A 72,089-nucleotide genomic window follows, 5' to 3' on the forward strand; every position below is an offset into this window, starting at 1 on the left:
TTAAAAGCGTGGCCATATCACTATCGCCACGCTTTAAAAGCGTGGTCATATCTCTCTATTGCCATGCTTTGAAAGCGTGGCCACATTGTAACACCCTAATTAGCCTAAGCTTTACGTCGCACCATAAAGCAAAAGGTTAATCAGAGATTACAATAGTTCTAAGCTCATACGTTATATTTATATAGAAAGAATAATATAATCTAGAAGCCCGATGAAGAATATAGCTTAAAAACAGGATTTAAAAAGCGCAAAACGTATCGTCGAAGATAATAACCTAAAGCAAAAGATCTAAATAAGATATAGCAAAAGATAGTAGTAGAATATCCTAAGAATCTAGCCACAGCTCGTGGAATTTAAGCCGGCTAGTCATATATACAAACAAACAGAAACCAGACAGTAAAATCAGCTTATACAAGTCTTGTTCTCTCAATATATGCCTCTAGAACAAAAACAAAATACAAAAGTGAGAGATGTATAACAAAAATAAATCAAAAGAGTGCAAGAGTAACAGGGTCCTCCACTTCTGTCACCATCCAAATAACTCACCGAGGTCGGTTGCGACCTGCATCTGAAAAATACAACAGAAATATAGTATGAGAATCGGAGGTTCTCAGTATGGTAACAGTGCCCAGTGATGTAGGATATAAGACCCCGGGATGCCAACTGCAATCCTAAGCTCCATATCCATCACAAGATTCAATCTTAAGGTATACTAAAACAATACGGCATAAAAAATATAAATCCTAACATAAATAAATCGAGTACTCTATCTTAAGAGATTTCTATTCTAACCAAACACCGCTATCCCACAGCCTTCACCAACCTATCCTCCATGCGATTCCATTGCCACCGCCCTCCGAACCTCCTCAATCCTAATAGAAAACACAGATAATATACAATGCAAGTAAAACACAAGTATTGGCATGTAAGGCAAATAATTCAAACAACAATTAGGCATGTTATACAATTAGGCAAGCCATTACACGTAGTCAAAGCATACAAACAGATAGAAAATGCATATGATGAATGCCTGCCCTACTGGCTGTGATATCACATTGTCGGTTCAACTTCCAACCCGACACATCTCCATGGAGATGTCGCCCTTCGGAATCATTATTGGGAACCCCTGAGATATAGTGCTCAGATCACTGTCCATGGTTTTGTGCCTACACACTCTGATGATCCGAAGGAATGTGAGCGGGATACTCTTGCCACAGACCTCACATCTCAACGCAAGCGGGACGAACCACCGCCCTTACGCCGCCGCCACATCCTCGACAGGCGGGATCCAACCTCGTCCCTACCAGGAACATTGTGATGAAAAGGATTGCTCGATGGTCCAGATTTTCTTCTTAGAGAAAGGAATTACTTCGTTGTAAGCATAGCTCCAAACCAACAAACAACTCTCGCATCAAATTAAGATATGATTTTGTCACAAGTACAAACCCCAATAAAAATTTACCGAAGTATTTAGACTCCAGATCGTCTCCCTAGGAATTACAATGAAGTGTATGCGTATTGGCTATGGAGGGGTAAAAGGGGGAGGGGGTTTGATTAATAAGAGGGCAAAAAATTAAATGACAAAATGCGTAAATCAAACAAGTAATTAAAATAAGCAAGATAAATGACTCTTGGCTAAGACTTAGATAATTGAGATCACTATCCTTGTCAACAATTCAAACAATGATAATTATGCAGAACCGAGCTCATTAGGTCTACTCATTAAAGCCTTAAGTACGTAATGTCTACTCCTAGGCTTGGAGTACGTCAAATGGCTTGATCAACATCAATCCATAAGTCCCAACCTAGCTACTAATTGACTTAGTAGTAGGCTAGAGTCAATGGTTATCAAATTGATCCCCAACGGTGCTGGGATTACCAATTCAATGAAGCCCAAGGACTCAAGATCACTCAATCCCCTTATCCTGGGCCAAGGGTCAAGAGAACTACTCAAAAACTATAGGAAGCATTATATCAAACACCTAATGTGCAATAAAAGTAAACATAAAAAAATGCTAAAATTAAGGAGACCCATAACTTTCATAGGTGAGAAATCAATAATAGTAAGCAAGATCAACATAAAAGAAACATGGAAACATGAAATTGCATTAAAAGAAAATTAGATCTAACAATGTTCATCAACATACAAGAGAGCAAAATGAGAAATTGACTTTGCAACTAAAGAAATCAAGATGTATAATTGAGAAATTGTAAAAGAAACAAGATGAAATCAAGTAATTAATTCAAGATCCAAGACATTTTAACCTAATCCTAACCTAATTCTAGAGAGAAGAGGGAGCTTCTCTCTCTAGAAAACTAACTAAAGGCTCATGTTGACTAACTAATTGCTCCTCCTTTGCTTGGACTTCAATTCTGCATGAAATACACTCAGAAACAAGTTGGATTTGGGCCTGGGCAGCTCAGAAATCACCCCCAGCATTTTGCCTTTAAGTGGGCCACGTGAGAGTATCGGCGCGTACGCGCCATGTGCGCGTGCGTGTCGATTGGCTGTTCCTTCATCCGCGCGTACGCGGCCTGTACGCGTGCGCGTCTCTATGTAAAACCACTTTTGTGCGCGCGCGCCTTGCACGCGTGCGTGCCCATCGATGCATTCCCAATTCTTGTTTCTTCATGCATTCTCCACTTTGTATGCTTTTCTCCTCATTTCTTCCATCCAATACTTGCCTTATGAACCTGAAATCACTCAACAAACACATCAAGGCATCGAATGGAATTAAAGTGAATCAAAATCACCAATTTAAGGGCCTAAAAAGCATGTTTTTATGCTTAAACACAATTCAAGGGAGAATTACAAAACCATGCTATTTCATTGAATAAATGTGAGAAAAGGTGATAAAATCCCCTAAAATAAGCACAAGATAAACCACGAAATCGGGGTTTATCACATAGCGTATCAACAAATCTCAGTACAAATCAGTACTTCAGTGGTTTTTTAGAAAACATTTTCAGTATACATGGATCCATCATCTCATTCAGAGTCCTTGACTTATCTCAACCACTGTACATTCACATCTTAGTTCCGAACTCAATAGTTCCTCAATTCTCGTCTCATACATTAACCATTCATCATATAACGTCAAACCATCCTCAGCAAGCCAGAAACCTAGGCCTCCATTTTCTAAGTTTTTCGATTAATATCATCTAAAACCCCTAAAATCTTTTCCAATATTTTAAATGTCTAAAACTAGGCCCAAGAGTCCTAATATGGTGTTAGAGAAGCTTACAACCTTATTGGAAAGATAGAATAGTTGAAAACAAAGAAGAATTTGAGAAATAGGGCGTGTGCGTACGCACAGGGGTGTGCGTACGCACAGGTACCAAAAATTATAGGGTCTGTTCACTCGCACAGGGTGTGCTAGCGTCCCCAACAGACGACCCTTCCCGACTTGTGCGTGCGCACAGGGTTGTGCGTATGCACAGGTCGCAATTCTTCGTTGATGTGTACGTGCACAAACTGTGCTAACGCTGCAAGCAGAACACATTTCCCTGCCTGTGCATCCACACAGAATAAGATTTTCGCAGGGTTGTACGTCCGCACAAGGCAGTGCGTGCGCACATATTAGAAATCCTGAAATTCTGCAACTTTGCAGAATTTTAGATTTTCAACACCATCTTTGAATGATCATAACTTTCTCTACAAAATTTCAAATTTCACAAACTTTATATTGATTAAAAGGATTTTCAAAGATCTTTAATTCTAGATAAGTTTCATCAGATTTTAAAAAGCGAGGCAAAAGTTATGATTAGACAAAGTTCACTAAAAATCCACTTTTACCAAACTTCATAATTTATCAAATTTCCCAATTTCACAACTTAAACCAACCAAAACCAACTAGCACCATTCCAAACCCTATTCCTCATCAAAATCCACCCTCTAAGACATATTGCACCATTTTTACTACTCTTTCCTTTACATTTCAACATTCTTAACCTTGAATATCAATATACAACATATCAAGCAATTTATCACAAACACATTCACAAATTCTCATTTCATCAATATCAATCATCCTCCCCAACTCATTCATACTCCATATTAATGACTAAAATACTCATTCATACAAGTTCATCATACATCACATTCCAACCCCATTATCTCAATCAACATTTACAACATCAACAACCCAAACAATCATCAACAACATATAAATTCCAAACCTATCCTATGAGTCACTAGCCTAAGTGTCCATGAATATTATATACTACATAGAGGAAACCGAAATCATACCTTAGCCGATTCCCTATATACCAAAACTCAAAATTGAGCACCAATTAAGCTTGAAACCACAATCCAACCACCAATATAACTCCAAAAAGCACCAACAAGCTCCAAACTCACAATAATCAAGCTATATACATATAATCACCACAAATCAACCTAAGGTTCCAATTAAACATATTGTCACAAGGGTTTGATGTCTCTTACCTTTTCCAATAGCTTTGGAAGCCAAAACCCAATGCAAAGCAAGGATTAGAGTGAACCTAAACATCCAAACTCACAAAAACTCACTTAATCCCAAGCCCTAGATTTTCGAAATTTTGAAGAGATAAACTGAGAGGGATTCGAGCTTTTCTTACCAGTTTCTTATATGGGTTTTATGGAGATCTTCACAAGGAACGCGTAGCCGCTGACGGTACACAAATCGGAGCACCGTAGCTCGAGATATTGCGAAAAGAAGAGGTGGGTGAATAGTGTTTTCTTCTTCCTCTCCTCCCCTTCCTCTTTTCTGCTGTGTGTGTTGTGTTTGTTTATGTGTTATGCTGAAATGGGTTCACTTATAAACCCTTTTATATGCTGGGCTTGGGCCCAACTTGGGCCTGGTCTAATCTGTTAGCGTTTTTAGCCCGTTTGGCCCAACTTTGGGCCAAACCTTTAAAATTAACGCCCGGTTTTTTACTTCTAATAATTTTCTTAAGGTTTTAGACTGTTTTAAATTTTTCTCACACGGTACTGGGAAGACTTGAACCGGTTTGACCGGTTCGACTGCCGGTGTGCAGTTTTCCTTGGTTTTCGCCGAAAACACATTTTCTGACTCACAAAAATCTACTGAGTCCAAAAACCATATTTAAATCCCCTAATCCTCACTCTAATTATTCAGAACCTAATTTGGGCAAATAAATTATCTAATTAGGCAGTTAATTAGTTGTGGTTCTTACATTCTTCCTACCAAATAAGAAATTTTGCCCTCAAAATTTGGATCACCCCATCATCATCCTTAACCGTTCCCTCAACTTAAACCTACCACTCACCGTTCACCTTTTCATTCCTCCATGTGAGCTCAATACTCTATTTACATTCTTTAGTCTTATTTATAATGTTATATCTTAACCGAATTCAAGCCTATGACGTACTCATCCTTCTCACTCTTAGATTTCCTTAATTCAACCTCAACACAATATTTGCATTTAGTTATCACCAAATTCTAATTTATTTTCCTACCCTCATCTTCATAGCTTATCCCAACTCATCCTAATCTTACTGCCACAATTAGACTTATTTTTTAGAAAACCTTTACTTACATTAACACACAAACTCTTCAAGTATTCAAGTCTAAGATATGCTTAGTCATCCTCCTACGACCTCTACTCATGACTATCATGTGCTATTGCATTCCACAAGCTTCCGCTGCACTACTCTGATTTTTTTTGTCACTAGCTAACAAACTAATCCAAATATCCAATCAAGTCATACATTCGTCATCGGATTACAAATTCTAGGCTTACTTCTGAACCCCCTCAACTTGACCCTAATAGTGTTCACACTTATCCTAAGACTAATTCATAACATAGTGCTTTATAAGGCCTCTATGCCTAATTCTAGTCTTAAATGATTTTCTACAGCTCCAATTACAACATCCATCAATTCCAACCATTCAACACTTCCAAAGCCTAGCAACAGTTCTTATACTAGCCATAATTCTAATACCACCCACTCAACCACGCTCAATCATTTCAACACCTAAAATATTCTATCCTCCATTTTCTTTATTTATTTGACAAAATCCCAAAGTCCTCAATATCACCACACCCTTTATTCCGCATCTAAATGTCCAATTCATCTACAATTGTACCAATGTATACAATTCAACCTTCCTTAGACATCCTAAACAACTAACAAACTTTTACTTATCATACTAAAGTCAAATATTAAACTCATCCAAAAATTTAAGCCTAAATTTATTCTTACAAATTTTCTTCTCTTCTAATTACGTCTGCATTCAATAATTTATCACGTGCCAAACGTCATATTACTATCTTATGATCTACACATGAGAACCAAAATCAAACGTGATTATCCCTAGGTAGTAGCTTAAATCCCAATTGTAGTCCTTGAGTAATTTCCTCCATCTTCATGGAGGTAGTTCCCCTTGCTCCACATCTTTATCACAAGTATAAACGGAACAGACTCCAGATCGTGAGTCAGAGTTTCCACCTCGTATGGCCTCAACCATTGTGACGCACCAACCATTAACTCCTAATGCTACGTGACTACGTCGATACGCACTCCAAGACTTTCAATAAGGTGTTATCGTAGATCCTAACTGGTCTCTGAGGTTTACATAACACAATTACCGGTGATGTAGCTAATCGTAGATCCTGAATTACAATTTGGCATTTGAGCCAATGGAGCATCCTTGTGTATCAATTTAGTCATAGATAACGCCATTCGTAAAAGTAAGGCTTCACAACTCCTCGTAAGATTGCACGCTCACCGGTTTCATCCTTCATGTTCAGAAGCTCCGTCCTAAGGAACTAACTTACCGATGGTTGCGTCTAAGGATGGCGTGTGGTGCCGAATTAAGCCCAAGTTATTTGAAGGGATACCTAGCTCAAGAGAAAGCAAATAATTTTGAATGGTACCCGTAAGAAATTGAGAAGGTACATTATGTTGTGTTCAAACAAGGTGGTAGAGAATAAGAAAATGCACTAGAAGAAAAATTAAAGTGCACCTCAAGAAAGGGATTCCAAATTAAGAATCTTTGAAGAAAACAATATGGCACGTTGAATCAAAATGTGTCCCTGCAGATTTTATCACTAGTCCATAAATAAAGATGGCTTTAGGCTCATGCCAAGGGGTACGAGTTTCAGGCGAAGATACATGCGAACAATGAATAGGATTTGGAAATGTTCAAACTACTTATCAACAAGGACTGCAGAATAAGGTACTTCAACTCGGGTTACAAAAGAAAGAAAGACAAATCGGTTCACGCATATTTATTGGTAATTTTTCTCTTATTAGGTCTCTCATTGCCATTTTCCTCCTCTGACAGCAGTATACTTGGTACTTTTTACAGAAAAATGATCAATCCTTAGCCTGATGTTTGATCTGATATCCCTAGTTCTAATTCCTTACCCCCATCATAAACTAGAAAAGGAGAGTCAAGTTACAACCTCCTAAACGTGAGTAAAACTTGGTTAGTAATTTTATTTTTACCTCAAATTGGAGATCCTCAATCCCGTCGCTGAGACCAGTTCACATCCTGGCCCTTCCTGTAAAGACAACGTATAGAGATATGCCTTGACAATCCACAGCGGTAACATCCACTGAACCCAGCCATGCATGACATTTCTGGGTGGTATCTTCCACATCTCTGGCACCTTAACTCTTCTTGTTGAGCCCACGCCTGCTTACCTGCTCCTCTCGCCCTGTGATACTTGTCATGGTTAGTCTTTTCGATATGCCCTTGACCTTGGAGTCGTTGAGGGGCACGTCTACCCATCTTGTAATTCCGGCCTCTTGATGGAACATACTTCCCACAAACTTTACCACTGGTACCGCCACGAACATCTCTCTCCAAATTCGCCTCCTTGGCATGATCTTCAACAATCATTGCCTTGTCCACCAGTTCAGAGAATCTCCTAATCTCCAATGGAGCCACAACACACATGTTATCTTCCCTCAGCCCTACTTCATATTTGACACATTTCCATCCCTCATAGGACTCAGGGGTACCCTGACTTATTCTCGAGGACCTACAGAGTTCCTCAAACTTGCTGGTATATTCAGCTATAGTCATGGACCCTTGCTTCAGCTGTAAGAGCTCCAACTCTTTGGCCTCCCTTAATGATTCATGCAAGTACTTTTTGTAGAAAGCTTCCTAGAATAACACCCATGTAATGTCCACCTTCTGTAGGTGTAGCAGTCGACGCTCTTCTTGCCACCATTGCTGAGCTTCTCCCATTAGTTGATAAGCCGCATATTCCATGAATTGATTACTCAGGACTTGTTGAGTTTGTAATGCACCCTCCACATCTTTGAACCAGTTGTCTGCTTCAGCAGGATTTATTGATCCATTAAAAATCGGCAGGTCAGCTTTCAGAAAAGCAGCTGGAGTTCTTGGAACACCAACTAAGTTGTCCTCAGCACCTTCTTCATTTTTGCTTCTTGCTTATTGCCTTGTTTGATGCAAAGCATGAGTAGCCATAGCAGTGCCTGCTAGAATCGTGTTAGTTAAGTTAGTCATCACCGCCATAAGTTCAGCGTGATTATCCGTCGACGGGTTACCCTTATAATCCCTCTGTATAGGTGACTGACCTTGTCCGCGAGTAGCCATTAGGGTTCCTGTCTACACCAAATAGTCGATATTAAGGTGATCAGTCTCAATATCAAAAGTCTAGTGCTTTAATTATCCCAAACAGGCACTCACAAATAAGCATGGTATGAAATATCAAGTAGATAACCTAATAGCATTAAAGAAAAAGACATAGAGAGTATGCAATAAAGCACAATCAGTCCATCCCTCAGGCTCACGAGGACGAACCGCTCTGATACCACTAAATGTAACACCCTAATTAGCCTAAGCTTTATCTTGCACCGTAAAGCAAAAGGATAATAAGAGATTACGACAGTTCTAAGCTCATACATTATATTTATATAGAAAGAATAATATAATCTAGAAGCCCGATGAAGAATATAGCTCGAAAATAGGTTTTGAAAAGCGCAAAACGTATCGTCGAAGCTACTAACCTAAAGCACAAGATATAGATAAGATATAGCAAAAGATAGTAGTAGAATATTGATGAATCCATTTCACACCCCCATTCAAAAAATTGGTGAATTAGTTCTTTTGGCAAGTGCACCAAAATTATCGTCAAGTAATAACCCACAGTGGAGTGGGATCGTATCCACAGAGATTGGCTAATTTGAGCAGCTTTAATCAATTGATGAATTAGTCAAGCGAAACAGATAGATTGTGATTTGCAGAATTATAAATGGCAGAAATGTAAATGACTAAAATGTAAAGGAAAGCAATAAAGTGCAGAAATAGAAATAACAGAATGTAAAGTGCAGAATCATAAATGACTTGAATGTAAATGGGAATGGGGAATTACAGAATGTAAAAATAAGCTATAAAGAAAGTGGTAGATAAGAATGGGGAAATTCATTGAGATTAGGAGATGTTGTCTCTTTGGATCAACTTCAGTTTATATCCTCTTCAATCATGCAACTCATTGACCTCTTGGCAATCATGATTGATTGAGCCCCAATCCCTTAGTGACTCAATCTCTCAGATCTTGATCAATAGCCAATTCCTCGGTCTAATTGTTCATAAAGAGAGATATGCTTGGTCCCTGATTATACCACACATTATCATAGGTCCAAGTAGAGGGAGGATTATATGTCACCATATCCAAATACCAAAACCCAGATCCTACTCAATTGTGAGAAGGGATTTCAAGCATGGTTTCATGTTTCCTTTCCCAAGGTTCCCATGAAACCCATTTTTCATTCAATCTCTTTCCTAAGATAATTGAACACTAAGCATGAAGAATGAAATTCCTTCTAGCAAATCAAAGAGAAGATGAAGAGAAGAAGAATTTCACTATCATCAATCCATCAAGTACAACAGAGCTCCCACTCTCAATGAGAGGGAATTTAGCTACTCATAGCTCAAAGAAAAGTACTCAAAGTAAAGAAGATGATGAAGTGTAAAAGTAAATCAAAAACTGCTATCTCTAACTGCTTAACCCCCTTCTCAGTACTCCTTGGGGGTATTTATACTACTCCTAGTAAAAATAAAAGAATTACAAAAGTGAAAAAAAAAAGAAAATTACATTTTGGAGGGAAAAGAAACTCAATAAGTGTGACTTCCCAGCTGGCGTGTGGTTGGCGCTCCAGTGGCGTATCACGTGCTCCCTCAATTCTGGCTTGGCGTGCCATGCCCAGTCCCTCAAGTGGCACGCTCATCTTCATAACAACCTTGGTGTGCCACGCCTTCGAGCTCAAGTGGCATGCCATAGCTTTTTTTTTTCTACTTCCCTTGCTTCTGGAAACTTGAACTAGCGTGGCACGACCAGGGTATGGCGTGCCACACCCGTGTTGCATGCTTGACCAAGCTTCTCTGGAAAGTTGAACTAGCGTGGCACACCCAGGGTCTGGCGTGCCACGCCCCTTTGTGAACAAGTGATTCCTCTGTTTGGCGTGGCACGCCACAAACTCAAGTGGCACGCCCTAATAGTTCTTTCCTCTCTGAATGACACTGGCGTGCCACGCCTGGGATTCAAGTGGCACGCCCAAGTGAAGAATAGTGGATGGCATGCCATGCCTTCGACACCAAGTGGCACGACCCATGTATTTGGCCTCCTTCACCCTCTCTAGAAACTTATACTAGCGTGCCACGCCTAGAGGCTGGCGTGCCACGCCGACGATTAGATTTCTGCTAGTAAAGAAATTCACAAATATAATCGCATTGTAAGTATAGTTTCTAAACTAACAAAAATCCTTTCGTACAAAAGTTTTGGTTGTCACTTAAGTAAACCCAATAAAATTGATAATCGAGTATTTAAACCTCGGGTCGTCTCCTCAAGGAATTGCAGGGAAGTATGACTTATTATTGGTTATGGAAAAAGGTATATTTTTGGGTTTTAATGTATAAGATAAAAAGCAAGAATAGCAATGGCAGAGGAAATAAAACAATAACAATAAAAAGCCTTGATTAGGAGAGATTAATCGGAAGTTCTATCCTTGTTGGATTTTTCTCAAGATCAATTGATAATTGAAGGTTACTTCTACTTAGTTATCCTTTACCAAGTAAAGTAAAAGAAAGCCAAGTAAGTTAGAAGTCCACTTCTATTCACAAGTTCTAATCCTCTCCATTCGGAAGGATTAGCGTTAGTGACTAGAGAGCCAGCTAACAATAAACCCAATTACAATTTAACTCTTGAGTAATTCAACTCAAGGGTCTCCAAATATCAATCAACTCCAAAATCAAGTTAGGATCTAACTTAGAACATCAATTAATAACAAAAAATAGAAGAAGTGATAAATCTGAAATACCTCAATTGCATTAATAAAAGGAAATCAATCTAAACATAAAGAGTTCATAAACTAAATTGATAAAATAAATAAAAAGAACATTAAACCTAGAAATTGAGAAGAAATAATCCTAAATCCTTTAAGAGGAATCCTAATCTTAAATCCTAAGAGAGAGGAGAGAGCCTCTCTCTCTAAAAACTACATCTAAAACCTAAAACTGTGTGTTGTGAGCTGATGTCTGATGAATGGATGCATTCTTCCACTTTATAGCCTCTAATCTGTGTTTTTCGGGCCAAAAACTAGGTCAAAAACAGCCCAGAAATTGCCCCCAGCGTATTCTGGTACATACATGTCACGGGAAAGTGACGCGGAAGCATTGTCCATGCATTTGCGTTGATTGCATTTCTGCCAGGTCACGCGTCTGCATGATCCACGCGTTCGCGTCACCTGGCTTCGGGACAGTGGTGCACGAATTGTAAATCACACTTTTGACAACTCGTACCACTAACCAGCAAGTGCACTGGGTCGTCCAAGTAATACCTTACGTGAGTAAGGGTCGAATCCCACGGAGATTGTTGGCTTGAAGCAATCTATGGTTATCTTGTAACTCTTAGTCAGGATATCAATTATAGTTATCAGTTTGAATTGCAAAGAATAAAAGAGCATGAAATAAATACTTGTTCTGCAGTAATGGAGAATATGTTGGAGTTTTGGAGATGCTTTGTCTTCTGAATCTCTGCTTTCTCCCTGTCTTCTTCTTCACACACGCAAGGTTCCTCCTATGGCAAGCTGTGTGTCGGTGGATCACCGTTGTCAATGGCTACCATCCGTCCTCTTAGTAAAAAAGGTCCAGGTGCACTGTCACCGCAAGGCTAATCATCTGTCGGTTCTCGATCATGTCAGAATAGGATCCATTGATCCTTTTGCGTCTGTCACTACGCCCAACACTCGCAAGTTTGAAGCTCGTCACAGTCATTCAATCCCTGAATCCTACTCGGAATACCACAGACAAGGTTTAGACTTTCCGGATTCTCAAGAATGCTGCCAATAGATTCTAGCTTATACCATGAAGATTCTGATTAAGGAATCCAACAGATATTCATTCAATCGAAGGTAGAACGGAGGTGATTGTTAGGCACGCGTTCATAGGTTGAGAATGGTGATGACTGTCAGAAATCATCACATCCATCATGTTGAAGTGCGAATGAACATCTTATATAGAAACAAGCGTGTTTGAATAGAAAACAGAAATAGTTGCATTAATTCATCGAAACACAGCAGAGCTCCTCACCCCCAACAATGGAGTTTAGAGACTCATGCCATCAAAGAGTACAAAGTTCAGATCTAAAATGTCATGAGGTACAAAATAAGTCTTTAAAAATTGTTTAAATACTAAACTAGTAACCTAGGTTTACAGAAAATGAGTAAACTAAGATGGATAGTGCAAAAATCCACTTCTGGGGCCCACTTGATGTGTGCTGGGGCTGAGACTTAAGCTTCTCACGTGCTTGGGCTATTTCTGGAGTTGAACGTCAGGTTGTAACCTGTTTCTGTCATTGAACTCCAACTTGTAACTTGTTTCTGGCGCTGAACGCCAGACTGCAACATGGAACTAGCGTTGAATGCCAGTTTACGTTGTCTATCCTTGAGCAAAGTATGGGATATTATATATTGCTGGAAATCCCTGGATGTCTACTTTCCAACCCAATTGGAAGCGCGCCAATTGGACTCCTGTAGCTCCAGAAAATCCATTTCGAGTGTAGAGAGGTCAGAATCCAACAGCATCAGCAGTCCTTTTTCAGCCTGAATCAGATTTTTGCTCAGCTCCCTCAATTTCAGCCAGAAAATACCTGAAATTACAAAAAAACACACAAACTCATAGTAAAGTCCAGAAATGTGATTTTTATTTTAAAACTAATAAAAATATAATAAAAAGTGACTAAAACATATTAAAAACTACCTAAAAATAATGCCAAAAAGTGTATAAATTATCCGCTCATCACGACACCAAACTTAAATTGTTGCTTGTCCCCAAGCAACTAAAAACAAAGTACCGATAAAAAGAAGAGAATATACAATGAATTCCAAAAACATCTATGAAGATCAGTCTTAGTTAGATGAGCGGGGCTATTAGCTTTTTGCTTCTGAATAGTTTTGGCATCTCACTTTATCCTTTGAAGTTCAGAATGATTGGTATCTATAGGAACTCAGAATTCAGATAGTGTTATTGATTCTCCTAGTTCAGTATGTTGATTCTTGAACACAGCTACTTTATGAGTCTTGGCCGTGGCCCTAAGCACTCTGTTTTCCAGTATTACTACCGAATACATACATGCCACAGACACATAATTGGGTGAACCTTTTCAGATTGTGACTCAGCTTTGCTAAAGTCCCCAATTAGAGGTGTCCAGGGTTCTTAAGCACACTCTATTTTTGCTTTGGACCTCGACTTTAACCGCTCAGTCTCAAGTTTTCACTTGACACCTTCACGCCACAAGCACATGGTTAGGGACAGCTTGGTTTAGCCACTTAGGCCAGGATTTTTTTCCTTTAGGCCCTCCTATCCACTGATGCTCAAAGCCTTAGATCCTTTTTATTACCCTTGCCTTTTGGTTTTAAGGGCTATTGGCTTTTTGCTCTTGCCTTTTGGTTTAAAGAGCTTTTGGCTTTTTCTGCTTGCTTTTTCTTTTTCTTGCTCTTTTTTTTCGCATTTTTTTTCTGCAAGCTTTGTTCTTCATTGCTTTTTCTTGCTTCAAGAATCATTTTTATGATTTTTCAGATTATCAAATAACATTTCTCCTTTTTCATCATTCCTTCAAGAGCCAACAATTTTAACATTCATAAACAACAAATTCAAAAGACATATGCACTGTTCAAGCATTCATTCAGAAAACAAAAAGTATTGCCACCACATCAAAATAATTAAATTATTTTAAGACATAGACACTTAGATACTAGTGATCATATGGTAAATAGGAAAATAAGAACAAGGAGATTAAGGAATGGGTCCACCTTAATGAGGGTGGCATCTTCCTCTTCTTGAAGAACCAATGGTGCTCTTGAGCTCCTCTATGTTTCTTCCTTGTCTTTGTTGCTCCTCCCTCATAGCTCTTTGATCTGCAATCAAATGCTCTACCACTGAACTATGGACCCTTGAGATGAACCTCTCCATCTCTCATGACTCGGAGGTGGAAGCAACTGCCTTCCTTTTCCTCTTTCTAGAGGTCTGTCCGGCCTAGGTGCCATAAATGGTTATGGAAAAACAAAAAGCAACGCTTTTTTCCACACCAAACTTAAAAGGTTTGCTCGTCCTCGAGCACAAGAAGATAGAATAGAGTAGAAGGAAAAGTGTGAATGGGTGGGTATGGGAGGGAAATGGTTTGAATTGGAATGGTGAGGTAGGTGGGGATCCTATGGGGTCCACAGATCCTGAGGGGATCCTGTGGGGTCCATAGATCCTGTAAAGGATCCTGTGGGGTCCAAAGATCAAGTGGGGTCAAGGACTTAACATCCCTGCTCCAATTAGGCGTGTAAAACGTCCTTGCTGTGCAATCCTGGCGTTTAACACCAGACTGCTGCTTGTTTCTAGCGTTAAACGCCCAAATGTAGCCTGTTTCTGGCGTTTAACGCCAGGCAGATGCTTGTTTCTGGCGTTAAACGCCAGACAGATGCTTGTTTCTGGCATTTAAACGTCAGACTGCTCTCCTCCAGGGTGTGCTATTTTCAATGCTATTTTTCATTCTGTTTTTGATTTTTCAGTAGTTTTTGTGACTTCACATGATCATCAACCTAATAAATCACAAAATAACAAAAAGAAAATAAAATAGATATGATTAAATAACATTGGGTTACCTCCCAACAAGCGCTTCTTTAATGTCAATAGCTTGACAGTGAGCTCCCATGGAGCCTCACAGATAATCAGAGCAAGGTTGGAACCTTCCAACACCAAACTTAGAGTTTGGTTGTGGCCTCCCAAACCAAACTTAGAGTTTGAATGTGGGGGTTTTGTTTGACTCTGTATTGAGAGAAGCTTTTCATGCTTCTTCTCCATGGTTACAGAAGGAGAACCTTGTGTCTTGTAGTTTGCAATGTCTGCAAACCACAGAGCTTCCTGAATAGCAAACAATCGCTCATCTGGAAAGGTTTCAGAGATCTCAGTAGGAGGGAGGGATGCTCCTACTACTGGTTCTATCCGGGACAGGTGATCAGCTACTTGATTCTCTGTCCCTTTTCTGTCTCTTATTTCTATATCAAACTCTTGCAGAAGCAACACCCGTCTTATGAGCCTGGGCTTTGAATCCTGCTTTGTGAGTAGATATTTAAGAGCAGCATGGTTAGTGTACACAATCACTTTTGATCCTACTAAGTATGATCTAAACTTGTCAATGGCATAAACCACTACAAGCAGCTCTTTTTCTATGGTTGTGTAATTTTTCTGGGCATCATTTAAAATGCAGCTAGCATAATGAATGACATGCAGAAGCTTGTTATGCCTCTGTCTCAATACTACACCAATGGCATGGTCACTGGCATCACACATTAGTTCAAATGGTAATGTCCAGTCTGGTGCAAAAATAACTGGTGCTGTGACCAGCTTAGCTTTCAGAGTTTCAAACACCTGCAGACACTCTGTGTCAAACATAAATGGCATATCAGTAGCTAGCAGATTGCTCAGAGGTTGCAATTTTTGAAAAATTCTTTATAAACCTCCTATAGAATCCTGCATGCCCCAGAAAGCTTCTGATTGCCTTAACATTGGTGGGTGGAGGTAATTTTTCAATTACCTCTACCTTAGCTTGATCCACCTCTATTCCCTTGTTCAAAATTTTATGCCCAAGGACAATTCCTTCAGTCACCATAAAGTGACATTTTTCCCAATTTAGAACCAGGTTAGTCTCTTGGCATCTTTTCAGAACAAGTGCTAGATGGTTAAGACAGGAGCTAAATGAGTCTGCAAATACTGAGAAGTCATCCATGAAGACTTCCAGAAATTTCTCTATCATATCAGAGAAGATAGAGAGCATGCACCTCTAAAAGGTTACAGGTGCATTGCACAGACCAAAAGGCATTCTTCTGTATGCAAATACTCCAGATGGACATGTGAATGCTGTTTTCTCTTGGTCCTGAAGATCTACTGCAATTTGGTTATAACCTAAATAGCCATCCAAAAAGTAGTAGTATTCATGACCTGCTAGTCTTTCTAGCATCTGGTCTATGAATGGTAAAAGGAAGTGATCCTTCCTGGTGGCTGTATTGAGCCTTCTGTAGTCAATACACATACGCCACCCTGTAACTGTTCTTGTAGCAACAAGTTCATTTTTTTCATTATGAACCACTGTCATACCTCCCTTCTTAGGGACAACATGGACATGACTCACCCAAGGGCTATTAGAAATAGGATAAATAATCCCAGCCTCTAGTAACTTAGTGACCTCTTTCTACACCACTTCCTTCATGGCTGGATTTAGCCGCCTCTGTGGTTGAACCACTGGCTTAGCATCATCCTCCAATAGGATCTTGTGCATGCATCTTGCTGGGCTGATGCCCTTAAGGTCACTTATGGACCACCCAAGAGCTGTCTTGTGTGTCCTTAGCACTTGAAGTAGTGCTTCCTCTTCCAGGGGATTTAAAGCAGAGCTTATGATCACCAGAAAAATGTCACCTTCTCCCAGAAATGCATATTTCAGGGATGGTGGTAATGGTTTGAGCTCGGGTTTAGGAGGTTTTTCCTCTTCCTGAGGAAGTTTTAGAGGCTCTTTCAATTCCTCTGAATCGTCCAGATCAGGCTGAACATCTTTAAAAATGTCCTCTAGCTCTGATTCGAGACTCTCAGTCATATTGACCTCTTCCACTAGGGAGTCAATAATATCAATGCTCAGGCAGTCGTCTGATGTGTTTGGATGTTGCATAGCTTTGACAACATTCAACTTAAACTCATCCTCATTAACTCTCAGGGTTATCTCCCCTTTTTGGACGTCAATGAGGGTTCGTCCAGTTGCTAGGAATGGTCTTCCTAGAATGAGAGTTGCACTCTTGTGCTCCTCCATTTCCAGTACTACAAGGTCAGTAGGGAAGGCAAATGGCCCAACCTTGACAATCATGTCCTCGATTATGCCTGATGGGTATTTAATGGAGCCATCAGCAAGTTGAAGACAGATCCGGGTTGGTTTGACCTCTTCAGTCAAGCCAAGCTTTCTGATGGTGGATGCAGGGATTAGGTTGATGCTTGCCCCAAGATCACATAAGGCTGTCTTGGTGCAATTACCCTCTAATATACATGGTATCATAAAGCTCCCGGGATCATTAAACTTTTCTGGGAAGCTTTTTAGAATGACTGCACTGCATTCTTCAGTGAGGAGAACTCTTTCAGTTTCTCTCTAATCCTTCTTATGACTCAAGATGTATTTCATGAACTTGGCATAAGAGGGTATTTGCTCAAGTGCCTCTACAAACAGAATCTTTATTTCAAGAGTCCTAAGATAGTCTGCAAAGCGAGCAAATTGCTTATCCTGCTCCTCTTGGCGGAGTTTTTGAGGATAAGGTATCTTGGCTTTGTACTCCTCAACCTTGGTTGCTGCAGGTTTATTTCCTACAGAAGTGGTTGGGAAAGCCTTTTTAGAGGGGTTGTTATCAGCACTTGTGTGTGTCTGATTCCTCACTGGCGTTTGAATGCCAGGGTTGGAAGCTTGATTGGCGTTGGACGCCAACTTCCTACCTGTTTTTGGCGTTTGAATGCCAGAACTGAGCTTCCATTGGGCGTTTGACGCCAGCTCCTTGCTTGTTCCTGGCGTTTCGATGCTAGAACTGTGCGTGAGTTGGGCGTTTAACGCCAGCTTTGCACCCTTTTCTGGCGTTTGAACGCCAAAGTTATTCCTCTCTGGGCTCTTACTATCCTCAGAGGGATTTTGGATAGTATTTTGCTCATCCTCTGTTAGTTGTTCTTTTCTTGGCTTTCTGCTGTACTGAAGTGAGGTATTTAATGTTTTTCCACTTCTTAATTGAACTGCTTGGCACTCTTCTGTTATTTGTTTTGATAACTGTTGTTTTGTTTGCTTCAACAGTACTTCCATATTCATATTAGCCATTCTTGTGTCTTGTAGTATCTCCTTGAATTCGGCTAGCTATTTTGTTAGAAAATCTAATTGCTGATTGAATTTAGTAACTTGTTCTGCAGGACTGAGTTCAGCAGTTACTGTTTTAGCCTCTTCTTTCATGGAAGACTCACTACTTAGGTACAGATGCTAATTTCTGGCAACTATATCAATCAGCTCTTGAGCTTCTTCAATTGTCTTTCTCATGTGTATAGATCCACCAGCTGAGTGGTCCAAAGACATCTGAGCTTTCTCTGTAAGCCCATAATAGAAGATGTCTAACTGCACCCACTCTGAAAATATTTCAGAGGGGCATTTTCTTAGCATCTCTCTGTATCTCTCCCAGGCATCATAAAGAGATTCATTATCTCCTTGTTTAATGCCTTGGATGTTCAGCCTTAGCTGTGTCATCCGTTTTAGAGGAAAATATTGATTCAGGAACTTTTCTGATAGCTGTTTCCATGTCCTTATGCTAGCCTTAGGTTGGTTATTTAACCACCTCTTAGCTTGGTCTTTTACAGCAAATGGAAACAGTAATAATCTGTAGACATCCTGATCTACTTCCTTATCATGTACTGTGTCAGCAATTTGTAAAAACTGTGCCAGAAACTCTGTAGGTTCTTCCTGTGGAAGACCGAAATACTGGCAACTTTGCTGCACCATGATAATGAGCTGAGGATTCAACTCAAAACTACTAACTCCGATGGAGGGTATACAGATACTACTCCCATATGAAGCAGTAGTGGGGTTAGCATATGACCCCAGAGTCCTTCTGGACTGCTCATTTCCAGTTAGATCCATGATGGAGAAAGGGAGATGATGTGGATTGCAAAATTTTTTTTTTTGAAAACCAAGATTAAAATAAAATAAAATAAAATAATATAAATAAAAAATTGACTATAATTTCGAAAATTTGAAGAAAAATAAAAGAAAATTGAAAACTAAATTAATTAATTAAAAAGATTTGAAAAAGATGTGGGTGAGGATTTTCAAAAAAAATGAAGAAGGAGAAATTGGTTAGCCAGTTTTGAAAAAGATATGTCTTAAAATTAAAGATACTTGTAAGAAAATAAAATAAAATAATTAAAAAAGAAAAGATGTGAAAAAGATTTGATTTTAAGATTTGAGATTAGAAAAGATAAGATAAGCTAGGTAAGAGAAGATAAGAAATTTAAATTAAAAAGTTTTGAAATTTAAATTTTAAATCTGAAAATTAAATTTTGAAATTTTGAAATTTGAAATTTGAAATTTTGAAAATTGAAATTTGAAAATTGAAATTTGAAAGTTGAAATTTGAAAATTGAATTTTGAATTTTCGAAAAAATCAACAATATAAGATAAGGATTTGAAAAAGATTTAAATTTTGAAAAGATTTGATTTTTAAATTTGAAAATTAAATTTTGAATTTTAAATTTTGAAATTTGAATTTTGAACTTTTGGAAGTTGAAATTTGAAATTTGAAATAAGATAAGATAAAATTCTGAAAAAGATATGATTTTTTTTTGAAAAAAATTTGAATTTTGAAATTTTTAAAACTAAGATAAGATAAAATAGAAATTTTAAAATAAAAATCTAAAACTCTTATGTAAATTTCGAAAATTAACTTAAAATAAAGAGAAAAGATATTATTTTTTTTTTAATTTAATGAGGAAAGAGAAAAACAACTAAAAGATACCAAACTTAAAATTTTAAGATTAAACAAAAAGAAAACACAAGAACAACTTGAAGATTAAGAAGAACACAAAGAACAAAACTCAAGGAACTCAAAAACAACTAAAAGAACACCAAACTTAAAATTTTTAGAAAATTAAAAATAAATTTTTGAAAATTAAAGAAAAATAACAAGAGAACACCAAACTTAAAGTTTGGCACACGATTTAATCAAAGAAAAATTATTTTTGAAAAAGAGATTTTAAAAGGGAGATAGCCAATTACCAAGAACATAAGCACAACACTCTAGCCAACTGAGCTATAAATTTAAAGTGTTTTAACAAAGGTATTTAATGTATAAAAAAAATTTATTTTTAAATTTTTTTTTTGGATACTAATAATTTGAAAATGCACAAGAAAAACAAGAAAAATCACAAAACAAAAAAAACTAAAGATCAAACAAGGAAAATTGACAAGAACAACTTGAAGATCAAGGAAGAACATAGAGCATGCAATTCGAAAATTTAAAGGAAAATAAAAACATGCAGTTGACACCAAACTTAAAACATGAAACTAAACTCAAACAGAAAAACTCAATTATTAGTAAAAAAAAATAAAATTTCGAAAACAAAAAATTTTGAAAAAGAAAATAAGGATTCTAAAGTTTTAACAAGAACAATAATAAAAGGCTCAAAGATAAAAGACAGATTAATAAAGAAAAATAAAAAATTTTTGAAAGATTTTTTGAAAAGAAAGTAAAAGACCGTGACCCAAAAGACAAAATCTTCCTAATCTAAGCAATAGGATGAACCGTCAGTTGTTCAAACTCGAACAATCCCCGGCAACGGCGCCAAAAACTTGGTGCACGAATTATAAATCACACTTTTCACAACTCGTACCACTAACCAGCAAGTGCACTGGGTCGTCCAAGTAATACCTTACGTGAGTAAGGGTCGAATCCCACGGATATTGTTGGCTTGAAGCAATCTATGGTTATCTTGTAACTCTTAGTCAGGATATCAATTATAGTTATCAGTTTGAATTGCAAAGAATAAAAGAGCATGAAATAAATACTTGTTCTGCAGTAATGGAGAATATGTTGGAGTTTTGGAGATGCTTTATTTTGAAGCAATCTATGGTTATCTTGTTTGAATCCACGAAGATTCTGATTAAGGAATCCAAGAGATATTCATTCAATCGAAGGTAGAACGGAGGTGGTTGTCAGGCACGCGTTCATAGGTTGAGAATGGTGATGACTGTCACGGATCATCACATCCATCATGTTGAAGTGCGAATGAACATCTTAGATAGAAACAAGCGTGTTTGAATAGAAAACAGAAATAGTTGCATTAATTTATCGAAACACAGCAGAGCTCCTCACCCCCAACAATGGAGTTTAGAGACTCATGCCGTCAAAGAGAACAAAGTTCAGATCTAAAATGTCATGAGGTACAAAATAAGTCTCTAAAAGTTGTTTAAATACTAAACTAGTAACCTAGGTTTACAGAAAATGAGTAAACTAAGATGGATAGTGCAAAACTCCACTTCTGGGGCTCACTTGGTGTGTGCTGGGGCTAAGACTTAAGCTTCTCACGTGCCTAGGCTGTTTCTGAAGTTGAACGCCAGGTTGTAACCTGTTTCTGGCATTGAACTCCAACTTGTAACTTGTTTCTGGCGCTGAACGCCAGACTACAACATGGAACTGGCGTTGAACGCCAGTTTATGTCTTCTATCCTTGAGCAAAGTATGGACTATTATATATTGCTGGAAAGCCCCGGATGTCTACTTTCCAACCCAATTGGAATCGCGCCAATTGGACTTCTGAAGCTCCAGAAAATCATTCCGAGTGTAGAGAGGTCAGAATCCAATAGCATCAGCAGTCCTTTTTCAGCTTGAATCAGATTTTTGCTCAGCTCCCTCAATTTTAGCCAGAAAATACCTGAAATTACAGAAAAACACACAAACTCATAGTAAAGTCCAGAAATGTGATTTTTATTTAAAAACTAATAAAAATATAATAAAAAGTGACGAAAACATATTAAAAACTACCTAAAAACAATGCCAAAAAGCGTATAAATTATCTGCTCATCAGGAAGCTATAACAAATTATATATCGTTGCGAAGCCCTAGATGTTAGCTTTCCAACGCAACTAAAATAAACTCATTTGGATCTCTGTAGCTCAAGTTATGACCGTTTGAGTGCGAAGAGGTCACGCTGGACAGCTTAGCAATTTCTTCAACTTCTTGTATTTCTTCCACTTTTGCATGCTTCCTTTCCATCCTCTGAGTCATTCCTGCCCTGTAATCTCTGAAATCACTTAACACACATATTAAGGCATCTAATGGTAATAAGAGAGGATTAATATTAGCAAATTAAGATCAAAGAAACATGTTTTCAATCATAGCACAAAATCAGGAAGGAGAATGTAAACTCATGCAAATAGTATGAATAAGTGGGTAAAGATTGATAAAATCCACTCAAATTAGCACAAGATAAACCATAAAATAGTGGTTTATCAACTTCCCCACACTTAAACATTAGCATGTCCTCATGCTAAGCTCAAGAGAAGCTATAAAGGAGTGAAGAGGAATGGTAGAATGTATGAAATGCAACCTATCTATATGAATACAACTACATGTAAACTGTTTCTACCTACTTGGTTAAAAGTAAATCAAATTCTCCAAGAATATACATAAATCATATTTCACTAATTCAAATTATACAATAAAAGACAAGTAAACTTGTAAGAAGATAGCTCATGAAAGCAGGGAACATAGAATCAAGCATTGAACCCTCACTAGTAGTGTATATCACTCTAATCACTCAAGTGTTTTAGGTTCGATTCTCTCAATTCTCTACTAACCTTGCTTTCTAAGGCTTGCTCTTCGTCTAACAATCAACATAAATTTAATGCACAGATACACATATCAAGAGGTCTTTTAAGGGTTGTAATGGGTTAGGGTCAAGGTAGGATTGTATTTGGCGAAGTGGACTAAAATCTGAATCCTTAATTAACTTAAACTTTCCACCTAACTTTAGACAATCCATGTAATCATAATACCACATCTAACTATCCATTAACCATGTTTTCCACATATTCATGCATTCTAATTTCAAGTACAGTACATATGCATTGCTTTCACCACTTACTTTGGGGCATTTTGTCCCCTTTTTGCTTAATTGCTCTTTTTTCTTTTCTTTTTCTCATTTTTTTTATTTTTTATATATATTTTTTTCTTTTATTTTTCTCAATGCATATGATTAAATTATTGGATGCATGAATCATGTCCTAAACATTTTTTTTTCACATTTTCAGAAAATTCTAACATACTCAATTTAAATGTTTCCAAATTCAATTTTTCCATACTTAAATCACAAGCACTCTCACTAGTCTAAGCTAACCAAGGATTCAAATTAAGGGCATTATTGTCTTTCGCTTAGAGTTAATGATTTCCTAAAGTAAAGAACAAAGGGGTATAATAGGCTCAACATTGGTTTGCAAATAATAATGAAAGGGTAAGGCCATATGGGTATGTAAGCTCAGTGAAACAAAGGCCTCAATCATGTAAGTGTATGCATACATCAAACCATGGAAATATAGAATTAAGCAAGACAAAGATCAGTATTTTAGAGAGAAAAACAGACACCAAAAATAAAATATTGGTTGGTAAAATGCAACAAATTCAAATAGGCTCAAAAATCTAACAGGATTTGTGTGTTCGAGGTCTAAACTATGTTCCAGTATAATATTTCTTCAAACAAGTTTAACATTAAATTTTATTCAAATTAGTGAAATGCTCTAAAAGGTTTCTTGAAAAAGAAAATATTACTTCAACCAGGTGGTAAAATATGCACAAAATCAAATAATCATGCAATCAAACATGCAAATGCAACAACTAACAAGGAAAATAAACCATTGGTGTTGAGATAGAAGAGTAACTAACCCATGGAAATCAGTATTGACCTTCCCACACTTAGAGATTGCACCGTCCTCGGTGCATGCTAAGATGTACAAGTGGACGGGCTGCTCCAACTGATGTCTTTCTCTATAGATTGTGCAGATTGACTTGCCTGTCTCCCTAGTTAGAAGCTTTCCCTTTTCCTTCCTCGGTGGCCATCCTGAAAGAAGAGAAAAAGAAGGAAAGTAACCCAGAAATAAAGATAAGAACATAAATAAAAGATGGGTGTTAATGCCAAATAATAAAGGTTTCAATTACATGGTAGCTACAACATGCAAGTGAGAAAATAGTGGAAGCAAATGGCATACCAGTGGTGCAAAAGTTGCAACAAATGGGGGAGAAGTGTGGGTAATGAAAGACAATATAAATTCATGTCAATGCAAAAGGAATACCAGTATTATTAGCATTGACATATAATTGATAATACCTAATCAGAATAAAACAAGTCATGAAGCACCAGAATAATTCAAGAAAAGATGTAACAGTAGAATAAGAAAATTTAACACCAATGAAAAAATAATGAATTTAGAAAAAAAAATAAAAATATGCACTAAATTAAAATGTAATGAATGAAATTATGCAAATGAATTAAAATAAAATGAAAGATAAGAAGAATGAGAAGGGAAATAAGGGAAGAAGAAGTAAGTAAGAAAGGAGGGAGGAAAAATTAGGATTGGGGAAGAAAAGATAAGATTTTTGGCATTGATTTGGATAAGTTGTGCGGCGCAGGCGACGCGGACGCGTGAGTGACGCGGTCGCGTGGTGCCCGATAAGGTCAGGTGACGCGGACGCGTGGTTCACGCAATCGCGTGACCTGATTTGTGCGATTGGCGCGGGGGCAGCCTCGCGTTCGCGCAACTCTCTGTTCGAAACTCTTTTCGCCAGATTTTTGGGTGACGCGGTCGCGTGGTTGACGCGATCGCGTGGATGGCCATTTTTGAAAACGACGCGGATGCGTGGGGCACGCGTTTGCGTGGTAGGGTTTGGGCTTCCAGCACGAGTCCAGCCCCGTTCCAGCCCAACATACTGCCATACACCCCTTTACGTCGATTTTACAGAGCCACGCGTTCGCGTGGGTAACGCAGACGCGTGGGAGGCATTTTTCCCATATGACGCGGACGCGTCGGCGACGCGGTCGCGTGGGTCAATTTGTGCCAAAGGCACGCCTCCAGCCACGCTCTCGCGTGACTCTCTGTTCAATTTTCTTTTCTTCCCAATGCACTGGTGACGAGGACGCATCGGCGACGCTGTTGCGTCGTGTGCAATTTTTTTTTTAATAATGCAATATGCAATGCTGATGCAAATGCTATGAATAGTATTCAGGTTCAATGAAAATAATATAATATAAAAACAGACAAAACGAAATATAACTGAAACAAGAACAATCATACCATGGTGGGTTGTCTCCCACCTAGCACTTTTAGTTAAAGTCCTTAAGTTGGACATTTGGTGAGCTTCCTGTTATGGTGGCTTATGCTTGTATTCATCCAGGAATCCCCACCAGTGTTTGTGCTTCCAGTAACCTCCGGGATCCCAAACTAGGCGCAGAAAGCCTTCAAGTAAGTTAAAGCAAGTGACAAGGCCCCAAGAGTGTTGATTGCCAGAATGAATTCTGGGGTCCCAAATCTTGCTTTTGCACCCGTCTTCTTGTTGATCATTAGTATTCCAACTGGGTGGTAAGCAATCTAAATTCTCACTAAAGCGGTCAAACAACTTCCTAGACCCATTCAGTTGAGCTCTACACCAACCTTTGCATTTAAACTTAAAGCTTCCAACCATAATAAACCTAGCAGGACAATTCTTACTACTGACCATCTTCCTCTTACTCTTAATGCCACAAAGAGCTCTAAGTTGACCATCCGTCTCCAGTAGCCCATATTCAAGTCGAATTAGAAAGCTAAGGGATATGGATTTTACCCACTTGAATGTTGTGAAGGATGATGGCAACTTAGGGGGAGGGGTTTCTAATGAACTTGCAAGCTCCACTCCTCTGTGTTCTTCTTTGACAACTACCACCTCCTTGTAAGCTTCTTCAATTTCAACCTCGTCCTCTTGGTAGCTTTCTTCCAATTTAATCTCCTCTTCACTGCTTTCCAAGGGCATGGGAGGTTGTGCTTCTTCTTCTTGAATCTCCATCTCTTGATTGACCTCTTCCAATTCCTTAACTATGACATACCTTGGAGGTTGTACACCTCCTCAACATCAAATGCAACCGTCTTGGAAGGAGGCTCTATAACCTGACTTTCCCATGGAGGATCTGCATCTCCTAAGGCTGCAATCACTTCTTCCTTTTTAATAATTGCTGCTTTGTCTAGTTGGTTAAGTATAAAATCGTACTCATCCTTGATGATTTTCTTTCCATGATAACTCCTTTCAACTACTCCTTCATCTTCAAGGGTCTCTCCTACCTTTACCCGTAGGGCCTCCTCTAGTTCCTTATGAAGTATGGATTCGCAAAGATGATTCCTTCTTTCCTGTTCCATATCAATAGCATAATTGGGATCATCTTCCTCTTGGATTGATGGATGTCGGTGCTCTCCCATAGAGGGTGGTGATGGGATGAAAAGATCATTATGTGGTTGAAAAGGAAGTGCACTAGAGCTTGAGGATTGAATATTGGAGGTAGAGGGTTGGTTCATGCGGGATATAAGATTTTGGAGTGTAGAGGTGAGACCAATGATGTTAGAGATGAGTGTATTGTTATCTAATGGAAGTTGGGGTGGATCTATGTATGGTTCATTTGGTTCATAGGGTGGTTGGTATGGTGGATGTGGGTTAGGGTCATACGGAGGTAAATGGTGTAAAGGGGCTTGTGAGTTTGGTGGTTCAAAGGTATGTTGGGGAGGTGGTTCATAAGCATATGATGGGGTCCATCATATCTATCATCTTGGTATGCACCTCAGAATGGTTTTTGACCATAGTGATTTGGTGGATGTTGGTTGTCACGGAAGGGTCCACCATAACTATTGTCTTGGTATGCATCGCGGAATGGTCTTTGTCTGTGGTACTGTGGAAGGTGTTATTGCCAGAAGGGTTGATCAGATCCTCGTGGCTCCTTCCATCTCTGCTTGTTTTGACCTTGATGCATGTTCCTGTTATAATTTCCATTCCTTGCAACAACATTGGACCCAAACTCAAAGCGAGAGGGGTGAGAACTCATAATAGTAAATAAAAATTAAAAACGAAAATAAAAACAAATTTTAAATTAAAAGGTTATTGAAATTTAAATTTTGAATTTCAAAATTAAATTTTGAATTTTGAATTTAGAAATTTTAAAATTTTGAAATTTGAAATTTTGAATTTTAAATTTTTGAGATTTGAATTTTGAAATTTGAAATTTGAAACTTGAAATTTGAAATTTAAATATTGAATTTTGAAATTTGATTTTTGAAATAAGATAAGATAAGATTTTTTAAAAAATAAAAAAAAAAATTGATGCAAATTTCAAAAATTCAATTAAAATAAAGAGAAAATATATTTTTGAATTAAATGAGGAAAGAGAAAAACAATAAAATGACACCAAACTTAAAATTTTTAGATCAAAACGAAGAGAACAACTAAGAACAACTTGAAGGTCAAGATGAACACGAAGAACAAATTTTTGAAAAAATTTTAATAACTAAATAAAACCAATAACCTCTTAATTTACGAAAAAGAAAAAATAAAAACAAAAATAAAAACAAATAAACAAGCAAAAAGTAAATATTTACAATAACCAATAAATAAGGCACACGTTTGTAATTCCCCGGCAACGGCGCCATTTGACGATTAGATTTCTGCTAGTAAAGAAATTCACAAATATAATCGCATTGTAAGTATAGTTTCTAAACTAACAAAAATCCTTTCGTACAAAAGTTTTGGTTGTCACTTAAGCAAACCCAATAAAATTGATAACCGAGTATTTAAACCTCGGGTCGTCTTCACAAGGAATTGCAGGGAAGTATGACTTATTATTGGTTATGGAAAAAGGTATATTTTTGGGTTTTAATGTATAAGATAAAAAGCAAGAATAGCAATGGCAGAGGAAATAAAATAATAACAATAAAAAGCCTTGATTAGGAGAGATTAATCGGAAGTTCTATCCTTGTTGGATTTTTCTCAAGATCAATTGATAATTGAAGGTTACTTCTACTTAGTTATCCTTTACCAAGTAAAGTAAAAGAAAGTCAAGTAAGTTGGAAGTCTACTTCTATTTACAAGTTCTAATCCTCTCCCTTGGGAAGGATTAGCGTTAGTGACTAGAGAGCCAGCCAACAATAAACCCAATTAAAATTTAACTCTTGAGTAATTCAACTCAAGGGTCTCCAAATATCAATCAACTCCAAAATCAAGTTAGGATCTAACTTAGAACATCAATTAATAACAAACAATAGAAGAAGTGATAAATCTGAAATACCTCAATTGCATTAATAAAAGAAAATCAATCTAAACATAAAGAGTTCATAAACTAAATTGATAAAATAAATAAAAAGAACATTAAACCTGGAAATTGAGAAGAAATAATCCTAAATCCTTTAAGAAGAATCCTAATCTTAAATCCTAAGAGAGAGGAGAGAGCCTCTCTCTCTAAAAACTACATCTAAAACCTAAAACTGTGTGTTGTGAGCTGATGTCTGATGAATGGATGCATTCCTCCACTTTATAGCCTCTAATCTGTGTTTTTCGGGCCAAAAACTGGGTCAAAAACACCCCAGAAATTGCCCTCAGCATATTCTGGTACGTACAGGTCGCGGAAGCATTGTCCACGCGTTTGCGTGGATTGCGTTTCTGCCAGGTCACGCGTCCGCGTGATCCACGCGTTCGCGTCTTCTGGCTTCGGGGTAGCTATAACAAATTATATATCATTGGGAAGCCCCAGATGTTAGCTTTCCAAAACAACTAGAACAAACTCATTTGGACTTCTGTAGCTCAAGTTATGACCGTTTGAGTGCGAAGAGGTCAGGCTGGACAGCTTAGCAATTTCTTCAACTTCTTGTATTCCTTCCACTTTTGCATGCTTCCTTTCCATCCTCTGAGTCATTCCTGCCCTGTAATATCTGAAATCACTTAACACACATATCAAGGCATCTAATGGTAATAAGAGAGGATTAATATTAACAAATTAAGATCAAAGAAACATGTTTTCAATCATAGCACAAAATCAGGAAGGAGAATGTAAACTCATGCAAATAGTATGAATAAGTGGGTAAAGAGTTGATAAAATCCACTCAAATTAGCACAAGATAAACCATAAAATAGTGGTTTATCACACGCCCATAATCTTGCCTTGGTTCTAGTAGCTGGCGTGCCACGCCCAGTACTCAAATGGCACGCCATAGTGAGATTCTTGGGTTGGCGTGCCACGCCTTCGACATCAAGTGGCACGCCCAGCCCTTGCTTTGGCTTCTTTGTGCATTGGCGTGCCACGCCTGATCGCTCAAGTGGCACGTCCAGTCTTCAATTGCCTTCAGCCCCTTCTTTGGATTTTTGTAATAGCGTGCCACGCCATGCTGTTCAAGTGGCACGCCCATACATTTGTGGACTCTTCAAGCTTGGCGTGCCACGCCTGGATCCTCAAGTGGCACGCCCAAGTGACTTTTTGGAGTTCGCGTGCCACGCCTTCGATACCAAGTGGCACGCCATAGTGAAGGTTCCCCCTGGAGTGATGAGTTGGCGTGCCACGCCCCTTGGCTCAAGTGGCACGCCCATAGTGGCTGATGGGTTAGGCATGCCACGCCCAACATGGCATGCCACGCCCCTTTTGTGTCCTCCATTGTTGCTGTCTGGAACTTTGTACTAGCGTGCCACGCCCAGTTCCTGGCGTGCCACGCCCATATGAATGCTTGAGAATTCTCCTATGGAATTTTGTACTGGCGTGCCACGCCCAGCTCCTGGCGTGCCATGCCAGTGCATTTTTGTGGCGTTTGTTCCAAGTGACACACCAGTTTCACACGCCCAGCTTCTTTGTTGCTTTCTTCCTATTTTTAATGTCTTTTCACCTGAAATTCAGCACAACTCATCTCAAAGTAGTGTACCATAATATCCATCAAATAATGCATGAATTGTACTTATCAAATGAGATTTATGCTCTTTTATAGTCCTCTTTATGCAAGAAAGAAGGGTAAATGATGCAAGTCATCACAACACCAAACTTAAGCTTTGCTTGTCCCAAGCAAATCAATGTGAGTAGCCCTTTTATAAATTGAGATCTTGGCCTTTGAATGAATGCAACATAACTAAGGATAGGATTAAGTGTTCAGACATGTATGAATGTTTTAATGTCAGGAAAATCTCTTAGATCCTTGAGGGTTCTTTCAAGTATAAGCTTCAGGGGGTCCTCTCTATTGATTGTCACCTTGAAGTAGTAAGAGTTGTTTCACTTTCTCTTTAGTTGTGCTTTCTTGACCACGACTCTAAGTGTTTTATCTCAAGACAACCCTTTAATTAAGCTTTCAATTAGCTCTCCCAAACCAGTTGGTTTTAGGGTACTAGGTGTTGAAACATCCCTAAGAATCTACTTGCCCAGGCCTCTTCTTGACACATCTTCACCACAAGCATCTACTAGGATCCTTAACTCTCCTTTTTTGAGCTTTTTAATGTTTCTTTTCCATCCAAGTAGTTAATTCTCAGAGCCTTGGGTCTTTATTGCTTACTACTTCTTGGTTCTATGGATATTCAAGGAACACCTTTTATCCTTCTTTTGTTATACCTTCTAAGACTAGTTGCTTTCCATGACTTATTTTCTTTTTAGTTCATTCAAGGTTCTACACTTAGTTTTTTATTCCTTAGTTTGTTGGATGATCTATCTTTGGCCTTGGTTTCTCTTACTTCCTGTTTTTGCACAACTCACAGTAACTCTTATGGAAACAAACTCTACTTTGTTTATGTTGAAGAAGACTTGGAATACATGGCATTTTCTTTCTTGTAAACTAGAGGACTCATAAAGACTTCAAACATGAAATAAAACTAAACAGAAAACATAAACTATCCTAGCATGATTATTTATTTTGACAAAAAGTAAATCAAACAAAAACATAAACATGATTTCAGAAATTAGAGAGTGTCAACCATGGGACTCAACAACCTTGAGCAGCTTCATCTTCCGTTCATTGGCCCCTTTCCTTTGTCCTTCTTCTTGGAAGGGGAGGAGCCACCTTCATCTTGCTTGGAGGAACCTTTTTGTGCCTTGGCATCCTTGGATTTCCAGAAGCCTAGCCTCCTCATGTAATTCCTTTCATCCTCCTTATGTTTGGCTAGAATTTCCTCTTGTCTTGCACTCAGCTCCTCCATTCCTTGCATGAAGGTTGGGTATCCTGGGTTTAGAGTGGCCACAGGATTACATAAGTAATTCAGCTTCGCTTGTGTATTGATGTCATACTGCCTCCTGGATATGGTTCTGGTATCATAGAGATTTCTAAATTCAGCCAAGTTCCTCTGTTGCCATTTGCCTTGCTCTACTATTTTGTCCAGTGCGCTTCGCACCTCTCCCCAGTCAAATTATCCCTTCTGCTCCTTGAGGTTCTCAAAACCCCCTTGGAGTTGCTGTATGTTCTGGTTGACTTGGCTCCATTGTTGTTACTGAGTCTTCTTCAATTGATTGACATCTTCTCTTAGGTGGTGTAGGTCTCCCTTCATTTGGTGTACATCTCTTTGCAGTTGTTCCCAGTTGAATCCCTCTGGAAATTGTTGGTATTGGTAGTGTGGTGGTGGTTGAAGTGCTAGAAAGTGTGGTTGCTCTTCTGCCTCTTGTTGTTGTTGTTGTTGTTGGGGCTCATGAGCATGAGCTCTTTGTTTTCTGTGAAGTGGGTGAACACCCACCACTTTGGCCATCTTCTTGGCAGTTATGAATTTGTCTTGCTTCACCATCACCTCATCAATGATCTTTTCAACTCCAGCTTTATCACATAACCTCTGTATGATACTGGGGAATGCCAACCTTGTGTTGTCACTAGTATTTTTCAGCACCTTGTTGATGTTGTTGACAATCATCTCTCCCACATTGACATTCTCACCTTTCATGATGTTGTATATGAGCACAGCTCTCTCCTGGTCACCTCTAAAGTATTGGATGTAGGGATTAGAGACCTCCTTACATATTCCAGCCACCCTCTAGCTTGAGGGCTCTGATCCTTTCTTCTTAATTGGTTGGGTATCCCATCTTTGTCCTAGATCCATTGCACATTCAGCATGCAAATCTTGTTCAGGATTTCATCAAATCCAGGATCCTGTTGCTTCATTCTTTCTTCATAGCTCCGGGTGGAGCTTGTCCTCTTCACCATTAGCATCCTCTCTATGCTGGAGGAACTATAGTCAATGGACTTCCCCCTCACATAGCTAATGTAGCCATAGTGTTGTCCTGGTTGAGGCACAGCGTTAGCATAAAACTCCCTCACCAAGCTCTCTACTACCTTCCTTGGTGGGTTGCATAGGAGTGACCAGCCCCTACTGTTGATCTCAATGTTGATTTTAGGATGCTCGTTCCTCCCTAATTGGAACCCAACTTCTGGAATGATCTCCCTCTTACTCACCCAACCATAGAATTGATTATGGTTGAATGCAGAGAGAAACTTGTATTCGTTGAAAGAGCTTGAGGATACAGAGGTTGGTTCCTTGGTTTTTCTTTTCTTTGAGGCTGAGCTTTTTGGTGGTGCCATTAGGTTGAGAGAGTGTGTTTGAGGTTGTAAAAAAAAATTGGGGGAGATTGCAAGAGAGGCAAGCAAAACAAGGTTTTACTCCAACACCAAACTTAGGACTTGATTGTCCCAATCAAGAGAAAGGGAAAAGAAGTAGGGGAAGAGAGGTAGTAGAAGACAAAAAGAGAACGGGAGAAGAAGGGTGTATGGATTCTCTTCGTGTCTGATCAGGGGTTTAGAGTGGGAGAAGAGTTGGGAGTGTGAGGCTTTTATAAGGTGTGAGGGGTGTGATTTGAATGGTGGAAAATGCAAAGGGTTAAATGTTTTCCCACTTGGGGAGTGGCGCTGATGAACCATTATTTTATGGTTTATATTATGTTTAATTATGTGGTTTTATCAATTCTCTACCCACTTATTCATATGATAAGCATGTATTTACAATTCCTTCCCAAAATCACTCCATGGTTGAAAACTTGCTTCCCAGAGACTTTTAATTATGTATTTTAATTCTCCTTTATTCCATTCGATGCTGTGATCCGTGTGGTAAGTGTTTTAGGCTTCATAGGGCATGAATGGCTTGGAAATTGGAGAGGAGGCTTGCAAAAATAGAAGGAACATAAGAAACTAAGGAGATGACCAGCGAGCAATGACACGAGCGCATGGCCCATGCGAACGCGCGAAGTGAAGAATTCGCAGCGACGCGGACGCGTGCCTGAAGCAAACACGTGGATTGGAGTCTGCACGAGTGACGCGAACGCGTGAACCACGCGAACGCGTGACAAGGAAAATCGCTGACTGACGCGAACATGTGGACGACGCGTATGCTTGACCTGCGCGATCTGCAAAATAACAGAATACGCTGGGGGCGATTTCGGGCCGCTTTTTGACCCAGTTTTCGGCCCAGAAACACAGACTAAACCTAGGGAACATGCAGAGACTCAACACGCATCCACACACATTGAGATTCATCACATTAGGATTACACTTAGTTTTAGATATGAGTTTTTAGAGTTGCATTACATTGATAGTTTATGCTTTTGCCTAGATTTTTGGATGCTGAAAGTCATTTCCTCCGTTGAAGACGTTATTTTAGTTTGTTTCCTTATTCCCTTATTTTTAATTAGTTACTCATTGACTCTATTCAATTAAGTATGTTACATTTTGAATTTATTAATATATGAGTTATTTTTATTTTAATTAATTTTAATCCTCTATTTTATTTTAATTAATTATGTCTTTTCATATTTTTATGATTATTAATTTCATGTCAATGGAGTAGAATTTCTACTTGACATGGGGATTGATTAAGAGGTGATACCTGAGTTGGAATACTCAAGTGCTTGGTTAAACTGGACATTGTTAGCTAACTTCACACTTACTAACACTAGACCTCCCCAGGGAGAGGGCTAGGACCTGAGGGTAAGAGTTGGTTCAATCACCATACCTTTCCTTATTTAGTAAGGGAAAATCGAGTGAGAACAATAACCTTTTTACACCACACTTGAGAAGATCCCAAAAAGGATAGAAGCTCCACTTAGTTATTCACCCAGTCAAGGCCTTTTATTCAGAGTATCAATAATTATTCTTAGTTTATTTTTATTGCCTTAATTCACAATTATTTTAATTTCTCATTATCAAACTCAACTTTCTGGAAATTTTCTGATTAATAAAATAGCACTCTTGCCTACAACTCGTTGGGAGACGACCTGGGACTCATACTCCCAGTATTTTATTTCTAAAATTTGTGACAACCCTTTTTAAATTTGTGAGGTAGATCTTAGCTAGTTAAGAGCTATACATGCAACGCTGTTCTCTTAATTGAATCTCTAAATTGGTTAACTTCTGCCACGCATCAATTTTTGGCGCCATTGCCGGGGAGTTGCAATAGTGTGCTAAATTATTAATTAGTGTATATATTTTATTTTTATTTGCATATTTTATTTTTATTTCTATTACCATGAGTTACATGTCTTTCTCATTGAATGACGCGTTCATTGTCTGATCTAAGTTTAGTCCCATTTGATCCTGAAATTGAAAGAACTCTTTCACATATTAGACGAACTAGACGTCGGTTAGCCTCCGAGGGTGGTGAAGTGGTTATTATCAATTCACCAGTCTCATCTGAAGGCGAATCTGAACCACCATCTGAGAGCGAGACAAGCTCATTTACTACTAATCCAGTTGATTTACGTGCAGAAAACATGGCAGCACCTAGGAGGATTAATCTCTAGGAGGCAGGAGCCCCAGATTTTACACTGTAGCCGTATCAAGTGCATCACCCAACTGCAGCTGCAGATTTTGAACTAAAAACCGCACTGATCAACTTGATGCCCAAGTTTCATGGCTTACCTGCTCAAGAGCCTATCAAGCACCTTAGGGATTTCCAGACAGCCTGTTCTACTGTTAGGCGTCATGGTGCAGATGAAACTTCTTTTTTGTTAACCACTTTCCCATTTTCTCTTGAGGGAAAGGCGAGGGAGTGGTACTACTCCCAACCTGAAGCAACTGTTACCAACTGGGATACACTCAGAAGAGAATTTTTGGAAAAATACTTCCCAGCTGAAGTCACAGATAGACTGAGAAAAGAGATCTCCTGCATTGTTCAAGGTAAATCAGAGACTCTCTTTGAATATTGGGAGCGCTTCAACAATCTCCTAGACGCATGTCCCCATCACATGATTGGTAAACTAGTATTGATCAGCTACTTCACCCAAGGCATGAATCTCCAGGATAAAACTACACTGGAAGGTGCCAGTAATGGTTCTCTGAAAAGTATAAAATCGTAGATGAAGCATCGCAACTGATCAGTGACTTAGCTGAGTCCACTAGGAATCACAGACAGAGGCGCAACCCCAAAGCTGTTGCAGAAATTTCCACTAGCAAAGAGACTATTGCTCTCACCCAAAGTATATGTGAAATGACCAACCTACTGAAGCAGATGCAGTTGAATCAACAACAAGCGCAACAAGCTCAACCTTCACTATAACAAAGCCAACAGTTAGTTCCACAAAGAGTATGCGGGATCTGTGCTGATTATAGTCATTATACTGATCAATGCCCACAGCTCCAGGAAGACAACACTGTGGCAGCCACTCACAACTTCTATGATCGCCCAAATCAAGGATACAATCAACAAGGTGCCAACTACAACCAAGGTGGCAACAATAGTGATAAACCATTATTTTATGATTCATATTGTGTTTAATTGTGTGGTTTTATCAATTCTTTACCCACTTATTCATATGATAAGCATGTATTTACAATTCGTTCCCAAAATTACTCCATGATTGAAAACTTGCTTCCCAAAGACTTTTAATTATGTATTTTAATTCTCCTTTATCCCATTCGATGCCGTGATTTGTGTGTTAAGTGTTTCAGGCTTCATAGGGCATGAATGGCTTGGAAATTGGGGAGGAGGCTTCCAAAAATGGAAGGAACACAAGAAACTAAGGAGATGACTAGCGAGCAATAACGCGAGCGCATGGTCCACGCGAACGCGCGAAATGAAGAATTCGCACCGATGCGGACGCGTGCCTGACGTGAACGTGTGGATTGGAGTCTGCACGCATGACGCGAATGCGTGGACGACGCGAACGCGTGACAAGGAAAATCGCTGCCTGACGCGAACGCATGGACAATGCGTACGCGTGACCTATGCAATTTGAAAAAATAACAGAATACGCTGGAGGCAATTTTGGGCCATTTTTTGACCCAGTTTTCGGCCCAGAAACTCAGATTAGACCTAGGGAACATGCAGAGACTCAAGGAGGCATGCACACACATTGAGATTCATCACATTAGGATTACACTTAGTTTTAGATCTGAGTTTTTAGAGTTGCGTTAGATTGATAGTTTATGTTTTTGCTTGCAATTTTTGGATGCTGAAAGTCATTACCTCCGTTGAAGACATTACTTTAGTTTGTTTCCTTATTCCTTTATTTTTAATTCGTTACTCATTGACCCTATTCAATTAAGTATGTTACATTTTGAATTTTTTAATATATGAAGTTATTTTTATTTTAATTAATTTTAATTCTCTATTTTATTTTAATCAATTATGTCTTCTCATATTTTTATGATTATTAATTTCATGTCAATGGAGTAGAATTTCCACTTGACATGGGGGTTGATTAAGAGGTGATACTTGAGTTGGAATGCTCAAGTGCTTGGTTAAACTGGACGTTGTTAGCTACTTCCATACCTGCTAACACTAGACCTCCCCTAGGGAGAGGCCTAGGACCTGAGGGTATGAGTTAGTTCAATCACCATATCTTTCCTTATTTAGTAAGGGAAAATCGAGTGAGAACAACAACCTTTTTACACCACACTTGAGAAGATCCCAACAAGGATAGAAGTTCCACTTAATTATTCCCCCAGTCAAGGCCTTTTATTCAGAATATCAATAATTATTTTTAGTTTATTTTTATTGCCTTAGTTCACAACTATTTTAATTACCCGTTATCAAATTCAACTTTCTGGGAATTTTCTGATTAATAAATTAGCACTCTTTCCTGCAACTCGTTGGGAGACGACCTAGGACTCATACTCCCAGTATTTTATTTCTAAATTTTGTGACAACCCTTTTTAAATTGGTGAGGCAGATCTTAGCTGGTTAAGAGCTATACGTGCAAAGCTGTCTCTTAATTGAATTCTCTAAATTGGTTAACTTCTGCCACGCATCAATTTTTGGCGCCGTTGCTGGGGAGTTGCAATAGTGTGCTAAATTATAAATTAGTGTATATATCTTTATTCTTAATTGCATATTTTATTTTTATTTCTGTTACCATGAGTTACATGTCTTTCTCATTGAATGATGCGTTCGTTGCCTGATCCGAGTTTAGTCCCATTTGATCCTGAAATTGAAAGAACTCTTTCACATATTAGACAAACTCGACGTCGGTTAGCCTCCGAGGGTAGTGAAGTGGTTATTATCAATTCACCAGTCTCATCTGAGGACGAATCTGAACCGCCATCTGAGAGCGAGACAAGCTCATTTACTACTGATCCAGTTGATTTACGTGCAGGAAACATGGCAGAACCTAGGAGAATCACTCTCCAGGAGGCAGGAGCCCCAGATTTTACACTGCAGCCGTATCAAGTACATCACCCAACTGCAGCTGCAGATTTTGAACTAAAAACCGCACTGATCAACTTGATGCCCAAATTTCATGGCTTACCTGCTCAAGAGCCTATCAAGCACCTTAGGGATTTCCAGACAGCCTGTTCTACTGTTAGGCGTCATGGTGCAGATGAAACTTCTATTCTGTTAACCGCTTTCCCATTTTCTCTTGAGGAAAAGGCAAAGGAGTGGTACTACTCTCAACCTGAAGCAATTGTTACCAACTGGGATACACTCAGAAGTGAATTTTTGGAAAAATACTTCCTAGCTGAAGTCACAGATAGACTAAGAAAAGAGATCTCCTGTATTGTTCAAGGTGAATCAGAGACTCTCTTTGAATATTGGGAGTGCTTCAACAATCTCCTAGACGCATGTCCCCATCACATGATTGATAAACTAGTATTAATCAGTTACTTCACCCAAGGCATGAATCCCCAGGATAAGACTACACTGGAAGGTGCCAGTAATGGTTCTCTGAAAAAGTACAAAACCACAGATGAAGCATGGCAACTGATCAGCGACTTAGCTGAGTCCACTAGGAATCACAGACAGAGGCACAACCCCAAAGCTGTTGCAGAGATTTCCACTAGCAAAGAGACTACTACTCTCACCCTGAGTATATGTGAAATGAGCAACCTACTGAAGCAGATGCAGCTAAATCAACAACAAGCACAACAAGCTCAACCTTCACCACAACAGAGCCAACAGTTAGTTCCACAAAGAGTATGCGGGATCTGTGCTGATTATAGTCATTATACTGATGAATGTCCATAGCTCCAAGAAGACAACACTGTGGCAGCTACTCACAACTTTTATGACCGTCCGAATCAAGGATATAATCAACAAAGCGGCAACTACAACCAAGGTGGCAACAATAGCCATAGATGGCAAGACAACTCCAACCAAGGCTGGAGAGATAATTCTAACCATGGCTGGAGGGATAACTTTAATAGAGGAGGTAGAGACAATAATAGAAACCAGAGGTGGAATAACAATAACAACAACAGACCGCAGAATCAGAACCTACCTTACAGAGCACCTCACCTAAGACAGTCACAAGGACCCCAACAAACCCAACAACAAGCTTCTCAAACTGCTTACTCTAGTTCCTCATCAAATGACGATATGCTCCGTTCTCTTGCACAAGGACAGCAAGACATGCATGCTCAGCTTAACTCTAGTTTGAATGGCTTAACTGCCACTTTACAAGCTCTCGTCTCCCGGATGGATTCCTCACTTAATTCCACACATCAACCTTCAAGCTCTAATAAAATTCCTTCTCAACTACTGCCTAATCCCAAGGGTGGCATCAATGCCGTCACTCTATGGTCCGAAACCACACTGCAGGAGAGGAACCATGAATAGCCAAAACTACCAGAAAATGTATCTGCAGAGGATGTGGTGGAAATAGAAGATGCTGAAGAGGAAGAGGACGTACAAGACATAGTTGAAGAAGATGAAGCTCAACCATAGAATGAAGCATTAAGGGATGTAGAAGCTGAAATTCGCGCCCCTCCTATTCCCTTTCCATAACTTGCAAGGAACCCCAAAAAGCAGATGGAACTTGACCCCAAAATGGTAGAAATATTTAAAAAGGTCGAGGTAACTGTTCCCCTTTTTGATGTTATTCAACAGGTACCTAAATACGCAAAGTTTCTAAAAGATTTGTGCATACATAAAGATAAAATTAATGAATTAAAAACTATTCCTTTAGGTAGTTCTATATCTGCTTTAATGGGAAATATACCTGAAAAATGTAGTGATCCAGGTCCATGTATAGTTAGCAGTACCATTGGAGGTGTGATATTTTCTGACTGTATGTTTAATTTAGGAGCATGTGTTAGCATAATGCCTTTGTCTATATATGATACTTTGAGGCTCCCTCCCTTAAAAAGGTCGGCAGCTCGATTTGTGTTAGCAGATAAAAACATTATTACAGTAGTTAGAATTGTTGAAGATGTACTAGTGAGCATTAAAGGGCTTACATTTCCCATTGATTTCTACATCCTGGAAATGCCCCCTAATGACTCAGGAAGACCATCATCAATCCTGCTTGGAGGATCATTCCTGAAGACTTCAAAGTTCAAGCTGGATGCATTCTCAGGAACTTACTCCTTTGAGATAGATGGCAGAACAGTGAGTTTCAGTTTATATGAAGCTATGAAGCACCCTCCGGAAGATCATTCTATCTTCCAGTGCTATATTATTGATGAAACTGTAGCTGAGGTTCACCAGGAAGAATTAGAAGAGAAGTACATGGAGCAAGGTCCAAGTGTGGGGACACTTTTTGAAAACCATGAGAAGACTTTACCATTATCACCAGCCCCGGATGATCCAGAACCTAGTTATGAGCAGAAATTAGAGTTGAAGCCCCTTCCTCCACACCTTAAGTATGCTTACCTTGAGGACAAGCAGAAGTTCCCAGTCATCATTGCAAGGGAACTCACTTCTCAACAAGAAGAACAACTACTCAAAGTGCTGAGAAAACATAGGAAAGCAATTGGATGGAGCTTGGCGGACATAGTAGGCATCAGTCCTCAAATTTGTGAGCACAGAATATTCTTAGAAGAGGGAGCAAAGCCTGTCCGTCAACCTCAAAGAAGATTGAATCCGACCATCTTAGAAGTTTTCAAGAAGGAAGTGACCAGACTACTTGAAGCAGATATCATTTACCCAATTTCAGACAGCGAATGGGTCAGCCCAGTACAAGTGGTGCCCAAGAAGTCTGGAGTCACAACAATAAAGAATGAGCATGGAGAGCTCCTGACAACTAGAGTGTAGAATTCATGGAGAGTTTGCATTGATTATAGGCGTCTCAACCAAGCCACTCGCAAGGATCACTATCCCTTGCCATTCATTGATCAAATGCTTGATCTCCTGTCAGGTAAATCTCATTATTATTTCTTAAATGGTTATACAGGATACTTTCAAATTCATATAGCTCCTGACGATTAGGAGAAGACTAATTTTACATGTCCTTTTGGGACTTATGTTTATAAGAGAATTCCCTTTGGCTTGTGTAATACCCCTGCTACTTTCCAAAGGTGCATGATGAGTCTTTTTTCTGATATTATTGAGAACTGTATGGAAATTTTTATGAATGATTTCAGCATATATGGTGATTCCTTTAGCCTTCGCTTGGATAGTTTATCTAAAGTGTTAGATAGATGTGTTAATACAAACCTTGTGTTAAATTTTGAAAAATGTCACTTTATGGTAAAACAAGGAATTGTACTAGGACATGTTGTGTCTAATACAGGCATTTCTGTAGACCCAGCAAAGGTGGATGTTATTTCTAATTTACCTTACCCCTCCTCCGTGAGGGAAGTCCATTTGTTCCTTGGCCACGCAGGTTTTTACAGGAGATTCATTAAGGACTTCAGTAAGGTAGCACTACCATTATCCAGATTGCTTCAAAAAGATATTGAGTTCGAGTTCAGTGAGAGTTGTATGCAAGTGTTTGATAAATTGAAGATCGCTCTGACTCAAGCTCCAATTGTAAGAGGAGCAGACTGGAGCCACCCATTCGAAATCATGTGTGATGCTTCCAACCATGCAGTAGGAGCAGCACTGGCTCAGCGCGAAGGTAAAGACCCTTTTGTAATTGCTTATGCATCTAAAACTTTAGATGTTGCTCAGTCTAATTATACTATTACTGAAAAAGATCTTCTTGCTATTGTTTTTGCTCTGGATAAATTCCGAGCCTATTTACTTGGTACTAAGGTAGTAGTGTACTCAGACCATGCAGCTCTAAAATATTTATTAGCCAAAAAGGAGTCCAAACCAAGGCTAATACGTTGGATACTGTTGTTACAAGAATTTGATTTAAAAATTAAGGACAGGAGTGGTAACCAGAATTTAGTGGCAGACCACTTGAGTCGCCTTAAGTACATTAAGGGTGACTCCACTCCTATAAATGATAATTTACCATTTGATAACTTACAAGCAGTATCTGAAGTAGTTCCTTGGTATGCAGCTGTCGCTAATTATCTAGTTAGCCACACTTTTCCTCCAAACTTTACTAAGCACCAAAGAGACAAGCTGAAAAGCGAGTCCAAATATTATGTATGGGATGATCCATATTTATGGAGGTGTGGTGCTGACCAGGTAATTAGATGGTGTGTTCCTCAATCAGAATTCCACTCTATTTTAGAGGCCTGCCACTCATCTGAGAGTGGAGGACATTTTGGCTCTCAAAGAACAGCTAGAAAAATTCTAGACTGCGGATTCTGATGGCCTACTCTTTTTAAGGACGCTGCTGAATTTTGTAAATCATGTTCCCCATGCCAAAGGTTTAGTAATATATCCAAGAGGGACTAGATGCCTCAACAGCATATGCTTTTCTGTGAAATTTTTGATGTTTGGGGCATTGACTTCATGGGTTCATTTCCAAATTCTAATGGTTACTTTTATATACTATTAGCTGTAGATTATGTTTCTAAATAGGTGGAAGCAATTCCTACCCGTACTGATGATGCTAACACTATTGTTTCCTTTGTTAGAAACCATATTTTTTGTCGCTTTGGATCACCACGAGCAATCGTGAGCGATCAAGGCTCCCATTTTTGTAACAAGAGACTAACAGGATTACTGAAAAGGCATGGGATAATTCACAAATTCGCCACAGCTTATCATCCCCAGACCAATGGGCAAACAGAAGTCTCTAACAGGGAGATTAAACATATTCTGGAGAAGATAGTAAAACCTCATAGGAAGGACTGGAGTGCCAGGTTACAAGATGCACTCTGAGCATATAGAACAGCATACAAGACACCCATTGGGATGAGCCCCTTCCGCTTGGTATACGGAAAGGCTTGCCACCTCCCCAGAGAGGTGGAACACAAGGCTTTATGGGCTGTGAAGGAGTGCAACATGAATCTTACGAAGGCTGGTGCTGAAAGAAAGCTGCAACTAGCAGAACTAGAGACCCTTCGCCTAGAAGCATATGACAACTCCAGGCGTTACAAGGAGAAAATAAAGGTTGTCCATGACAAGCACATAAAAAGGAAAGAATTCAAACCAGGGGAGTTAGTTCTACTATATAACTCCAGACTGAGGCTCATGCCAGATAAACTGAGATCAAGATGGGAAGGTCCATACAGAGTAGAGAAGGTAGAGCCATACGGAGTTTTCCACCTGCGTCATCCTGTTAACTCCAAATTTCTTAAAGTTAATGGACATCGCCTAAAGCTTTACCATGGTTAGAAGACGAAGAATCAAAAGGAACTAGATATCTTCCTCTTAGAAGATCCACCAAGAGAAGCTGAATGAGCCTAACGAGCGTCCAACTTAAGGACGTAAAAGCAAAGTGCTAGGTGGGAGACAACCCACCATGATATGATCGTTCCGTTTCAATCTTATTTTATTTTTATTTTATTTTTATGATGTTAATGACTCTTCTCAGCATCCCTGCATTTAGCTACATATAGTTTGCATGTGCATTTTGCATATTAGTTATATAAAAAAAAAGCACGTACGCGACGCGGCAGCGTCACTGACGTGTCCACGTCACAGGTGCAATAGGAAGAAAAGCAAAGTGAACAGTGAGTCACGCGAAAGCATGGCTGGAGGCGTGCCTTAAGCACAAACATGCCCACGCGTCCGCGTTACCCACGTGGCCGCGTCATTTGGAAAATAGGCCTCCCACGCGTTCGTGTTACCACGCGAATGCGTGACCCTAAAAATTCGACGTAAATAGGTGTATGGCAGCATGTTATGATGGAGCTGGGCTGGCCTGATGCTAGAAGCACCAGCTACATCACACGACCGCGTGCCCCATGCGGCCGTGTCGTTTTCAGAACATCACCATTCACGCGATCGCGCCAACGACGCGATCGCGTTACCTTAAAATTAGGCAAATAGAGTTTGAAACTGAGAGTCGCGCGAACGCGCGGCTGCTCTCGAGCCATTCGCACAATTCAAGTTACGCGACCGCGTGACCCACGCGTCCATGTTACTTGACAAATTCACATGCCACACGACTGCATGACCCACGCGTCTGCGTTGCATGCAGCGCACAGAATATTCAAATCAGCCAAAATATCTTATCTTTTTTTTTCCTAAATCCTTATTTTCTTTTCCTTTGTTATTTCTTTCTTCCCCCTTCTTCCTTCTCTATTCATTCTCACTTTTTACATTCTCCTTCCTTATTTTTCACACCGATCATCAAGGTTCTTTTCTCTCTTTCTTCACTTTTCACTTTCCCTTATCAATTTAATTTATGTTTTAAAGTTTTTTCTTCTTTTCACCTTCATAATCTATATTTTCCCTTATTTTTCTTTCTTTTTATCTCTTTTTATTGGTGTTGAAAATTTATTTCATTCTTTATTTTCCATATTTTGCTTGTGGATTATTATAGTTTTGTTTGACAATTATATATTACTTTTCATAAGGGTTGCTTGCATGTTCAAATCTCCTACACTCAAAAATATATTTCTCATGCATACTATGTGTTTGTGAAAAAGCTCGTATGGCATCTTGCACTACTCTCATGTTATGATACTACCTTAATGCTTGCTTTTCCCAAAACCCCTTTTATATTTTATTAATTTAATTTAATTGTCAATACAAATAGGTTATTAGTTTGAAAGACTTGGTAATTTAACTTGGACATTGAATGCTTGATCTATGCTACTCATGTCTTTACCGGCATGCCAATAAACATCTAGCATTCAATTGCCATCACATGCATTTGTTATATTACCTTTGATGCACTTTTCACATGTAGTCTAGACCATGTGTTAACGACATCCCTCTTTACCATCCATTAATTACCACTCATAATATTCACTCCCTTGCTCGAACCCTTAGCTTTACATATTACTTTCTCTTCCCCTTTCAGGATGGCCACCAAGAAAGGAAAGGAGAAAGCTATTTCCAAACCACCAACAAGGAGAGGAACGAAAAGAACATTAGGGGCAGAGCCATCTTCAACAGTAGTAAAGCCCTCAATAAAAAGAATTAAGAGGATCATCAAGGTCGATGAAAAAGAAAAAGCCTTTCCAGCAAAGGACACTGCGCGGTTTCCTAACCACTACTGTGAGCAGATGTTTCCCATCCTGGCAGAGAGGAATTACAACAATGAATACCTTCTCATCCTCCCAAACCACATTGCTGAATTTGTTGAGCCACAAATTGAACGAAGACAATGGGAATTCCTACAGAGACAGCCACGGCAAGTTAATCTCTCATGGGTAGTAGAATTCTACTCCAACTTTCACATGCCAACCATGCAGTCTGTCTATGTCCGTCAGAAGCAAGTCCCCATAACTGAAGAGGCCATTCAACAAACTTTAGATCTTCCCCCTACTCCAGAAGGATTGGACACATTCCAAGAAGCCTCACTCAAGCGCCAGACATACCAATTTGACTGGGATGCCGTTCTCAGAGTAATAGCACAACCTGGCAGCTTATGGATCTACGGATACCATCGATCCCGACCAAAAGGGATATCGGCTTCAGCACTTACCTTGGAGGCTCGAGTATGGGCATAGATCATGTCTCATTATGTCTTTCTGAGCACTCACGAGTCCTCCTTCACTGCAGACATGGTTGTTTTACTCTGGTGCATCCTTACAGACCAGCACCTCAATTTACCAAGACATATCCGGAATGCAATGGGACACGTATAGATAGCGGGCAACTTACCTTTTCCCTCCTTGGTTTCAGATCTTGTCTCGGCAACCGGAGTCTCTTACAGAGCTGGGGACACCAAAGCCTTCCTTCCACGGGATGATCAGTACGTCTCTAACAGGAAATATATCAGACCATCAACAGCCACTACAAGCCAGCCTACAGGATCGGCTGAAGACATTCCTCCTTCAACACCACAAGCACCTACAACAAACTAACTGCTCCATCAGATACTTGAAAGGTTGGATCGGCAGGAACATAAAGCAAAGCTAAGAGAGCGCCGTAACAAGCGCCGATTCACATACCTCAAGGAGCTACTTTTGGGAAACTACAAAGACCTAGACACCTCGGAATCCACCTCATTTACCAACACAGGGAGCCATGACAATCCCGATGGTGGAGATGCTACTACCAGCCACCCTCTGTTTCTGACAGATGGCACCGAGGACGGTGTAAAGCCTTAATTGTGGGGAGGTTGGTCAGTACCTGACTTCCGGAGGTAATTTCTCTTCCCTAAACACCAATAAAATAGGATATTTAGTTAATTTTTCTTTTAGGATAGGATAAATTGCATAGTAATAATTAGTTGCATGCATGTTCTACTTGATTGAAAATAATAAGTTTCTTCTAAGACCCTATTTTCTAAAAAATTTCACTAATTTAAATCAAAACCTTTGTGTAAACTTGTTTGAAGTTGTATTTGGAACATAGTTTAAAAAGCTAAGAACACACAACCTGTAAGATTTGAGCTTAATTACATGGTTACATTATTTAACCATAAATATTTTATTCTTGTGTGTTTACTTTTCTATGATTGTAATCTTATTTTGTTTCATCCTATATGTCCAATATTTAATATATTATATGCATGCGTATGATTGAGGCCATTATTTGATTTCTGCTCACTTATCCCAAACAAGCCTACCCTTTAAATTACCTTTGTCAGCCACTTTGAGCCTTTTTATCCCATTTGTTCTATATTTTACTGTATTACTAGCCTTAAGCGGAAAAACAATTAAATATCCCAATTGAATCTTTGGTTAGCTTAAGATAGGAATGGTGTGTTCATTGAGTATGGGAAAATTGTGGGAACAAGGGTTATGTAGGGAAATATCATGATAAAATAATGGGAATTTGGGTACCTACTCATGTGAAACTATAAAAATAAAAAATCCATGTGCATTGATAAGCTATGTTTATTTTCATGCTAAAAAAAAAAATATTCAATAAATAAGTAAATAAATAAGGGGACAAAATTATCCCAATGTTAAGTTAATGAAAAATCAATGCATATGTGATAAAATTAAAGAAAAATTGATACATGAGTATGTGATGCAAAAGTGAGAATTTTGGGTAGCTAGGCATGATTCAAGAGTTATATAGAGTGTATGTATGTTAGGTGAAAGCTTAGGTTAATTAAAGATTCAATTTATAAAGCTCACTTAGCCATATACATATACCCTTACCCTTACCTTAGCCCCATTACAACCTTGAAAAGACCTCATGATGTTTGCATTGGTATGCTAAATATTGTTGATTGGTTAGGTGAAGAACAAATTTTAGAAAGCATGACTAGAGAAGAGTAGAGTGATTACCCTATACACCTGAGTGATTAGAGTGCACGTACACTACCAGTAAGGGTTCAGTGCTTGATTCTATGTTCCCTGCTTTCATGAGCTGTCTTCTTACAATGTTACCTGTATTTACTTTATGAATTGAGTTAGTGAAATATAATTTATATTTGTCTTGAAGAGCTTACTTACTTTTAACCAAGTAGACAAGAAGCATATAGTTGCATTTACATATATGTATAGATTGCATTGCATTTCATGATTTTTACATTTCCCTATTCATTTACTTTATCTCCTTCAACTAAGCATGAGGACATGCTAATGTTTAAGTGTGGAGAGGTTGATGAACTATTATTTTATGGTTTATATTGTGTTTAATTGTGTGAATTTATCAATTCTCTACCCACTTATTCATATGATAAGCATGTATTTACAATTCCTTCCCAAAATCACTCCATGGTTGAAAACTTGCTTCTCAGAGACTTTTAATGATGTATTTTAATTCTCCTTTATTCCATTCGATGCCGTGATCCGTGTGTTAAGTGTTTCAGGCTTCATAGGGCATCAATGGCTTGGAAATTAGAGAGGAGGCTTGCAAAAATGGAAGGAACACAAGAAACTAAGGAAATGACCAGCAAGCAATGACGCAAGCGTATGGCCCATGCGAACGCGCAAAGTGAAGAATTCGCAGCGATGCGGATGCGTGCCTGACGCAAACGCGTGGATTGGAGTTTGCACGAGCGACGCGAACACGTGAACCACGCGAACGCTTGGACAACGCGTACGCGTGACCTGCGCAATCTGCAAAATAACAGAATACTCTGGGGGCGATTTTGGGCCGCTTTTTGATCCAATTTTCGGCCCAGAAACACAGACTAAACCTAGGGAACATGCAGAGACTCAACACGCATCCACGCACATTGAGATTCATCACATTAGGATTACACTTAGTTTTAGATATGAGTTTTTAGAGTTACATTACATTGATAGTTTATGCTTTTGCTTGGATTTTTGGATGCTAACAGTCATTACCTCCATTGAAGACATTATTTTAGTTTGTTTCCTTATTCCCTTATTTTTAATTAGTTACTCATTGACTCTATTCAATTAAGTATGTTACATTTTGAATTTATTAATATATGAGTTATTTTTATTTTAATAAATTTTAATCCTCTATTTTATTTTAATTAATTATGTCTTTTCATATTTTTATGATTATTAATTTCATGTCAATGGAGTAGAATTTCTACTTGACATGGGGGTTGATTAAGAGGTGATACTTGAGTTGGAATACTCAAGTGCTTGGCTAAATTGGACGTTGTTAGCTAACTTCATACTTACTAACACTAGACCTCCCCAGGGAGAGGGCTAGGACCTGAGGGTAAGAGTTGGTTCAATCACCATACCTTTCCTTATTTAGTAAGGGAAAATCGAGTGAGAATAATAACCTTTTTACACCACACTTGAGAAGATCCCAACAAGGATAGAAGCTCCACTTAGTTATTCCCCCAGTCAAGGCCTTTTATTCAGAGTATCAATAATTATTCTTAGTTTATTTTTATTGCCTTAATTCATAATTATTTTAATTGCTCATTATCAAACTCAACTTTCTGGGAATTTTTTGATTAATAAAATAGCACTCTTGCATGCAACTCGTTGGGAGACGACCTGGGACTCATACTCCCAGTATTTTATTTCTAAAATTTGTGACAACCCTTTTTAGATTGGTGAGGCAGATCTTAGCTGGTTAAGAGCTATACATAAAATGTTGTTCTCTTAATTGAATCTCTAAATTGGTTAACTTCTGCCACGCATCAGGCGCCTAGCGTGGGAAGAGGCCTTAACTTTTATCTCACTGTGCCTTCTGCATGTGTTGAGCTCCAAAGTGTAAGTACACTTTGACTTCCTGGTTTGGTGAGTTATTCACTGATGCCAGGGTATCTTGGCCAGTTTCACTGACCTTTTCTTTACTATTTTTAGGGTAGTTTCATGCATTTCTTTAGGAAATAAGCTAGTTTTGGGTAGATATTCACCTACACCTTGATTCAAGCATACATTGTGCATTTTACATTATTTTATGAGGATTTTGCACAAATTGTATGCTGCATTACCCATGACTTGGACTAGAACTTTGATGCACTCTGTTGCTTGATTTCAGGACCAAAGGAAGCAAGGAAAGGGAGGTAACTTGCAAGGTTAATGAGAAAAGTGATTGCCAATAACACTCTCAAAGCCATCATTGCCCACGTTAAGAGTCACATTAACTAAGTTAACGTGCACTCTAACGTGGAGAAGGGAAGTTGAGCCAATGTTGGTAACACTTAACATTGTCACTAACGTTAGCAAACACTCATGACTGGCCACGTTAGAGCCCACATTAACCTAGTTAACGTGGCCTCTAACGTTAAAGGGGGAAGAGAAGCCAACGTTAGTGACATTCAACATTGTCACTAACGTTGGCCTAAGGATGCAACACACAACGTTAACTTCCACGTTAACTTGGTTAACGTGGGAGCTAACGTAAGAAGTGAGAGTTGTCGACAACGTTAGTGACACTCAACATCGTCACTAACGTTGGAAGCAACCACACAACCCCCAAGGAGCCACGTTAACTTCCACGTTAACTTAGTTAACGTAGAAGCTAACGATGAGGAATGAATGATGAGCCAACGTTAGTGACACTCAACATTGTCACTAACGTTGGGATGGCTAAGAATGGCCACGTTAGAAGCCATGTTAACCTAGTTAACGTGGACTCTAACGTGAGATCTAGGGGCACATTGGAACGTTAGTGACGATGTTGAGTGTCACTAACATTCTCGAAGTTTGGAAAGGCCATGTTAGAAGCCACGTTAACCTAGTTAACATGGGCTTTAACGTGAAGCAAAAAAGGGGCACACTGGAATGTTAGTGACAATTTTGAGTGTCACTCACACTCTCGAAGGTTGGCAAGGCCACGTTAGAAGCCACGTTAACCTAGTTAACATGGGCTCTAACGTGAAGCAAAGGGGTACATTGGAACGTTAGTGAAAATGTTAAGTGTCACTAACGTTCTCGAACTTATACTTTCACTAAATGTTAACACCCCTAACGCCCTGAGCTAAAGTCTCTGCCCACTTAGCACTTTCTCTCTGCAAGTAAAGCCAAGCCCAAATGAAGAAAAAAACTGCTTCAAACTCAAGATCCAAAGGCCCAAGACTTGAAGAGCAAACTAGAAGCTGAGAAGAGTAGTATATATAGGAGTAGCTTTGAATTGTTAAAGGAGTTCTGGAAGTTGGAAAAAGGGAATTACTCTCTGTATTTTACTTTCTTTCCAATTTCTAGTTCTATGATGTATTCTCCATCTTTATTTTCATTTTCTAGAGCTCTGAACAATTAAACCCCTTTCATTGGGTTAGGGAGCTCTGTTGTAATTTGATGGATCAATACTAATTTTCATTATTCTTCTTCTATCTTTTCTCTTGATTTTACTTGAAAGCTTTCGATCTTCATCCAATTGAGTAGTTATCTTGGAAGAGAAGCTATTCAAACTTGGATCTCTTTTGAACCTTGAAAGAGGAATGAAGAGATCAAGCTAGAATTGCTTTCTCATGCTGGACCAAATTGGGTTTGGATGGGTATGTGACTATAACCCTCTCAATACTTGATTTGAGAAATGCATGTGGTATAATCAGTGACCATATTTCATCTCTTCTCATGAGCAATTGACCAAGGAATTGGCTATTGATCAAGATTTGAGAGATTGAATTGCAAGAAATTGTAATTCAATCACTTAAGATTGCCAAGGAGATCAATGAGTGCATTGATTGAGGAAGAGATGAAAATGAACTTGATCCAGAGAATTGAAACATCTCCTAAGCCCAATGAACTCCCCATCTCTGATCTTACCCATTCTCTTTAATTTCTGCCATTTACTTTTATGAGCAAATCCCCCATTCCCATTTAAAATTCTGCAATTTATTTTCAGTCATTTACTTCCAGTCCTTTAATTCTGCAACTCTCAACTCAAATTCTGGATTCGCTCAACTAGAACATTCTTCTAATTAAAGTTGCTTGATCAATCAATCCCTGTGGGATTCGACCTCACTCTATTGTGAGTTTTTACTTGACGACAAATTCGGTACACTTGCCAAAGGGAGATTTGTTGAGAGACAAGTTTTTTGCGCATCAAGTTTATGGCAGCGTTGCCGGGGATTGATTGTGCATCAACAATGATTAAATTGAAAGATCACTAGATTGAGCATTTTTATTTTTGTGAATTTCATTTTCTGTTTGAGTGATTTACTTTTTGTTTTAGTTAAACTCCTTCCCTTCCCCCTCTACTCTTTTGTTTTTCTTTGTTATTTTCAATTCTGTTTGCTAACCCACTAACTGTTTGATATATTGCATCACCCACAACTAACAGTAATTCTGACATAAATACTTTCTGCACCTATCTTTTCTTGCTTGCACTTGATGGTTGTATGACAGGGAGAAGAAGGGGGGCTTCAACTTTCTTCGATTCTGAACCTGAGAGGACCTTCCTTAGATTAAGGAGGGAGGCAAGAGGAAAAAAAGTGGTTGGTGCTGACAAAGAAGAGGAATTCTTTGAAACAAACATGGAAGACAACATGGAAAACCATCATGAAGAAGAGGATCACAACCATGGGGGAGGAGGTAGAGCAAATCATGTTGGGGAGGATAGAAGAGTTTTGGGCTCTTACATCAATCCAAACCTAGGCAATTGTGGAAGTAGCATCCAAAAGCCAACAATCCATGCCAACAACTTTAAACTTAAACCACAACTTATCACCCTTGTTCAGAACAACTGTTCGTTTGGAGGAGGTGTTCAAGAAGACCCCAATCAACATTTGACCACCTTCCTGAGAATATGTGACACAGTGAAGTCTAATGGTATTCACCCTGACGCCTATAGACTACTCCTATTTCCATTCTCACTTAGGGACAAAGCAGCCAAGTGGCTGGAATCTTTCCCAAGGGAAAGCTTGACAACTTGGGAAGACGTGGTGAACAAATTCTTAGCAAGATTTTACCCTCCTCAACGAATCAATAGGCTGAGAGCTGAGGTCCAAACTTTCAGGCAACAAGATGGTGAGACTCTATATGAAGCATGGGAGAGGTTCAAGGACTTAACAAGGAGGTGTCCACCTGACATGTTCAACGAATGGGTGCAGCTGCACATTTTCTATGAAGGACTCTCTTATGAGTCAAAGAAGGCCGTAGACCATTCATCCGGAGGATCTTTGAACAAGAAGAAGACTATTGAGGAAGCCATAGATGTTATTGAAACAGTAGCAGAGAATGACTTCTTCTATGCTTCCGAAAGGGGGAACACAAGAGGAGTAATGGAGCTAAACAATGTAGATGCTCTGTTGGCCTAAAACAAGCTCATTACCCAGCAGCTGGCTGACCTCACCAAGAAGATAGAGATGAACCAAGTAGCAGTAATCTCCACTTCATCAACAACCCAAGAAGGAGTGAATGAAGAAGCAGAGGGGAGTCAGAAGCAAGCCAACTACATTGGGAATTCACCAAGGAAAAACTATGATCCATAGTCCAAGACCTACAACCCTGGATGGAGAAACCACCCAAACTTTGGGTGGGGGAGTGAGCAAGATCAAAACCAAGACCAGAGACGTTACAACTCCAACAACAACACTTCTCCACACGCCTATCAAAACCAAAACAGCACATCTGCTCCGAATCACCCATCAATTGATGACAAGCTCTCTAAGATCGAAACCTTAATTGAAGGAGTATGCAAAGACATTCGAAACAGTAAAGCATTCAGAGAGGAAGTGCAGTCAAACATGCAGAATCAAAATGCTGCCATCAAGAAACTGGAGACACAAATCAGCTATCTGTTTAAGTAGCTTCCTAACCACAACTTTTGCTATGATGCCCATTCAAGCAAAAGGGAAGAGTGTCAAGCTATCACACTTAGGAATGGGAAGGAACTGAAGGAACGTCCCCAAAAACCACAAGAAGAAGGCTCAAATGAAAAGGGAGAAGAGTAAGATGGAGTTCAACCTCCCACGCCAAGTCTGCAGAAAGAAAAAGGGATACCACAACTGAACATCTCAAGAGCTCCATATCCCCAGCTATTGAAGAAAAGGGAAGATGACAACCAGTTCTTGAGATTTTTGGAAATCTTCAAGAAGCTACAAATTAACATACCTTTTGCTGAAGCCATAGAACAAATGCCACTCTATGCCAAGTTTTTGAAGGAGCTAATGACTAAGAAGAGAAGCTGGAAGAACAATGAGACTGTGATACTAACTGAAGAGTGCAGTGCTATCATTCAGCATAAACTACCTCAGAAACTGAAGGATCCTGGGAGTTTTCAGATCCCTTGTATTATAGGAGAAATCACAGTAGAGAAGGCTCTTTGTGACTTAGGGGCCAGCATCAATTTGATGTCAGTAGCTATGATGAGAAAGATGAAAATTGAGGAGGCTAAACCAACAAAAATGGCCCTACAACTGGCAGACCGATCGTTCAAATTCCCTCACGGGATAGTAGAGGATTTGCTAGTAAAAGTGGGAGATTTCATATTTCCAGCAGATTTTGTGGTGTTGGACATGCAGGAGGACGCCAAGACCTCCATCATCTTGGAAAGGCCATTCTTGGCCACTGCTGGAGCTGTCATTGATGTTCAGAAGGGTGACCTCACCCTGAGATTACACAATGAAAAGATGACATTCAATGTGTTCAAGGCCATGAGTTACCCACCAGAACAATTGGGGGAATGCATGAGGTTAGATGCACTTGAGGATGAAGTGCAGGAGAATTTTGAAGAAGAAGAACCTGAAGAGGACGAGAGATTGGTGGAGGAAGAATCTGAATCAAGTGAAGAGGTGACCACAGCAGAAATACATATACCAGATGCACCAAAGGAAGGGAACCAAACATCAGAAGCACCCAAACTTGAACTCAAAGAACTGCCACCCACTCTCAAATATGCATATCTAGGAGAAAATGAAAACTATCTAGTGATCATAAATTCATCCCTCAGTCAAGATCAAGAGGACGAGCTACTCAAGGTGCTGCGGGAGCATAAGGATGCCATTGGATGGACCCTTGCTGACTTGAAGGGAATCAGTTCAGCCATATGCATGCATAAAATACTGTTGGAAGATAATGCTAAGCCATCCATTCAATCCCAGAGAAGGCTGAACCCAATCATGAAGGAAGTGGTACAGAAAGAGGTTATGAAGCTTTGGCAAGTAGGGGTCATATACCCAATTTCGGACAGCCCTTGGGTTAGCCCCATACATGTTGTGCCCAAGAAGGGAGGAATCACTGTGGTTACCAATGAGAAGAACGAGCTCATACCTACAAGGACCGTCACAGGATGGCGGATGTGCATAGACTACAGAAAACTCAATGAGGCTACACGAAAAGACTATTTTCCCCTTCCATTCATGGATCAGATGTTGGAAAGACTTGCAGGGCACGCATATTATTGTTTTCTCGACGGTTATTCAGGATATAACCAAATAGTGGTTGATCCCAGAGACCAAGAGAAAACCTCATTTACTTGTCCGTATGGAGTGTTTTCCTATAGGCGCATGCCATTTGGGCTATGTAATGCACCTGCAACTTTCCAACGCTGCATGCTTTCTATCTTTTCAGATATGATAGAAAAATTCATTGAAGTTTTTATGGATGATTTCTCGGTATTCGGAGATTCCTTTCCTAGTTGCCTACATCACCTCGCCTTGGTATTGAAAAGATGCCAAGAGACCAATTTGGTCTTGAACTGGGAAAAATGCCACTTCATGGTGACAGGAGGAATAGTCCTTAGTCACAAGGTCTCTCACCAAGGCATTGAGGTTGATAGAGCTAAAGTAGAACTTATTGAAAAACTACCCCCACCCAGTGATGTCAAGGCAATAAGTAGTTTTTTAGGGCATGCTGGTTTCTACAGAAGGTTCATTAAAGATTTTTCAAAGATAGCCAAGCCCTTAAGCAATCTCCTTGTATCTGATACACCATTTATCTTTGATGAAACATGCATGCTAGCATTTGCACATTTGAAAATGAGGTTATCCTCTGCTCCTATCATTTCCCCACCTGATTGGAACCTACCATTTGAATTGATGTGTGATGCATCTGATTTTGCAGTTGGGACAGTGTTAGGACAAAGGAAAGATAACCTAGTTCGTGTGATATACTATGCTAGTAAGGTCCTTAATGAAACTCAAAGAAATTATACCACTACTGAAAAGGAGTTGCTAGCAATAGTTTTTGCATTTGACAAATTTAGATCATACCTCATTGGTGCTAAAGTGATTGTTTTTACAGATCACACAGCACTTAAATATTTGTTTGCCAAGCAAGAATCAAAGCCAAGACTAATAAGCTGGATCTTACTGTTGCAGGAATTTGATATTGAAATCAGAGACAAGAAAGGAGTAGAGAACAAGGTGGCAGATCACCTATCCAGAATCCCTCATGATCAATGTGGAGAAAATGATACAAATGTGAACGAGCTCTTCCCTGATGAGCAGTTGATGACAGTTCACAAAGCACCATGGTTCGCAGATATTGCAAATTTCAAGGCAACTGGGGCATTACCCCCAGGGATCAATAAACATCAAAAAAGGAAGCTCATGAATGATGCAAAATACTTTGTCTGGGATGAGCCATATCTCTTCAAGAAATGTTCAGATGGAATCCTTAGAAGATGTGTTTCGGAAGAGGAAGGAAGAGAAGTCTTGTGGAATTGCCACGGTTCATGTTATGGCGGGCACTTTGGAGGGGACAGAACTGCAGCAAAGGTGTTACAAAGCGGATTCTTTTGGCCCACCCTTTTCAAGGATGCCAAAGAACTAGTAAAAAGCTGCAATGAATGCCAAAGATCTGGAAACCTGCCCAAAAGAAACGCCATGCCACAAAATTTTATCTTGGAACTGGAACTATTTGATGTATGGGGAATAGATTTCATGGGACCATTCCCAACCTCATATGCAAACAAGTACATCCTGGTAGCAGTGGATTATGTTTCCAAGTGGGTAGAGGCTATTGCAACCCCAACTGATGATAACAAGGTAGTCATGAACTTCCTCAGGAAGAATATCTTTAGCCGGTTTGGTGTCCCAAGAGCCCTCATCAGTGATGGAGGGAGCCACTTTTGTAACAAACCACTAGAAGCTGTCCTCCTACGATATGGGGTAAAACACAAAGTAGCCACACCTTACCACCCTCAAACGAGTGGGCAAACTGAGATATCCAACAGAGAGCTGAAGAGGATCCTGGAAAAGACTGTGGGTGCATCTAGAAAGGATTGGTCGAAGAAGATGGATGATGCTCTTTGGGCATACAGAATAGTATTCAAAACTCCACTTGGAATGTCTCCATATCAACTGGTCTATGGGAAGGCTTGTCATTTACCACTGGAGCTGGAACACAAAGCTCTCTGGGCTATCAAGATACTAAATTTTGACAGCATTGCTGCTGGTGCAAAAAGGATCTTGCAGATGCAAGAGATGGAGGAATTCAGGTCACAAGCCTATGAAAACACTGAGATGTACAAAGAAAAGGCAAAGAGAAAACATGAGATGCATCTTGCGCCCAGGAGTTTCGAAAAGGGGCAGCGAGTACTCCTTTACAATTCTAAATTAAGGCTGTTCCCAGGAAAACTCAAGTCAAGGTGGTCCGGACCTTTCATGGTTACGAAAGTATCACCATATGGCCACATCGAAATCACGGATGAAGGTTCAGAGAGGACTTTTACAGTGAATGGACAAAGACTCAAGCATTATCTGGGCAACATGGGGGAAAACCCCAGAGTAAAGTACCATCTCAAGTAATTAAGGACTCGTCGAGCTAGCGACGATAAAAGAGCGCTCTGTTGGAAGGCAACCCAACCTCAGGTAGTTTCACTTTCATCTTTATTTCAATAAAAAATCACAAGTCGTTTCCCCTGTATTGTAAGGAGCTAAGTTTGGTGTTCCACACCAGAACAATCCAAGAGTGATGGTGTAATTCTAAGTTTGGTGTTCCACCAAAGGACATTGGTTAGAATTACACTCCACTCCAGAAGAACATTGCTAGTTCCATCCAATCAAGAGAAACCACTTAGATGTAGTTAGACTATAGGTTATTATTGCTTTGTTGACAACAAGATATGGGGTTCTCTGCATATGTGCAATGTTTGGACTGGGCAAGAAACTAAGTTTGGTGTTCACACACCAAATTGAGTTCAAAAAAGCACCAGCATACATGCAAGCTAACTATGTCTCAAGTGATTTGGGAACAAGCAACTTCCAGTAACCTTGCAGGAACCTTATGAGGAAATGGTGCACCTCCACCCAAAGAAGCTAGGCAGCAAAAACTAGGATGATGACAAAGAGAAAGGGCAACCAGAAATCATCACCCAAATGTTGTATTGTTACTTAATTCCATTGTACTCAGAATTGTTGAAAGTTGGAAGTCCGAATGCACTTTTGATTTGTAGTTACTCGTAGTTGAACCCTTTTTAAATTCTGTCTTTTAAGTTCTAAATAGGTCTATGTGTGCTAGTCTTTATGTCACTGCATCCTCCTTAACTTTCTTGTAAGCTTGTCCCTTTAAATCAAATGAAGAAGAGAATGTTTATGTTTTTAAAAGACCAGAGTAGAGTTCATAATGTGGAAGTGCATTCATGAATCTTTGGGGTAGTCATAAGTTAGCTAAGTTGGTTCAACCACAAGGCTAGGAGGACAACTATCTATCCTGAATACTTGACTTTGGATATACTCATGAGACTAAGTATATGACAAGATCCTAATAAGAGAAAGAGAAAAGAATAATGAAAGTGGAAAAACAAAAGAAAAAGAGTAAGCAATAAGGCTAGGCACTAATGGTTTTGATCTTAAAATATGTGTCTGTGGTGCTCCTGTGTGAGGGATCTACTTGGATGAATAAGCTCTTAGGGGTGCTTTATCACTTGGTAACTTGGGTTAACTAACCCGGAATTATCAGCTGAAAGTCCACCATCAAGAGTAACCCTCACTACAGAGCATTTAGTAACCCAAAGAGGTGCTGGACACCAAGGTCTCAAGAAGGAAAATAAATGAACCATATGCCTGTGGTGTGTATGTATGAGGGAGAGACTTGAGGGAGTAAGTCCTTAGGAGTGCTTCAACACCTAGCTCCTTGAACCAACTGGTTCGGGAGTGTTGGTTGAAAGCTTATCTTTAAAAGTTGCCCCCTTCAGAGCACTTAGCCTAAATAACACAAATAACACTTGAAATAACAATAAAAGGATCAATGGATAAAAGTCTCATGGGATATAAACAAAGTAAGTGTTTAGGGACATGATAAAAGTCTGAAAGCCAGTACTGGAATGAACCTAAGTTGCTATGTATGAAACCACCATAAAATCAGTAACATGACTTCCACAAGAATGACTCATTCCTCTGGATATTCCATTCATCATTCTCTTGTTCCAGTACTTGCTTAGGGACAAGCAAGCTTTAAGTTTGGTGTTGTGATGCCAGGACATCTTGGCCAGTTTCACTGACCTTTTCTTTATTGTTTTTAGGGTAGTTTCATGCATTTCTTTAGGAAATAAGCTAGTTTTGGGTAGATATTCACCTACACCTTGATTCAAGCATACATTGTGCATTTTACATTATTTCATGAGGATTTTGCATGAATTTAGTGACAAATTGTATGCTGCATTACCCATGACTTGGACTAGAACTTTGATGCACTCTGTTGCTTGATACCTTCTGCATGTGTTGAGCTCCAAAGTGTAAGTACACTTTGACTTCCTGGTTTTGTGAGTTATTCACCATGTGGGTCCCATCTTTTCTCCTGAAATTGAAACTGAAACCCATTAGTAATGACAAAAGAATCCTTCACTTTTCCTTCTTATCATGAGTAATTCGGATTGCAACTGATAGGTGTCCCTTAGGACACCAAACTTAATCCTTTAGCATCTTAATAAATTGGTTCCATCATTGTGTATTTAATGTGTTCATAAGGATGAAATAACTCCAATCTTTTCATTTTCTTTTGATTCCAACCTCCTCTGAACACATTAAACCACGTTCATGCTCTTGCCCAAAACATTAAGTGCTTTCAAATTGGGTAAACTAGGGCTTGCTAGGTGATCCTTGGTGATGGCCACACCAAACTTAATCTCTAGGCTTACTCTTCAAAATTAAGCTATTAAAATAGTTGTAAGCCTAGATTAAGTGGGTGAGTGGCCACACCAAACTTAGCATTTTAGCTAGTTGTCAGCCCATTTACTCATCATTAGTAATGCATTCATCAAGTTGCAATCCCAAAATCAAAAGAATGTAAGAGTAATCTACTACCAAAGCTAGTATCAAACTTCCTAACCTACTATTGCAACCTAATTCTAATTGGTAATGTAACACAAATGTGAGACTGAAACTTAAACTATCTAGAGCAATAGATTTTAAACTACTTCTAAGAAAAACAATAAATGAAAAAGGATAAAGTGTTGGGGTGCCTCCCAACTAGCGCTTCTTTATTGTCACTAGCTTGACACTCTTCCATCTTTAATTGAGCTTGTAGCTCACTCTCTGCTCCTCTAAGGAGCCTCCCAAGTAGTGTTTGAGTCTATGGCCATTGACAGTAAAAGTTCTCTGAGTCTTGTCCTCCATGAGCTCTACATGACCATAGGGAAACACCTTGAGTATGGTGAATGGTCCTGACCATCGAGAAATAAGTTTCCCATGGAAGAACTTGAGTCGTGAGTTGTACAGCAGCACTTTTTATCCTTTAGTGAACTCTCTTCTTGCTATCTTTTGATCGTGCCACCTTTTTATTTTTTTTTTTTGTAGATTTTTGCATTCTCATATGCTTGATTTCTAAATTCCTCCAGCTCATTGAGTTGTATCAATCTTCTTTCTCCAGCAGCTTGCTCATCATAGTTTAGCATTTTTAGAGCCCAAAAAGCTCTATGCTCAAGTTTAACTGGTAAGTGACAAGCCTTGCCATAATACATCATCCAGCTTGTTAGACCAATCCTTTCTTGAGCTTCCAATAGTTTTTTCAAGGATTTGTTTTAGCTCTCTGTTGGAAATTTCAGCTTGCCCGTTGGTCTGTGGGTGATATGGAGTTGCCACCTTGTGCTTGACTCTAAACTTGAGAAAGAGTGTCTCAAGTTGTTTGTTGCAGAAGTGTGTCCCTCCATCACCGACCAGAGCTCTAGGAACTCCAAAACTGCTGAAAATGTTCCTTCTCAAGAAGCTTATCACAACTTTGTTGTCATTTGTTGCAGTGGCTATGGCTTCTACCCATCTTTAGACATAATCCACAGCCACCAATATGTAACTATTTGAGTAGGAGGTTGGGAAGGGTCCCATAAAATTAATCCCCCATACATCAAATAGTTCTAGCTCTAATATGAATTGCTATGACATCTCATTTCTCTTGGTTAGATTACCAGCTCTTTGGCACTCATCACATCTTGACACCAATTCCTTGGCATCCTTGAACATTGTTGGCCAGTAAAATCCGGATTGAAGCACTTTTGCTGCTGTTCTTTCTCCACTGAAGTGGCCTCCATATGCGGATCCATGGCACTACCACAACACTTCCTAACCTTCTTCATGGGATATACACCTTCTCAAGATCTCATCAGCACACCTTTTGAACAAATAGGGGTCATCCCAGATGTACTATTTAGCATCCTTGACTAGCTTTCTTCTCATGTGTTTGTTGATGTTAGTTGGCAATTCCCCAATGGCCTTGAAGTTAGCTATGTCTGCAAACCAAGGGGCTACTCGAATCATCATCAATTGCTCATCAGGGAAGCTTTTATTTACTGCAACTTGGTATGTCTCTTCTTCTTCATGTGGAATCCTTGAGAGATGGTCAGCTACTTTGTTCTCTGCTCCGCTCCTATCTTTAATTTCAATGTCAAATTCTTGGAGCAGAAGAATCCATCTTATTAATTTTGGCTTAGATTCTTGTTTGGTAAGCAAGTATTTGAGTGCTGCATGATCAGTGAATACAATTACTTTAGAGCCAATAAGATATGATCTAAACTTATCAAAAGCAAAGACTATGGCTAAAAGTTCTTTCTCCGTGGTGGTGTAGTTCTTTTGATTCTCATTAAGGACCTTGCTAGTATAGTAAATAACATGTACTAGCTTGTCTTTTCTCTGTCCTAGAACAACACCAACAGCAAAATCAGATGCATCATACATTAATTCAAAGGGAAGATCCCAGCTTGGTGGTGCTATAATAGGTGCAGAGGAGAGTCTCTTCTTAAGCTCAACAAAGGCTACCATACACTCTTTATCAAAAATAAAGGGAGTATTTGAGACAAGTAGGTTGCTAAGGGGTTTTGCAATCTTTGAAAAATCTTTGATAAACCTCCTATAGAACCCAGCATGTCCCAAAAAACTCCTGATTGCCTTGACATTGCATGGTGGAGGTAATTTCTCAATTACTTCCACCTTTGCCTTGTCTACTTCTATGCCATTTGTTAAAATCTTGTGACCAAGAACCACCCCTTCAGTTACCATAAAGTGACACTTCTCCCAGTTCAAAACCAGGTTGGTTTCTTGGCACCTTTTTAGAAGAAGAGCAAGATGGCATAGGCAATCAGAATGATTTTCCAAACACAGAAAAGTCATCCATGAATACTTCTATGAACTTCTCAACCATGTCCGAAAAAATGGAGAGCATGCACTTTTGGAATGTTGCAGGTGCATTGCACAATCCAAAGGGCATTCTCCTATAAGCGAAAACACCATATGGACAAGTAAATAAAGTTTTTTCCTGATCCTTGGGGTTTACAATAGTTTAATTGTAGACCGAATACCCATCCAGGAAGCAATAATACTCATGTCCTGCCAATCTTTCAAGCATCTGGTCCATGAAGGGTAAGGGAAAATGGTCTTTCCGGGTGGCTTCATTGAGTTTCTGGTAGTCAATGCACATACGCCATCCGGTCACTGTCCTTGTGGGTATCAGTTCATTCTTCTCATTTGACACAACAGTGATCCCTCCCTTCTTTGGGACTACTTGCACCGGGCTTACCCAAGGACTGTCTGAGATGGGGTAGATCACCCCTGCTTGCCACAATTTCAACACTTTTTTTTGAACCACTTCATTCATGGTTGGGTTCAGCCTCCTTTGTTATTGCCTTGAAGGTTTGGCATCTTCTTCTAGTAGGATTTTATGCATGCACATTGAAGGACTGATCCCCTTTAAATCTGCAAGTGTCCATCCTATGGCATCCTTGTGTTGTCTCAGCACTTGGATAAGATCTTCTTCTTGCTCCTCACTCAGACTAGAATTTATGATTACTGGGTGAGTGTTGTTGGCACCCAAATATGCATATTTCAAGATGGGTGGTAAGGTTTTTAATTCTAATTTTGGTACCTCTGCTTCTTTGTTAGCTGTGGTGGATGGTATGGTTGGATTCTTCATGGTTCCTTATGGTAGTTCTCCATTTGATGCTTGTTCCAGCTCAATAGTTCCTTCATATTGTTCTTCTTCCAAGACTCCTTGAACTATCTGTTCTATGTTGTCTACCATCATGCATTCTGCTATGGATTCTTTGGGGTAACTCATTGCCTTAAAGATGTTGAAGACCATCTTCTCTTTATGCAATCTCAAGACTAGTTCCCCTTTTTGCACATCAATGATGGCTCCAGCAGTAGCTAGGAATGGCCTCCCTAGGATGATTGATGTGTTGGCCTCTTCTTCCATGTCCAGCACAACAAAATCAGCTGGGAAAATGAATTCCCCCACTTTTACTAACAAGTCTTCCACCACCCCATGTGGAAACTTAAATGTTCTGTCGGCTAATTGGAGTGCCATTCTTATTGGCTTGGCTTCCTCAATCTTCATCCTTCTCATCATGGTTAAGGACATGAGATTTATACTAGCTCCCAAGTCACACAAAGCTTTCTCAATAGTGATGTCCCCTATGATGCAGGGGATATGGAAGCTCCCTGGGTCTTTCATCTTCTGAGGTAGCTTCTTTCGTATGATGGCGCTGCATTCCCCAGTTAGTACTATGGTCTCCTGTGCTTCCCATTTCCTTTTTCTTGTTATAAGCTCTTTCAAGAATTTGGCATAGAGTGGCATTTGTTTCAATGCCTCAGTAAATGGTATGTTGATTTGGAGCTTCTTGAAGATCTCTAGGAACTTATAGAATTGGCTATCCTTCCTATCTTTTCCAAGCTTTTATGGGTATGGTGCCCTTGGCATATAGGGCTTCAGGACTGGTTTTGGTGAAGGTGGAGTAGGGGTCTCTTCTTCATTCCTGTTCCCATGCTTGTCTGTAACTTATTCTTCGTGGTTGTCTTTGCTTGGGGTTCCTTCCTCCACAACTTTTCCACTTCTTAGTGTAATGTCCTTGCATTCCCCTCTTGGGTTGGCCATGGTATCACTGGAAAATATGTGTGTAGGCAGTAGGATTTGTTTGGATAGGATCCCCACTTGTGCTTCCAACTTTGAGATTGTTGCGCCTTGATTTTTCGGATTTGACCTGTATTCTTCTTGATTGGCATCTATCCTTCTTTCAGTATGGGCTTGTCTCTCCATAAGGGTGGAGACTGCTCCTATAATCTGTGATGACAATTATGCTATTGCAGCTTCCATCCTCTCAAAATTGCTCTTGATTTCACATGGTTGCATAGTTAAGGGTGGTGTGTCTTGATGGAGGTTGTTGTGTATTGGTTGGTGGCTATGGTATAATGTGTTTTGTGAGTTATGGTAGGGTCTATGGTTTCCTGTTTGATGGTTGAGGTTGTGAGTGGAGTGTTGATTTGATGGATAAGGTTTGTTGTGGTCCTAGTTGTGGCCCTGCTGGTTTTCCCAACCAAAATTTGGGTGGTTCTTCCAACCTGGGTTGTATGTCTTAGAGTTTGGATCATATGGTGGCCTGGATGAATTGTTCACATAATTAGCTTGTTCCCAGTCACCTTCAGGTTTTGATGCGTTCCCTTCTTGTTGAGGAGTTTGGTCTTGAATGACTGAGGCTTGATTAGCCTCCATCCTCTTGGTTAAGGCTGCTATTTGTGCTGCAATTGCCTTGTTTTGAGCTAACAAAGCATCTACAGAGTTGAGTTCTAGTACTCTTTTCTTCTGAGTCCTTTCTGAAGCATAAAAATACTCATTTTCAGCTACAGTCTCGATGACATCTATGGCTTCTTCAATGGTTTTCTTCTTGTTGAGTGAGCCTCCTGAAGAATTATCCACAGCCTTCTTTGATTCATAGGATAGCCCTTCATAGAAGATATGTAGTTGTACCCACTCATTGAACATTTTTGGTGGGCACCTTCTTGTTAGATCTTTGAATCTCTCCCAGGCCTCATAGAGTGTTTCTCCATCTTATTGTCTGAAGGTTTGCACCTCAGCTCTCAGCCTGTTGATTCTTTGTGGAGGGTAAAATCTTGCAAGGAATCTGTTCACGACCTCCTCCCATGTAGTTAGGCTCTCCTTGGGAAATGATTCTAGCCACTTTGCTGCCTTATCTCGGAGTGAGAAAGGAAACAAGAGTAGCTTGTAGATGTCAGGGTGTACCCCATTGGACCTTACAGTATCACATATCCTCAGGAATGTGCTGAGATGTTAATTAGGTTCTTCTTGAGCAGTTCCTCCATATGAACAATTATTCTGGACAAGTGTGATGAGCTGAGGGTTCAGCTCAAAATTATTAGCATGAATTGTTGGCTTTAGGATGCTGCTGGCATAATTTCCTGAATTTGGGTTGATGTAGGAGCCTAAGACTCTCCTTTCTTGCCTAGCATGATTGCCAGCTTCCTCTTCAACATGGTTATGTGCTTCTTCTTCCATGGTGATTTACGGATCTTCCTCCACTAGTTCCTCTCCAACTATGCCTTTGCCTCTTGCTTCCCTCCTTAATCTAAGGAAGGTCCTCTCAATTTCACTATCGAAGGGAGATGAAGTCTCTCCTCTTCTACCTGTCATACACTTGGCAAATAACCAGCAGAGAACACGTGAAGTATGAAAAATTTAGTGGTTAGCGTTGTTGATGCAATTAATCGAACAGTTAGAAGAGTGAAAATATGGACGATGGGTAACTAAAATAATCAAAGAAAAAGAAATAGAACTCAAAGCAAAGATAAAAGAAAAATAAAAAAATGCTAAAAGAATTAGAATAAAGTAAAATAACAAGGGAATTAAATTGCTTAATCTAGCTCTCCAATCAATTTAATCACTGTCAAATTTAAGCCAATCCCCGGCAACGGCGCCATAAAACTTGATGAATCCAATTCACACCCCCATTTAAAAAATTGGTTAATTAGTTCTTTTGGCAAGCGCACCAAAATTATCGTCAAGTAATAACCCACAGTGGAGTGGGATCGTATCCACAGAGATTGGCAAATTTGAGCAATTTTAATCAATTGATGAATTAGTCAAGTGAAACAGATAGATTGTGATTTGCAGAATTATAAATGGTAGAAATATAAATGACTAAAATGTAAAGGAAAGCAATAAAGTACAGAAATGGAAATAACAGAATGTAAAGTACAGAATCATAAATGACTTGAATGTAAATGGGAATGGGGAATTGCAGAATGTAAAAATAAGCTATAAAGAAAGTGGTAGATAAGAATGGGGAAATTCATTGAGATTAGGAGATGTTGTGTCTTTGGATCAACTTCAGCTTATATCCTCTTCAATCATGCAACTCATTGATCTCTTGGCAATCATGATTGATTGAGCCACAATCCCTTGGTGACTCAATCTCTTAGATCTTGATCAATAGCCAATTCCTTGGTCTAATTGTTCATGAAGAGAGATATGCTTGGTCCCTGATTATACTACACATTATCATAGGTCCAAGTAGAGGGAGGATTATATGTCACCATATCCAAACACCAAAACCCAGATCCTACTCAATTGTGAGAAGGGATTTCAAGCATGGTTTCATGTTTCCTTTCCCAAGGTTTCCATGAAACCCATTTTGCATTCAATCTCTTTCCCAAGATAATTGAACACTAACCATGAAGAACGAAATTCCTTCTAGCAAATCAAAGAGAAGATGAAGAGAAGAAGAATTTCACTATCATCAATCCATCAAGTACAACAGAGCTCCCTTTCTTAATGAGAGGGAATTTAGTTACTCATAGCTCAAAGAAAAGTACTCAAAGTAAAGAAGATGATGAAGTGTAAAAGTGAATCTAAAACTGCTATCTCTAACTGCTTAACCCCCATCTCAATACTCCTTGGGGGTATTTATACTACTCCTAGTAAAAATAAAAGAATTACAAAAGTGAAAAAAAAAGAAAATTACATTTTGGAGGGAAAAGAAACTCAATAAGTGTGACTTCCCAGCTGGCGTGTGGTTGGCGCTCCAGTGGCGTGTCACGTGCTCCCTCAATTCTGGCTTGGCGTGCCACGCCCAGTCCATCAAGTGGCACGCTCATCTTCATAACAACCTTGGCGTGCCACGCCTTCGAGCTCAAGTGGCACGCCCTAGCTTTTTTGGTTTTTTTACTTCTCTTGCTTCTGGAAACTTGAACTAGCGAGGCACGCCTAGGGTCTGGCGTGCCACGCCCCTTTGTGAACAAGTGATTCCTCTGTTTGGCATGCCACGCCACGAACTCAAGTGGCACGCCCCAATGGTTCTTTGCTCTCTGAATGAGACTGGCATGCCACGCCTGGGATTCAAGTGGCACGCCCAAGTGAGGAATAGTGGATGGCATGCCACACTTGGGATTCAAGTGGCACGCCCAAGTGAGGAATAGTGGATGGCATGCCACGCCTTAACACCTAGTGGCACGCCCCACGTATTTGGCCTCCTTCACCCTCTTTGGAAACTTATACCAGTGTGCCACGCCTAGAGGCTGGCGTGCCACGCCCATAATCTTGCCTTGGTTCCAGTAGCTGGCGTGCCACGCTCAGTACTCAAGTGGTATGCCATAGTGAGATTCTTGGGTTGGTGTGCCACGCCTTCGACATCAAGTGGCACACCCTGCCCTTGCTTTGTCATTTTTGTGCATTGGCGTGCCACGCCTGGTCGCTCAAGTGGCACGCCCGGTCCTCAATTGCCTTCAGCGCCTTCTCTGGATTTTTGTACTAGCGTGCCACGCCATGCTGTTCAAGTGGCACGCCCATACATTTTGGGGACTCTTCAAGCTTGGCGTGCCACGCCTGAATCCTCAAGTGGCATGCCCAAGTGACCTTTTGGAGTTGGCGTGCCACGCCTTCGATACCAAGTGGCACACCATAGTGAAGGTTCCCTCTGGAGTGATGAGTTGGCATGCCATGCTCCTTGGCTCAAGTGGCATGCCCATAGTGGCTGATGGGTTAGGCGTGTCACGCCCAACATGGCGTGCTACGCCCCTTTTGTGTCCTCCATTGTTGTACTCTGGAACTTTGTACTAGCGTGCCACACCCATATGAATGCTTGAGAATTCTCCTCTTGAATTTAGTACTGGCGTGCCACGCCCAGCTCCTGGCGTGCATGCCAGTGCATTTTTGTGGCGTTTGTTCCAAGTGACACGCCAGTTTCACACGCCTAGCTTCTTTGTTGCTTTCTTCCCATTTTTGAAGCCTTTTTCACCTGAAATTCAGCACAACTCATCTCAAAGTAGTGTACCATAATATCCATCAAATAATGCATGAATTGTACTGATCAAATGAGATTTATGCTCTTTTATGGTCTTCTTTATGCAAGAAAGAAGGGTAAATGATGTAAGTCATCAAATATCCTAAGAATCTAGCCACGGCTTGCGGAGTTTAAGCCGGCTAGTCATATATACAGACAAACAGAAACTAGATAGTAAAATCAGCTTATACAAGTTTTGTTCTCTCAATATATGCCTCTAGACCAAAAACAAAATACAAAAGTGAGAGATGTATAAGAAAAATAAATCAAAAGACTCCAAGAGTAACAGGATCCTCCGCTTCTGTCACCAACCAAACAACTCACCGAAGTGGGTTGCGACCTGCATCTGAAAAACACAACAGAAATATGGTATGAGAACCAGAGGTTCTTAGTATGGTAACAGTGCCCAGTGATGTAGGATATAAGACCCCGGGATGCCAAAGGCAATCCTAAGCTCCATATCCATCACAAGATTCAAACTTAAGGCATACTAAAACAATATGGCATAAAAAATATAAATCCTAACATAAATAAACAGGGTACTCTATCTTAAGGGATTTATATTCTAACCAAACACCGCTGTCCTACGGCCTTCACCAATTAAAACACAGATAATATACAATGCAAGTAAAACACAAGTATTGGCATGTAAGGCAAATAATTCAAACAGCAATTAGGCATGTTATACAATTAGGCAAGCCATTACACGTAGTCAAAGCATACAAACAGATAGAAAATGCATATGATGAATGCCTGCCCTACTGGCTGTGATAGCACATTGTCGGTTCAACTGCCAACCCGACACATCTCCATGGAGATGTCGCCCTTCAGAATCATTATTGGGAACCCTCGAGATATAGTGCTCGGATCACTATCCAGGGTTTTGTGCATGCACACTCTGATGATCCGAAGAGATGCAAGCAGGATACTCTTGCCATAGACCTCACATCTCAATGCAAGCGGGATGAACCACCGCCCTTACACTGCCGCCGCTACCTTGACAGGCAGATCTAACCCCGTCCCTGCCAGGTGCATAGCGTATCAACAAATCTTAGTACAAATCAGTACTACAGTGGTTTTTCATAAAACATTTTCAGTATACATGGATCCATCATCTCATTCAGAGTCCTCAACTCATCTCAACCACTGTACATTCACATCTTAGTTCCGAACTCAATAGTTCCTCAATTCTCGTTTCATACATTAACCATTCATCACATAATGTCAAACCATCCTCAGCACGCGTGAAACCTAGGCCTCCATTTTCTAAATTTTCCGATTAATATCATCTAAAACCCCTAAAATCTTTCCCAATATTTTAAATGTCTAAAACTAGGCCCAAGAGTCCTAATGTGGTGTTAGAGAAGCTTACAACCTTGTTGGGAAGGTAGAATAGTTAAAAACAAAGAAGAATTTGAGAAACAAGGCATGTGCGTACACACAGGGGTGTGCGTGCGGATGCCCAGGAAGATTTTAAAAGTGTGCGTATGCACAGGTACCAAAAATTATAAGGTCTGTTCACATGCACAGGGTGTGCTAGTGCCCCCAACAGATGACCCTTCCCGACTTGTGCGTGTGCACAGGGTTGTGCGTACGCACATGTTGTAATTCTTCGTTGATGTGTATGAGCACAAACTGTGCTAACGCTGCAAGCAGAACGCATTTCCATGCCTGTACGTGCACACAGGTCTGTGTGACCACACGGAATAAGATTTTCCCAGGGTCGTGCATCCGCACAAGGCAGTGCGTACGCACAAATCAGAAATCCTGAAATTCTGTAACTTTGCAGAATTTCATATTTTCAACACCATCTTTGAATGATCATAACTTCCTCTACAAAATTCCAAATTTCACAAACTTTATATCGATTAAAAAGATTTTCAAAGATCTTTAATTCTAGATAAGTTTCATCAGATTTAAAAAATCGAGGCAAAAGTTATGATCAGACAAATTTCACTAAAAACCCACTTTTACCAAACTTCACAATTTACCAAATTTCCCATTTTCACAACTTAAACCAACCAAAACCAACTAGCACCATTCCAAACCCCATTCCTCATCAAAATCCACCCTCTAAGACATATTGCACCATTTTTACTACTCTTTCCTTTACATTTCAACATTCTCAACCTTGAATATCAATACACAACAGATCAAGCAATTTTCCACCAACACATTCACAAATTCTCATTTTATCAATATCAATCTTCCTCATCAACTCATTCATACTCTATTTTATTGACTAAAATACACATTCATACAAGTTCATTATACATCACATTCCAACCCCATTATCTCAATCAACATTTACAACATCAACAACCCAAACAATCATCAACAACATATAAATTCCAAACATATCCTTTGGGTCACTAGCCTAAGTGTCCATGAATATTATATACTATAGAAGAAATCGAAACTATAACTTGACCGATTCCCTATATACCAAAACTCAAAATTGAGCACCAATTGAGCTTGCGACCATAATCCAACCACCAATGTAACTCTAACAAGCACCAACAAGCTCCAAACTCACAATAATCAAGCTATATACATATAGATCACCACAAATCAACCTAGGGTTCCAATTAAATATAATGTCACAAGGTTTTAATATCTCTTACCTTTTCCAATAGCTTTGGAAGCCAAAACCCAATACTAAGCAAGGATTAGAGTGAATGTAAACATTCAAAATCACAAAAACTCACTTAATCCCAAGCCCTAGATGTAACACCCTAACTACCAAAGCTCACGCTTCCGGCTGCGCGACTCTGATAGCTCGGACATTACGACGACACTTATACTATTTAATACTAAAATATGAGCCTGTTTAAAACTTTAAACCGCAATACCGCTCCCAAAATACTTTCGTTCGACAACGCACATCCATAGATACCATACAACTTACAAAAAACTCATAAAGAGTACATCCATATATATACATATACATATATAACATTACAAGCATTAACCAATACAATTCATATCCCTCTTACAAAAGTATAAAGATAAAGGCGAGGGGACAAAAATATACTAAAGTAATACAAGGCATCTCAACAACAACTAAATAAACTCTTCGTAACTTTTGCGCCCATTTCCTAAAAGGGGAAAAATGTAGGGGGGTGAGAATATCATCCTCGAAAGGGTTTTCAGTAGAGGGTTTTTGGGAATTACTGTAATAGGATACATGAAGATAAACCGTACTAGTGATTAATAACCGTCTTATGCTTCTTTTCAAAAACAAAGGTTTACGATAAAAGAGAAATCTAAAATCCTTTTCTAAAAGAGGAAACTGTTCACTTAAAACAATATTCAAAAGCCTTTCAAAAGGTTTATCTATGCTGAACCAAATTAGCCTTTCATACATTTCCGAACCATAACCACAAAACCGAAACCAACCATCGGTCCATCTCAATTCAACCATGGCCCTAGGCCCAAACAATCCAACCAATAATCAATCACCACAATCCAACAGAGTCCCAGTTGCAAACACAGATAGGAAGTTCAAGCACAAACAAACAGTTACAGCAAGTAGAACAAGAAGCAGTTAATCTCAAGTAATCACATAGGTAAACCAAGTACAATATGCACACGCAAACAATGTCACATAGATGCATATGATGCATGCCTATCCCTAGTGGCTGATGATATCATCTGTCAGTTATAAAGCCAACCCGACAAGTCCTGGTAGCTAACCATTGGACCGTCCCTCTGTCGCGCATCCCCAACTCGAGTTATACTCATCATAAACTTGATCATAATCATGATCCATATCCATCACCCTCACTAGTGAATATTTACGGGGGCGAGCTCATCCGGGGCTTTCACAGTGCTCGGCCACACTTACGACATAGTGTCAAAAGAGCTTCGAGTCTCAACCTGAAGCACGTGGTGGCTAGCCACTGCTTCCTCCCAGGGAAACCCTCATCTCCGATAGTGGAAGTACAAACATTCACAATTATCAATATCTCAGCATATATGCATTCATTCTCAGCCATGGATTAAGATCCATCTCAGCTATCCGGCTCACGGTTCAATCCAGAACCAGCCAATATTGATGATCATACACAGCCATTCCGGCTCACGGTTCAATCCAGAACCAGCCAATATTCATAATCATACACAGCCATTCCGGCCCATAATAAAAACATCACTTTCACCATTCAAAATCATCAAATTCATAAAACCGGCATTTAAGCCATAAATCACTTTTCTCAAGTCATTTCACTTTGAAATCAAATTTCAACTCTTTTTAGCCTTGGCTTTAAAGATCTCATTTCTCAAATCATCTCAGGCTCATAAGCCACTTTTACTCAAGGTAAATTCCCCTTTTAAAAACAATGCCACTCTCGGCACCCTCTTTCCAAAACTTCCATAATCATGGCAAGTTAAAAATCTCTTTGAGATATTCAAAATCACCCATCCAACAATGGGATTTTATAACAAAAGTTCCTCGGCAGAGTCCCAAGTCTTTAGGGGAGAATAACATAACTCATTTCGCCAAATTCATTTAAAATCATTAAAACATTGGCTTTCCGATTTGAGTAATAAAATAGGATCTAAGCCAAACCGAGTCACGTAATCATTTACTTCTTTCAAAGCCGTTTCCTTTAC

General features: G+C 39.5%; 3 non-coding genes across 3 annotated transcripts; all 3 read right to left on the minus strand.

Moving 5' to 3' along the window:
- Positions 1-35,163: 35,163 nt before the first annotated feature.
- Positions 35,164-35,271, minus strand: LOC148553697 (small nucleolar RNA R71). The gene has a single exon (XR_015893275.1). It is a non-coding gene; the product is annotated as a small nucleolar RNA R71 (small nucleolar RNA).
- A 2,720-nt stretch (positions 35,272-37,991) lies between these two features.
- Positions 37,992-38,099, minus strand: LOC148553698 (small nucleolar RNA R71). Its single transcript, XR_015893249.1, has one exon. It is a non-coding gene; the product is annotated as a small nucleolar RNA R71 (small nucleolar RNA).
- Positions 38,100-51,963: 13,864 nt separating this feature from the next.
- Positions 51,964-52,067, minus strand: LOC148553699 (small nucleolar RNA R71). The gene has a single exon (XR_015892637.1). It is a non-coding gene; the product is annotated as a small nucleolar RNA R71 (small nucleolar RNA).
- Positions 52,068-72,089: the final 20,022 nt, after the last annotated feature.

Source organism: Arachis ipaensis, chromosome B7 (assembly GCF_059453495.1).
Source record: "Arachis ipaensis isolate K30076 ecotype BB chromosome B7, ASM5945349v1, whole genome shotgun sequence".
Taxonomy (NCBI): domain Eukaryota; kingdom Viridiplantae; phylum Streptophyta; class Magnoliopsida; order Fabales; family Fabaceae; genus Arachis; species Arachis ipaensis.